The 72089-nt window shown below is 34.9% G+C and overlaps 2 protein-coding genes across 2 annotated transcripts in view; both read left to right on the top strand.

Annotated features, from left to right (window-relative positions):
- Positions 1–6445, top strand: part of LOC112032112 (flowering locus K homology domain) — a 9292-nt gene extending 2847 nt beyond the window's left edge. Inside the window, exons 3-7 of the mRNA XM_024064857.2 lie at positions 1623–1875; positions 4343–4491; positions 4626–4910; positions 5598–5792; positions 6005–6445. Of these exons, the coding sequence (XP_023920625.1) occupies positions 1623–1875; positions 4343–4491; positions 4626–4910; positions 5598–5792; positions 6005–6187 (1065 nt within the window). The 3' untranslated portion in view covers positions 6188–6445. The remainder of the gene's footprint in view (positions 1–1622; positions 1876–4342; positions 4492–4625; positions 4911–5597; positions 5793–6004) is intronic.
- Positions 6446–29242: 22797 nt separating this feature from the next.
- Positions 29243–43113, top strand: LOC112032093 (uncharacterized). Its single transcript, XM_065781268.1, has 3 exons — positions 29243–30679; positions 35308–35923; positions 40003–43113. Exons 2-3 carry the CDS (start codon positions 35356–35358, stop codon positions 40092–40094), a joined length of 660 nt encoding a protein of 219 aa, XP_065637340.1. The 5' UTR covers positions 29243–30679; positions 35308–35355; the 3' UTR covers positions 40095–43113.
- The last annotated feature ends 28976 nt before the right edge of the window (positions 43114–72089 follow it).

Here is a 72089-nt window from a genome sequence, read left to right as displayed (position 1 = left end):
AAACGTGAGAAAATTATCTAAACTTGGAAAGCAACCTAAGAGAACTAACAAAATATGGTAATTGGCTATGCACTGTAATATAACTCTTAAAATGATGTAACTAATAGAAGACATGAGGAAGCATCAACGTAACCAATCCATAAAATATAAATATAGTTACATCTATTGTAATAACAAAAATGAATCTGTGCAGGTTCTGTTTGCAAATTTTAAGGCAACGACTCAATCATCAATAAGATCTCATAGTTGAAGAACCAAAGGTCCAGATTGCAGGGATCAGCATTGAGTATTAGAAAGTGCTGAACAGTTGATCTGGAAAAACCATATGCATCTTGTACGCACAATTGTACCAAGAAGCTCTGCATTCTATCTGGTAACTTCAGAACCTGGATGATTGATGTCTTGCCGCAGATTATAAACACCATAAAAGAAACTTATAATCTGCAGTCATATGATCCAGAGATTGCCATAAATACTAAAATTCTCTGAGCTCACCTTAAATATGCCTACGACGAATTAGCCCTAAAAGAAACTATATCAAAAATAAATTGTGTATAATTTTTCAAAAACAAAATCCAAAATTTTATTTGTTTATACTGCTTTAGTTAGGTGAAAGAAAAATCTTACAAACCAAAATCTAAAGTCCACAGCTTAACAATCCACTACCATTTTCTTAAAAAGATAAAAAAAATAAAAACTGCATAATGCTGAACATGCATCTTAAAATAATTACAATTTTCCGTATAGAAGATAATCTAGGCTTTTGTAGGTTAATGTATAAAGTCTTTTTCCCTTGTATGTTTAATCTATTTTTGAGAATGTTGGAGGTTACTAATCATGCTCCAATGATGTTATATGATGTCGAATCAATGCCTTTATAAAATTTCCAGAGATTTAGACAAACAAGTGTCTCATATTTCATCTATATTGAAATGTTACCTAAGAAGTTTTCTTCTTCTAAGCTCTCTCTCTCTACCCCCAACCCTCTCTTCTCCCTGGATGCAGAAAAAAAGCCAAACTGGAAAAATCGAATACGAATATGACTTCTAGGTGTAGTTGCAATCTTTAGTATGACATTGTCCTGAAACATATGTTAAAACTCATAATTTTCGAGGAAACAATGAAAGATCATTAACTGTGTTCTCCTGGGGGATGTGTGTGGGGGCTGGGGGGGGGGGTGTCTTGTTTTGTTGTTAACTTATTTCTCGTAAGGGGTAGGTTTTGGAGCTTGCTTGCAAATGCATTTCCATTCAACCTTTTTAATTGCATGCGTGTCATCTAAAACCTTTCTCTATTGACAACATATCAATTTTGGAAGATTTATCCTTGACAGGTAGATATCCAAATGTATGAAAGTTTTATTAGCAATTCTGAATGTCTCATAAAGCTAATTATCTATTTATCTTAAGTGTTAATTTCTAATACTTGATGTTCTTTCTTTCAATAATTTCATAATGTAATAATCAGGTTGATGTAGGCCTTTTTTTTCTCTGAAAATTGTGGAAGGATAGTTGTTTTGGTAATTTTGTTTTATCTTCCTATTCTCTCTATATTGTATAGGTATTTGTGGATCTTAGTGCGTTTGCTTATTGCTGATGTTGCTGTTTGTTGCTTTTAAATAGGTAATGGTATCTGCCAAGGAGGAGCCTGATTCTTCTCTCCCTCCTGCTATGGATGGCCTTTTGAGAGTTCACAAACGCATTGTGGATGGTTTGGAGGGTGATTCATCTCATGCTCCACCAGGAATGGGGGGCAAGGTCTCAACAAGGTTGCTTGTGGCTGCCTCTCAAGCTGGAAGTTTGATTGGAAAACAGGGAGGAACTGTTAAATCCATTCAAGAGGCATCAAACTGTATCGTTAGAGTTCTTGGTGCAGGTTTCATTTATTAGATTTTATTTGTTATAAAATTTTTCCTTTCTTCCTTCGAGTTAAATTTATTTATGAATATATTAGATTAGCTTTCTGCTTGAGCTGCCTTGCTTCTCTATATATGTGCATACATTGGTTTGCTAGATTTTTTTGCTATTCTTTGTGGTGCACTGTAGTATCGTGTCATAATCTTACAATATAAAATTTACTTTTCTGTTCAACTTGTCTAAATAACTGAGGCCTATTTTGGACTATTAGATTATAGTCAATTTTCAGTGGTTGCATCTAAGTTTTGGAGCACCAATTTACCCTTTTTTTTTCCTGATATTTCTGAAATAAAAGTTAATGATGGGAGCAGGTCTGAGGAAAAAATTAACCTTCACTCACTTGCTTACCAAAGAAAAGGGTCAGTGAAGGAATTTGGTTTGCATGTATAGGGTACCTATTTTATTGTGGGTGAACTTACTAGGACAGTGTTTAGTTCTAGACATTAGATGTAAGAGTTGTTGTCCATCACATTCATTTTTGTATTTGAGTTCTGCCCTCAAGTTGAAATATTTCCAAATGCAAGGTATTGAATGTTTGGTAACAAAGAGTTGTGGTTCTTCTGCTGGGGGGGGGGTGTCTTGTTTTGTTGTTAACTTATTTCTCGTAAGGGGTAGGTTTTGGAGCTTGCTTGCAAATGCATTTCCATTCAACCTTTTTAATTGCATGCGTGTCATCTAAAACCTTTCTCTATTGACAACATATCAATTTTGGAAGATTTATCCTTGACAGGTAGATATCCAAATGTATGAAAGTTTTATTAGCAATTCTGAATGTCTCATAAAGCTAATTATCTATTTATCTTAAGTGTTAATTTCTAATACTTGATGTTCTTTCTTTCAATAATTTCATAATGTAATAATCAGGTTGATGTAGGCCTTTTTTTTCTCTGAAAATTGTGGAAGGATAGTTGTTTTGGTAATTTTGTTTTATCTTCCTATTCTCTCTATATTGTATAGGTATTTGTGGATCTTAGTGCGTTTGCTTATTGCTGATGTTGCTGTTTGTTGCTTTTAAATAGGTAATGGTATCTGCCAAGGAGGAGCCTGATTCTTCTCTCCCTCCTGCTATGGATGGCCTTTTGAGAGTTCACAAACGCATTGTGGATGGTTTGGAGGGTGATTCATCTCATGCTCCACCAGGAATGGGGGGCAAGGTCTCAACAAGGTTGCTTGTGGCTGCCTCTCAAGCTGGAAGTTTGATTGGAAAACAGGGAGGAACTGTTAAATCCATTCAAGAGGCATCAAACTGTATCGTTAGAGTTCTTGGTGCAGGTTTCATTTATTAGATTTTATTTGTTATAAAATTTTTCCTTTCTTCCTTCGAGTTAAATTTATTTATGAATATATTAGATTAGCTTTCTGCTTGAGCTGCCTTGCTTCTCTATATATGTGCATACATTGGTTTGCTAGATTTTTTTGCTATTCTTTGTGGTGCACTGTAGTATCGTGTCATAATCTTACAATATAAAATTTACTTTTCTGTTCAACTTGTCTAAATAACTGAGGCCTATTTTGGACTATTAGATTATAGTCAATTTTCAGTGGTTGCATCTAAGTTTTGGAGCACCAATTTACCCTTTTTTTTTCCTGATATTTCTGAAATAAAAGTTAATGATGGGAGCAGGTCTGAGGAAAAAATTAACCTTCACTCACTTGCTTACCAAAGAAAAGGGTCAGTGAAGGAATTTGGTTTGCATGTATAGGGTACCTATTTTATTGTGGGTGAACTTACTAGGACAGTGTTTAGTTCTAGACATTAGATGTAAGAGTTGTTGTCCATCACATTCATTTTTGTATTTGAGTTCTGCCCTCAAGTTGAAATATTTCCAAATGCAAGGTATTGAATGTTTGGTAACAAAGAGTTGTGGTTCTTCAGGCAACACATTTTTTAGTGTTGCCAAACAAGAATCTAAGCAAAAAGGGAAGATGAACGTCAGAACAGATTTCCACCACCATTGTTGTTGCTACACTATGGTTGTGCTGCCACCACTTAACCTCACTGTAAATGACACTGCTGCTTCTTCTGCCTCTGCTATTATTATCACCATTGTTATCACTGGTTGACTGCTGTAATTAATATTCTAGCACTTCCATTGGCCTCTAACTGCCACCACTGCTAATATTCTTCACTTTAAACATCCCCTTCTGAGAGCTACGTACTATCAGTTGAAATCTATGTCTTAATCTGAATGACATTACTTTTCTTTTTTTTGCTACTTATTAAAAGTTTCCCTTGATGTGAAAAATGTCACTATTGATATTATCACTTTAGATAATTCTTAACTCCTTTAGATCTTGCATTTTTGTTTTGTTTAGCCTCAATTTATCACTTCAGATGGATAAGTTCATTTATTAGTTTGTGTCTCAGTTTCTTCTTTAGAGAGTTTTTTTTGTGTGCCTTACAATTTGGTTGATGATTTCTGCAGAAGACCTACCTGTTTTTGCTCTTCAAGATGATAGAGTTGTTGAAGTTGTAGGGGATCCAGCAGGTGTGCACAAGGCGGTGGAACTAATTGCTTCCCATCTCAGGAAGTTTTTAGTTGATCGAAGTATAATTCCTATATTTGAAATGCATGTAAGAAAATGGTTTTCACCACCAGAGCAATCAAGTGATAATCTTTCTTTTAGTTTTCTGGGAAATGGAATTGTTGACGTACTGTGTTTTTACTTAACCCCTCTAAAAAATGACACATTTTGCTTTTCCGGCAGATGCAAATGGGGAATCCTCAGATGGAGCACATGCCTCCACCACAACATCAATCATGGGGTCCGCCTCAAGGTGTTCCTCCAAGTGGTGGTGGAGGTCCTGGTTATGGACCTACTCCTCAATACATGCCACCTCCACGGCAACTTGACAATTACTACCCACCTGCCGATTTGCCGCCTCCCATGGATAAACAGCCTCATCATGGGATATCTGCCTATGGAAGAGAAGCTCCAATGGGTGTACATGCGTCATCAAATGCCCAAACAGCACCGTCAATGGTTACCCAGGTTACTATCTTGTTTCCCATATTTTTCCTTTTGCTATTGATAATAGACTACCGAAAAGAAGTGACTTGAGACTTTTTTGATCTCTTATAGTTAGAGGAATGAGTGGATAATTCAAAATTATGATTGTGGTATTCTGTTCTGGTGGTTGCAAGAATTGCAAATTTGATGCAAATTAGAAAAAAAGGCCGAGGGATGTGTTGTAAATTTTTTGGTAATTTTTAGTCAATACTTGTCAAATATGTCTTGTAATCATGTTTCATTCTGTTTGAGTTGATTGGATGTTTTTTGAGGGGATCTTTGGGTTGAAGAATGTGTAGTTAATGACTTCTCAATCATTTACAATACAATATCTTGGTCTCTTCCTGGGTAATTTGTGGCTCATTTGAGCTGGCTAATACTTTAATATTCTTCCTAAGCATTTAGAATTGTAGTTCAGCCCAGTTCTGAGAGGGTTGGAATGGGAGATTTGCAAAACCCTGCATGCAAAGGTGTCATAGAGATGTGCTTTAGACGAGATGCTTCTATTCTGAACCCAGTTTAAAAATCTGTGTGTAAACAGGGTTCTGTGGCAATAAACCTTAGCTTAGTATGCTTTTTCTATGTGGACAAGTATTGGGATATTCCTCAGATGCATGGATACATAATTGTTCTACACATTTCTAAATTTGTTGTTGATGGTCTTTGCAGGTCACACAGCAAATGCAAATTCCACTAATGTATGCTGATGCTGTTATTGGGACGGCTGGTACGAGTATCAGCTACATTCGACGAGCTAGTGGGGCAACCGTTACTATACAAGAAACTAGGGGTGTTCCTGGTGAAATGACAGTTGAAATCAGTGGAACTGCTTCCCAAGTTCAAGCTGCTCAGCAGCTGATACAGGCATTATTCCTTGACTTTTCCCATGTTTCATTAAATCACAGTTTGTCATAAATACTTAAGTAGAGATTTTAGAGCTTAGCCGAGCAAAATCATACGCTCAAGCTGAGATTTGTCAACCAAGTTCGAGCTCAGATCTTTAAAATTTATATAGGCTAAAGCTTGGCCCATTTAATAAAACATTGGTGGCTGACATTCTGTTAATTTTGTTGCAGAATTTTATGGTTGATGCTGGGGCGCCACCACCGCAACAGGCACCAGCAGGTGGGACTACTGACCAAGGTTACAATTCATATCCAGCTCATGGTTCTGTTTATGCGTCTCCTCCCTCCAACCCTGGACATGCAGGCCACGCTGGGGGTTATGGCTCAGTGTATGGCACAAATTATGGGTACTAAGGTAGCTGATTGGGTAATCATTTTAGAGATTATAAATGTCATTATTGCAAGTTTAGCGTACTCACTGGACCATTGTCTTAGGTAAGTCCTAATATTGTACTTTGCATCATGCCAAATTTTCACTTAGAGAACTTACATATATTAGATTTCATCATGTGCATTAGAATGATTGTATGGTTGAGTCAATTCAACATTAACAATTTTTTTGAGACTAAATTACAGCTGCTGCTTGCTTGAATGTATTCCAATTTCCATTTAGTACTTCAATTCCATTTATGATTGTGAAATGATGGGGGACTCCTGACAATGATTACCCACTTAAGAGGAAGTGTTAATGGCCCCGTGTTGTTCTGCACTTCTTATGTATTTCAAAAAAAGGCCTGTGGTTTATTAGCCCAAATGGCTCCATCCACCAAAAAAACCTGGCTGGGGGTGTCTGAAAGTACTACTTTTCCACATATATAAAAGAATTGTTGTTAAAAAAGCCTTTGGGCTGTTATGCTTTTAGATGATTTATCTGAATGTTATTGATTGCTGAAGTCACTGAATGCGAGTAATTGGAGTATATTGTTCAAGGCAGTCATCAAGGGTTCACAAGCAGCTGAATACAAAAATAATTTGGTGTCTGGGTGCGCACTTGAGTCTTTATCACAGTCAAACCAGCATGATGTCTATCTCTTTTCTTAACTCCACTTTGGGGAAAATGAGAATGATTTCCACCTTATTTGACTCCTATGATGATAATGCTAGCCCTCACTGCAAATAATTTGGTTATGTAGATTTGTGAGAATTAATATGTTGGATACGGGAAAAGTTTATTGGGCTAGTAACGTGCCTCAAACGCATAGGGTGAAGGTTGGCCCAGTGGAAATGGTGTTGATCTTTCTTCTCGCTTCTAAACCATCTTCCAAAATCAACACCACCCTCTTTCTCTCTCCTATTCTCCTTTACATTTCACCTTTTAGTTAAGACTTACAATTGAGGTTATTTAAGAGAAAAGTTTTGTAATATAAAGTGATAAACAAATGAGGAGTGTTACATTAATAATATCTTTACAACTAATAGCCCGTTTGGACGGAGAGGGGAAGGAAGGAGAGTAGAGGAGAGTAGAGTAGAGTTAACTAAAAATAAGTTAATTTTAAGCTAAATTTATTCTACTCTACTCCCTTTCTCCTCAATCCAAATGGACTATAAAGTTCTTTACAACTAAAGTCTTAAGTGTCAATAATAGCTTTACAACTAAAGTCCTACAATTAAAGTCTTAAGTGGTAAGTTGTTATAAGTTTTAAATTTTAAGTTGAACATAAAGCTGACATTGGTAACTTGAATGATATAAATCTTCTTACAATCGCATCTTTAAATTTTTAACAATCTTACGGATTCTCTTACGAGCTATTATTTTCAATAACTTTTATGAGCTATTATCTACTATAACTTTTATGAGTGTTCTATTATTTTTTGGCGAGATCTTTGTAAACAAAGAAATTAATTTTCTTTCCCTTAGAATAATTTTGAATTAGAATTAAGAAGTCTATTTATAAATCAAATTTTCTATAATAAAAGTTTGGTCCTACACACTTGTTATTAAGTGGGTAGCTACTCATTGTTCCTTCTCTCTCTCTCTCTCTCTCTCTCTCTCAATGCTATGAACTTAAAATAATTTTTATTTCAACTAACAAAAATTCCCTAGGCACTTTTCATCTTTCTTCTGGTCATGTCATTGTCATGCTTTGGTCATTTGGCGCTCTATAAAGGATAAAAAATTAAAATTATAATAAGAGTTTGACCTAAGTGAGTCTTTTTTTATTATTGTGGTAGTGGTTTGAGGCTTGGTTGCGATGGAGGTGGGTTACTATGGCTGTTGGTGGTGGTATTGATGGTTGGTAGTTGGTAATGGAGTTGGGTTTGGGTTTGGGTATTATCTTCTTAATGTAGAGTCACACAGGTAATGAAAAAAGACAGTTGGAAAAAGTTTTGACTCAATGTGACCTATGGGCTCCACATGTTGGTGTTAGAATTGAGTTTTTGTGATGAAAAAACTGTGCACACTAATCATGTGGGCTTTAAGCCTTTAAACACACTAATCTACCCTAGCCCCAAAAGGCAAAAACTAAGAAACGAGAGAAAATGGGCCCTACAATTAAACTTGATAGCACTTATATGAGGCCCAACTGTGAAAATCAGGCTACTTAACTTTTATCAAAGCGACACACTCACTAGCCATCCGCACATGTGCACCAAGAAACGAAGGAAAATTACCTCACCCACTTTTGCACTATATTATTCTTTACACATGGTACAATCATTGAGTTGCTTTTCAATACTAGCGTTGGCTGCACGTGCAAGGCACGTGCTGCTCCTATAGTGAACAAATTAATATAAATTTTGTGTGTGAAACTGTGAATTTTACCTCACTCAATTTGATTATATTAAAAAAGAAGTCTGAGAATATAATAAAATATCACAATAGTTTCACAATATCTTCACTTTTAGGATCCGAATAGATATTTTATTTTATTTTATTTGAGAGAAATGCTACATTCATAACATTTTTAGAACAAATTCTAAATGATAAGTTATTATTGGTTTTAAACTGATAACATTGTTATTGTTATTCTCAAAACATTTATTTTCAGTTGTGGTTGGTCACAATCTCATATTTTATTATTTTATTTCGACTTGTAAGAAAGTGATATTTCAATATTTGTAAAAATATTGTGAAATTTGTTGTATCAGTATAACAATATATATGCTAGCTTACATAAATATTTAAAAGAAAAAAAAAACACAAACCGATTACTGGAAAAAAAAAAAAACTTTAGGCATGGTAGAAATTAATGTTAAAACGTTGTGGACTTAGCATTTTTTTTATTTGATCTATAAGAAATTGAGATTTCAACAATTATGAAAATATTGTGATAATAATAAGTGTTGTGACATTTTCTCAAAACATTTATTTTCAATTGTGGTTAGTCACAGTCCCATCTTTTATTATTTATTTTGACTTGAAAGAAATTGGTACGTCAATAATTGTGAAAATATTGTGAAATTTGTTATGTCAGTATAACAATATATATGCTAGCTTACATAAATATTTCAAAGAAAAAAAAAACACAAACCGATTACTGGGAAAAAAAAAAAAAACTTTAGGCATTGTAGCTACAGTGCCAGTTGAATAAACGAAAAGCAATGCAGCTCTAGTGTTATCCATTAATAAAACTTTACCTATGATTTGTTGTGAAATTAATGTTAAAATGTTGTGGATTTAGCATTGTTTTTTTTATTTGATATATAAAAAACTGAGATTTTAAAAATTGTGAAAATTTTGTGATATCAATAAGTGTTGTAACTTTTTTTTTTAAAAACATTTATTTTCAATTGTGGTTGGCTACAGTCTCATATTTTATTATTTTATTTCGACTTGTAAGAAATTGACACGTCAATAATTATGAAAATATTATGAAATTTGTTGTGTCAGTATAACAATATAAATGTCAGTTTACATCAATATTTAAAAGAAAAAAAACTGATTACAAAAAAAAAAAAAATTAATAAATTTAGGCATTGTAGTTATAGTGCCAATTGAATAAACAAAAGGGTTGAAAAAAGAAAAAGGACTCACGAAACCAAAACACTGTTGCGGCTACAGTGCTGCTTGTAAAATTTGTTGTGTCAATATAACAATATATATAAAAGGGGAAAAAAAAAAATCAAACAGAATACTTGAAAAAAAAAGCTGTAGCTACTATAGCTACAGTGCTGATTGGTATTATAGCTACCGTTCAAAAGTAATAATAAAAAAAAAAAGTGACAAAGTACCTCACCAAAATTTCACTGTTGCCGCTATAGTGTTTGCACAGTGCAAACACACTGGGTGCACAGTGCCAAAGCACTGTTGCGGCTACAATGTTGCATGTAAAATTTGTTGTATCAATATAACAATATATATAAAAGGAAAAAAAACGGTATAATTGAAAAAAAAAAAAAAAGTGCCTCACCAAAATTTCACTGTTGCGGCTATAGTGCTTGCATAGTGCAAACACATTGGATGCACAGTACCAAAGCACTGTAGCGGCATTGCCGGTTTTATATACAAAGAAAAACTAAAAAGAAGCTCATGGGAAGTGTTGTAGTTGTTAACCTCAGAAAAAATTAAATTTTTAAGGAGATATTATTAAGTTACTGTTAAAAAAAAGGGAAGCCCTAATCATTTTGCTAATTTTCAAAACATTTTTTTGATAGAGTTTTAATCAATGGGGTTTGTTTTTGATGATTGTGCTTTCTATTATCAAACTAAGATAACAATTGATTTTTGGTGTAGACGGAAATTGAATTCTTAATCTCTAATTTAACTATTAGAAACTTTACTAGTTAAGCTAAATTTGTAAAGAAAGAAAAATGAGGTGAATTGACTGTTCAATATATATCCAAGTCCTATTAGTTGGGGTGAGCATATTATAAAGAGAAAAATGCTCCCACACTCCAAAATTTGATGGTAGTGGTCATTAATCATTATATTCTGAACTTTTATTTTCACATATATGCCAAATTAATGCCTCAATTGGTGCACTGTTAATTACTTTCTAAAAAAGTAGGTCTGCCGTTAATATATATACGAGCTGAAAAAACACATGAAGCTTAAAACACCATCAATATCCTCCAAACGCGTATGGAAAGAAGAGAGAGAAACTTAAAGAGATGACTGAACCAGAAGCACTAACGGTCACCGCATCCCCCTCAGACGGCGAAGTTCTTTGTTCTCACTTTCCATGTTATCGTCGTGCCGTTCAACGCATATCTGGATTTGTAATCAAAAGCTAATTCCATTTTCCTTTTGTATTGAAGAGTTGAGAAATAAAACACTTTTTATTTTTATATTCTTTAGCTCAACCACAAACCTCAATCTTTCAAAACCACCACAGACACACAAAATCCAAAAAATCCCTTCAAAAAATGAAAAAAAACCCAAACCCAAAAAGCAAAACAAAGTGAGCCCATGAAATCGCTTAAACCTGAATGTCATCAACTACACAAAACAAAAAGGTACAAAAACCATTCATCTTGGTTTTCTTTTGGTCATGAATGACGGAGGAGGATTTAATATACATCAAGTTCACGCTGTACGATGGGGTCGGATTTGGATGGTTGAATTATGTGGTGGGACCACTGATGGTGAGATCGCCGGCAAGCCAAAGAACTCTGAAGTCGAAGATTGGGATGCGGCGGCTAAACGTAGTGCTGGTTCGATCGTCTCTCTCTCTCTCTCTAAGTTTCTCCTTCTTCTTTCTTCTGGTTCGATCATCTCTCTCTCCTTAACTTTCTCTCTCTTATTTCCAAACAGGTCTAGAGGATTGATATTGGTTTCACATGTGTCTAGTGTGTGTTTTTAGTTAGTATATTAATGGTAGAGCAATTGAGGTATTTTTGGCACATATATGAAGTTTAAGGATTATGTTGACTAAAATAAAAGTTCAGGCGGTGTAATGACCACTACCTTAAAATTTAGGGATATAAATTGATATAAGATTAAATGTACTAAGCTTAGAAACAAAATATCAATTCCAAGTAACTTTTGACATATGAGATACAAATAGTTTAAGAAAACATAACATTATAATTTGCAAAGAGTTCCATAGGCATCAAAATGTGATTTGCAAAAGTTTCCATAGACATCTAACTGTAATTTACAATAAGTTCAATAAAAATATAAGAAATTTCAAAAATTTTGCTGGATTTGAAGCAATGACCATATATAATTAAATATCACATTCTTAACAAATTTCATTCTTATATGATTATGTTCACATTATATCTCTTTGTGTCTAGATCTGTGAAAATTTATGTAATTTGCATCCACAATTTTTCATGATCACCGAGGAAGAAAATCAATTAGCTAAAAGGGCCGAAGACTGTTACATATGAGTGGTCAATAGTGTTTTTTTTTTTTTTTCTTTTGGCTGGAAAAAAATCATCCAACATTGAAGATGAATGCATTTGGAGGAATAATAATACTAACCCCTCTCATTTTCAACTCTTTATGGTTGATGGAAATATCATCCCACATTGATATGATAGTACCATTGTCTTCATTGTCAGCCACACTCTAGAATTAAATTATTAGCTTTGGATCTAATAAATTTTCATTAATGGTCTCAAGAATTAAAAAAAGTTAAAAAAAAAACCATCTCGTAACTTTGATGATGGTCACTCCACAAATATTAAGTGCTTGTAAAGTATGGAGGGATAAGAACTGGAGTTCAAGTTTTTAAGAAGGAATTTCACATATATACACACACTTAAATTAAGTTTGAATAAAATATATATCTTATATTGAAAATAAAAAAATCCCTCGTGGCCTTTTCCATGTCAATGGTCACATACTAATATATACTGAATTATGTCATCATATTGAATTTTTTTTTTTTTAAAGTCAAAGAGACTGCATAAAGAGAAATTGGTTCCTTTCCCCATCAAAGAAGGCCATAATTGAGCTTAATATATGCTCAGTGGTTGGACAAGACTTTTGATTGTGCTGATTTGCCCTCCAAACGAGGAATATTCCTATGCCATGCGGGGAGGTATAGATATGCTATTTTGAACGAATCGAGTTTTGTTGAGTAGTGCATGTTCAAGCTTGACTCGTTAGGAAAAATCAAAAGTTCGAGTTTGTGACAACCCTAAAAATAGTGTTTGAGCTTGAGCTCGTGGAAAAGTCAAAAGCCTTGAGCTTGGTTTGATTAATTAGTCAAGTCAAACTCAAGCTTAATATCAACCTCAAACTCGAGTTTAGGTTAAGTTTTTGATGAATGAGAAAACACTAATATGTTTCATAACTCCACAAGTATAAGTGTTAGTGGGGTGTGAGGGGTAAAGGCCAAGGTTCAAGTCTCTAAAAGGGAGCTTCACATATATATACACTTAGATTAAGTTAGAGTAGAATTCTATCTTGTAAAAAAAAAAAAAAAACCTCTAAAATTAAGAAAAAGAAAATAGTATACTCATTTTATCATGCATCTAGTCCTATTTATGATTAGCCATTATTCAAACTAATAATTTACATAATTAAATTCATTCATTCATCATTCCTTGTCTATAGCTTCAGCAATTGTTCAAAATATGATTTTTAAATTCACGTTAGATGGCAAATGACTAGAAAAATACATGTCTGTAACTATCATGAATGAGAAAACACTAATATGTTTCATAACTCCACAAGTATAAGTGTTAGTGGGGTGTGGGGGGTAAGGGCCAAGGTTTAAGTTTCTAAAAGGGAGCTTCACATATATATACACTTAGATTAAGTTAGAGTAGAATTCTATCTTGTATATATATATAAAAAAGGTCTAAAATTAAGAAAAAGAAAATAGTATACTCATTTTATCATGCATCTAGTCCTATTTATGATTAGCCATTATTCAAACTAATAATTTACATAATTAAATTCATTCATTCATCATTTCTTGTCTATAGCTTCAGCAACTGTTCAAAATATGATTTTTAAATTCACGTTAGATGGCAAATGACTAGAAAAATACATGTCTGTAACTATCATAAATGAGAAAATACTAATATGTTTCATAACTTTACTTTAGATGATTGATTGGGAAGGATCATATGTAGTCTATTTAATTAATTAATTATTTTTAAATGTAACTATAGTCTAAAGTGGTTCTTAATCGGTTTAAAGGGAAGGAAAAAATTAAAGTAATATATGTAGTGGTCTCATGTTGGCCATGTCATTATTAAGATGTGTAATGAGTATATTTAACTAACACATATAAACTTATAAATCTATGCTTGAATTGTTGTGTATTAAGCCTAATAACTCACGAGCTTGTTTGCGAACAAATTTTTTTGCTTAGGCTCGGCTTGTTTATTAAACGAGCCTAAAACAAAGGCTCAATCTTGGCTTATTTATAAACAAACAAACATGAACAAGTTTTTTATCGAGCCGAGCTCGAGTTATTCATGATCGGTTTGGTTCATTTACAACCCTAGGTGCTATGCCACACCCGTTAAGTAGGAATTTAATAATCAATTTTTTACACTTGAAGCCACTTTTATTGAGGAAAGAAAAACCATTAAATTTCTTATTTAAAAGACAAAAATACCATTCTTTATCTTTTAACTTTCCTCACCTTTTACGCTCAAAACTAGTTTAGCCTCGTTAAAAATTCCAAACCAAAACAAACAACATTTTCAAACCTCTTAAAAAACAACAAAATCACACTCTTTTAAAAAAATAAGAAAAATTTGATCTGAAATTATTAACTTCATATGGGTTTTGGGTGTGAATGAGGGAGGAGATAGACTCTATAAAACTGAACTCGACGAAATGCCTGCTAAGCGGCCATCAGCTTCGACGAGTCTGACTAGGCTTAAACGAAGCTCTTCGCAAGCAAATCAACCTCGTCCAAATCTCCACTACCAAAACTCCACCGTAAATTGAGTTCCATGGCAGCGCCACGATGGAGAATGTGAGTGGGAAGCTGGTCTGGTTCTCTATGAACATGAGGGAAAGGGAAATAGAAATAAGAGGAAAAAAAAAATGAAGATTTATTGTGGGAAAATTTGGGTGGGTTCAAAGTTCAAAAGGTCCCTGGATCCCACCAGAAGGAAAGAAACGGAAAAAAAATGGTGCCACCCAGATCTCATCTGTAGCTGTGAAGGAGAAGGAAAGAAAAAAAAAAAAAAACAAAAGATAAGGATAAACAATGAAGCCATATGATGGGAAAGAAATCACAAGGAGAAAATGCTAAAAAATATGGAGATGGTAAAAACTGTTGAGAGGGTATTTTACTAAAATAATGCAACATTTGATGTTTCATATGCTACCGGGCACATATCATACAGGTGTTAACGTTTTTCTCCATTTCCCCTATTAAAGTAGGGCTATTTCAGTAATAGCATGTAGACTAAACAAGTACCAATGCAAACTTAACGGGTGTTGTACAGTAACCGTTAACAAAATCCATAAAACAATGTTCTCAAGCTTATCTAAATTGTACCAAACATGTAACAAGTCAACGTATCAATATTAAATGTTTGTTGGACTATGTATATAATCAGCCATCATAATACCATCGAGGTGGTGTGGTCTAGCGGTCTTGGGTTATGTACAAGAGTGTACATTGAGTGCGAGGTTCTAGGTTTGAGTCTGAAAATCGATGTGCTTGGGTAACCTCCCTTAGCAGCTCAAGGTTCGCTAGTGCTCCTCATGGGGCTGGGAAACTATGGCTCACCATGGTCCCCCTGCACCCTACAGGGCTCCAGACCTAGCGATGTGCTTGGGTAACCTCGCTCAGCAGCTCAAGGTTCGCTAGTGCTCCACGTGGGGCTGGAAAACTATGGCTCACCATGGTCCCCCTGCACCCTACAGGGCTCCAGACCTAGCGGGTAGGGTGCTACTATGGTCATGCCCAAGTAGGATTGCCACATTGATTGCCCCTACCTATTTTTCGTTCATTAAAAAAAAAAAAAAAAAAAACCCAGCCATCATAATGAACGGTTTGCAGAAACAAATAAAAATAAAAAACACAAGGAATCCTGGATCCCACCAGAAGGAAAGAAACGGAAAAAAAATGGTTCCACCCAGATCTCATCTGTAGCTGTGAAGGAGAAGGAAAGAAAAAAAAAAAAAAAACAAAAGATAAGGATAAACAATGAAGCCATATGATGGGAAAGAAATCACAAGGAGAAAATGCTAAAAAATATGGAGATGGTAAAAACTGTTGAGAGGGTATTTTAGTAAAATAATGCAACATTTGATGTTTCATATGCTGCCGGGCACATATCATATAGGTGTTGACGTTTTTCTCCATTTCCCCTATTAAAGTAGGGCTATTTCAGTAATAGCATGTAGACTAAACAAGTACCAATGCATACTTAACAGGTGTTGTACAACAACCGTTAACAAAATCCATAAAACAATGTTCTCAAGCTTATCTAAATTGGACCAAACATGTAACAAGTCAACGTATCAATATTAAATGTTTGTTGGACTATGAATATAATCAGCCATCATAATACCATCGAGGTGGTGTGGTCTAGCGGTCTTGGGTTATGTACAAGAGTGTGCATTGAGTGCGAGGTTCTAGGTTCGAGTCTGAATATCGATGTGCTTGGGTAACCTCCCTTAGCAGCTCAAGGTTCGCTATTACTCCTCATGGGGCTAGGAAACTATGGCTCACCATGGTCCCCCTGCACCCTACAGGGCTCTAGACCTAGTGATGTGCTTGGGTAACCTCCCTCAGCAGCTCAAGGTTCGCTAGTGCTCCTCGTGGGGCTGGAAAACTATGGCTCACCACGGTCCCCTTGCACCCTACAGGGCTCTAGACCTAGCGGGAGGGTGCTACTATGGTCATGCCCAAGTAGGATTGCCACATTGATTGCCCCTACCTATTTTTCGTTCATTAAAAAAAGAAAAAAAAGAAAAAAAAAAAGAACCCAGCCATCATAATGAACGGTTTGCAGAAACAAATAAAAATAAAAAACACAAGGAAAAAGACTATGCAAATGGACCTACTTCTAAATGAAGATTGTCTATATAAGAAGGAACCTTTTATTAAGATGAAAAGGAGGATGATGCAAAAGATATGCTTCTTCCATAAGAGCATTCACATTAGTCCTTGTAAAAGTTTCTATTTATTTTAGCATAAAAACTTCCACTTTCTATTTTACATGATTACTTTTTAGAACACTTTACATCATTATCTATTTCACACTATGTTTTATTGAAATAATATTTTTTATTATATTCCAAAATCATCTCTCTCTCTCTCTCTCTCTCTCTCTCTTTTTAACCAAAAACTACATCTCTCTGTCTCTCTCTCCGAAATCACTCTTCTTCCTTTCCAAAACTCTCTCTCTCTCCTCTACAACTAGTCTCTTCTTCCTTTCCAAACCCAAGGCTCTCTCTATCTCCTTCTCCACAACTAGTCTCTTTTTCCCTTCCAAACCCAAGGCTTCTCTCTTTTCTCCTTCACAAGGACCACAACTAGTCTCTTCTTCCTTTCCATACCAAAGACTCTTTCTCTCCTCCTTTATAACCAATTCACTCATTGAACAAATCCTCCACAACCAGTCAATGATCTTGGGCTCTCTCATGCACTGACGAGCTTGCATAATTACTGTTCTCGCTCATGGTGGTCCAATTGACGTCCTACCTAGCCATCATAGATCAACTCAAAACCCATCAACAGCTAGATCCACAAAAACCCAAGAACCTGATCCACCAATAGGACTGATTTGTGACCTTAGGCGATGATTCCAGATCCTCCCAACACACTGATGGGCCTATATCATCACCGTCTCACTTGTGGTTGTCAACAAGTGTATTAGTGGAAAAAAAAGAAGTAAGGAGAGGGAGAGTGTGTTTGAGATAGAGAGAGAAAGAAAGAAAGAAAGAGGAGAAAGAGTGAAGTGAAGAGAGAGAGATAGCAATTTTGACATGGGATAGTGGAAGAAGAAAATAATAAAATGCAAAGATACAATAGCTGTGTAAATATACACGATCACCGTAGCAATTTTGTAAATTTGCACACTTTTACAATCACTAATGTATTTTTTTTTCTTCTAAAATGTATAAATTTTACATCTTTTTCTATTATACACCAACTAATGTGAGTGCTCTAACAATACTTTTAAGCATGAGAGGAGTTGAACTTTAGTCAAACCATGATGTTCTAAAGACGAAGAAACCCGCAAGTTTAACACCACATATTTGCAGTCTAATATTTGGAACACAACAAACACAATAAGTAAGGGTTCAAGTTATATCTAGTGTTATGTTATATCACTTAATACTTTTTTATTGGATGAGCATTTTAAAAAATCCACATTGGATTAGAATTTCTTCTTATACTCTACATGCATGCAAAATTTCAAGATGATCTAAGATCGATAACCATGTCATCTATCAAACGTTTAAATTGCAAGTTCTTTTTTAATATTTAAATTTGTGCATAAAATATGAGTTTTTAGATCGAATATTAAATAGTATCCGATTAACATGAAAATTGGTATGCATGTTAAGAAAATAGTAAATATGTAATCCAATAATGATATTTTTGAAATATTAATCTAATAAAGAATTATTAAGTGCTATAAGTATAGTATTGCTTACAGTTATATTAGATATAACTTGAACCCAACCCTATATATACCAAAGCCTTCTAGTACCTATTTCATGTCTCCCCAAAGTCTCCATGCTCTTGTCCACTCACCAAACCCGCCTAAGCCTCACCAATTCAATTTTCATCTCTTTTTACTGTACTTTTATTTTATTTTAGGCGTAAATACACTTTTGGTCCCTACATTTTGGGTCATTTGTTGATTTGGTCCCTAAATTGATTTTGATGCTAAATCAGTCCTTGATTTTTGAAAATCGTTTTTAAAATAGTCCCTATCGTCAACCCAGTTACGGAAGATGCTGATGTGGCAAACGGAAGTGCCAGGTGTCAAAGCCAACTAATAAAATATTGCAGAAAATGCCAGCGTGTACCACTCAACCCCACGAGACCCTCACATGACCGAGCCACCTCACGTTCCTGCCTCTTTTCCCCCACGTGACGATCACGTGACCGAGCTTATCAACTACCTTTAGCCACCCCATAAAGAGATACGATCGAGGAGCCCTAAATCACTCACAGCCACCATAACTTTGTTGCAACTACTGAAGAGATGGAAGGAACCTCATCATCGTCAGCAAGCTCATCAATGTCAGCAAGCCTGAGGAAGAGAGCACCACACATGTGCTATTGTCCCAGCCCTGCTAAACTGGTTCTAGTGGTGTCCTGGACGGACAACAATCCAGGCAGAAGGTTCTTTGGATGTCCCAATTACTGGGTAAGTTAGTGGTTTAAAATTTTTCTTCATTAGTTCGTTTTTATAGTGGGTTGGGGTGATATGGTTTGAAATTTGGGTTTGATTTTCAGGTTGGCCGAAAATGCAAGTTTTTTCAGTGGGTTGATGACGAGATTTGTGTGCGTGGGAAGGTGCTTATCCCAGAATAGAGGCAAACCATTCTTAGACTCGAGGCTGAGGTTTCAACTTGCAAAAAGTGGGGGAAGTGTTTGACAGTGTCTCTGATCTTGGCATTGATGATGTGTGGGATATGCCTTTGTGTGATTTTAGCTTTAGTGTAGCTGGGTGGGTTATGGTGTATTGCTAGGTAGATTAGCTAGTGTAGAAAAATTAAGTGTAGTTGGGTGGGTTATGGTGTATTGTATTAAGGTTTGGCATGCTTTTTGTATGAAGGGTTGGCATGCCTCCTTGTTAGTGTTTAAACATATGCAGTGTGCAATATTTTGTGGAGACGTGTATCCCAATGACCTTGTAATTTCGGCTAGAATGAAATGAAGTTCTCATTGGTTGAACTTAAACTATATATGTTGTTTTACCTATCTGTATCTCAGATGTCAGAATCGATGCCAAAAATCGAGCTTCAAATTGCGACGTTCTCCTCCTCCTCCAGATCACACTGTCGTTCTAATTCACACTGATTTGTCAGGGAAATCGTTTCACAAAAATGGTATTGAGTTTTCTCAGGGGACTGGGCTTGAGTTTTCTCAGGGAGCACGAGCTAATTTAGGGTTTTCAGGTGAAATTTGGGGATTTAGGATTGAACTGACTGAAGTGGCTGAAGGAAGGTAGCTGAAACGTTGATAAGCTCGGTCACGTGATTGTCACGTGGGGGAAAAGAGGTGGGAACGTGAGGTGGCTCAGTCACGTGAGGGTCTCGTGGGGTTGAGTGGTACATGCTGGTATTTTCTGCAATATTTTATTAGTTGGCTTTGACACATGGCACTTCCGTTTGCCACATCAACATCTTCCGTAACCGGGTTGATGGTAGAGATTATTTTAAAAATGATTTTCACAAATCAAGGACTGATTTAGCATCAAAATAAATTTAGGGACCAAATCGAGAAATGATCCAAAATGTAGGGACCAAAAGTGTATTTACGCCTTTATCAGAGTCTTAATATACCACCCATGTAAGTATGTAACCATTCACATCTCCTATAAAAGTCAAGTTACTGCGCTTGTGTAGAAATCCTAGAGATGCTAGCTGCAAGGCGTGCATTGCAATTTGTCCAGGAACTCGGTTTTGTTCAATCCAGCTTTAAAGGAGATTCCGAGACCATCATCAAGGTTTTACAAAAAGGGGATATTCATATGCTTCTATCTTCTTTTGGTCACTTAACTAGAGACACTATTTATTTTGTCAGTTTTTCCTTTTCTCATTTGTTAAGCAAGATAATGAAGTTATTCACGCCTTAGCTTAAATAGAATATTTCTGCCGTTTTTTGTTTGGATGGAATCTGTTTTACAAAACTTAGATGATTTTTTTCAATCTGTTTTTTTATCAAAACCAATCTTAATCATTTTTTTTTTTTAATAAACTAGCCATCGCCCCAGCCCCTAAGTTATAGGCTTTAAAGCCTAGAATTGAACAATGTTGAACCTAGTAATTGCCACGTCCAACGGGCCTACACTTTAAAAAATCAATGCCGAAAAAACAACACCAACTTAACAGAATTGAAATATCAATCACTTCCCCAGAAGAACTCAGCGTCGAAAGAAACCTCCAAAACATAGAAAGAGTTTAGGGCCCTTTTTTTACTGTAATTTAAACAACTGTTTTCAATGTTTAAACAACATTATACGTATTTTTACATATTTTTTTTACCCACACATTACTTTAAAAAAAAACAAATAACGTTATTAGAATAACAATACCAAATAAGCCCTTAGCGTATCTCTAACAAGCTCTCTAAACCCAAAATTTGGAGAGCAAACCCACAAAAATGTGCTCTAGCAATCTCTTTAATTTATTGTTCATTAGCAAAAAATTGGTTGCTAACAAACAATCACTCTCTTGGTTTGATGACTTACTGTTCATGAGCAAAACAATTAATTGTAATAAAAAATTTAAACCACCAAATAAAATATTCAATTTTACTTAAATTCATAGTGGCTAGCTGCAAATATCTCAACCATTCTAGAATTTTCTCTCTTAAACATCTCTATCTAAACTCAATCACAATCAAAATACAAATTCAAATCATAATCTTAAAACTAATCAAAAAAAGAAAAATAAGAAAAAGAAAAAAAAAAGAAGCAAATTTGACCCATCTAAGCTGCGGTGGTGAGGCAGACGAGCGGTGGTGGAGCAAACAAGTAGCATGTGTGAGCGCATGTAAATTTGTGATTTACAACTATGTTTTAATGTTGGTTTTATTCCATGACAAAAAGTGTTGTAATTGCTTTAATTTTGTTCCTTGTATTTTGTGGGATTTTATTGTATTGGGTTTAGTATTAAGTTGGTGAAGACTAAAGCTTAATTGAAGATTAAGTGGTTTTTGTGAGAAGCTTGTGAGAAGCTAACCTGCGAAAGAGCCACGTGAGGAGCACATGATTGGAAGCTGAAGAGTTGTGCCAGACTGTCGTTTTCACGAGTGTCTCGCGAGTAAGGCCTTTCCGCTAGGTAGTCACGAAACATTATGTCTGGAGGGTTTTAAAGAGTGACTTTCTTACCCTTCACCCATACTATATATACCATCATTACCCATAAATGTAAATGAGGCCATTTAGAGAGAAACCTTAGATAGGTTTTCTACAACACACACACCCATCTTTTAGAGAGAGAGCTACTCATCCTTAGTAAGAAATCATTATAACCTCTTTTCCTTCTCTCTCTCATTATCATACATTGAGAGGAGATTTGTACCTAAACACAATCCACATATTTTCAGAGTGTAGAGAGTGTTTTGGAGTTTGGGAAGCTTTGGGAATTTGCCAAAAGAAGCCGGTGAGGCTTGGTGGATGCAATCGAGAGTATTGCGGGATCCGAAAAGCTAGACAAGACACGGTTCCAAGAAGCCTTATTGGAGTAGGAGCTTGGAAGGCTTAGGTACATTGGGTAGAATAGGCTTGGAGGGTCTCTTGTTATTCGTGTATCCCAACTGATTGTCTAGTGAATTGATTTATTGCTCGGAGGGCAGCGGAGAGGTTTTTCGCTGAGTTCTTCGGTCTCCTCTTTGATAACACATCGTCAGTTATCTTGTATTTGCATCTCTTTGCTTACTCTTGTACTTTACTTTTATTGCTTATTGTTCATGTTTATGCATTAGAGTAGTATCGGTTGTTTGCGTTTCATTTACTCTTATTTCCACACTTAGATAAGTTAGAGTAAAATCAACCGAGCCGTAATATTTTAATTTGGGGGTTTAAATAGCTCTTGTGTTTTAACACATTTTCGAACTTTCAATTGGTATCGGAGCGGGTACACTTGTTTTGGTTTTATTACCTAAGTGTGATCCTTGACTCCTTGTGTGTTTTGCTATGGATAGTGCTTTGTATGCTTCTATGGTTGTTGTTGATTGTAACATGCCATGTGTTTGTGAAAATGCCTCTATGAATGTTTATCCACATGATTGTGTTGCCATGTTACATGAATCTTTGGGTGTTGTTGATATTCTAAATGTCAAACTCTTGAAGAAAAAGGCTAACAAGGTTCATAAGAATTTGAGCAAGTTAATTTTTGAAAATATTGATTTGATTGCTAAGCTTAATGAATCAAACAAATTGGTTAAGAAATATAAAAAACTTGCTAAAAATTCTCTTGAAAAACTGAAAGAGTTTGAATATTTGAATATGGACTTAGATGCCAAACTTGTTTTGTCTAACAAACTTGTTGATGATCTTTAAATGTGAAAATGAATCTCTTAATCAAGTGTTTGATTGCTGAACCTGTTGCTAAAAAGGAAGAAAATATATGTTGCAATCATGTTGTGATACTCGATTTTGTGTCTATTGTGTGTTCTACCTCAAAAGACAAATCGGTGTACATTCTTTCACACAAAAGAAATCAAAAAGTGGAGAGAAAGACTCTTAAGCCTAATCCTCTGTTTAGGTCCCATCCTAAGAAATTGAGTGGATCTAAGTTTGTTCCTAATTGTCACCATTGTGGTGTGATCGATCATATAAGACCTCAATGTCTCAAGTTAAAGAGATAACAAAATCATATTGCTAGATCCCTCCCCAAAAAGCCTAATGGACCTAAACACATTGTTTGTCACAATTGTGGTGTTTTTGGTCATCTTAGACCTCTTTGCTCTAAGTTTCAAGCTCTTAAATGAATTAAAAGAAAAGAGAAACTAGAGCTTCTTGGAAGTTGTACTAAAAAGGGTAAACCAGATTTGAGTGAAAATAGCATGTTGTTAAAGAAAGTATTTAATGCTCTTAACTTCTTGTCTATGTGCATCTCCGGTTCTCATTCTTCTAACACTCGTCTCACTTCTTATGAGACACTCATTCCAAACAATCGTTCTGTTTGGATGAGAAAGAGTTCTTATGGTTGAACTTTTGCTCTTTTGGTATTTGATTTAGTTTTTTCGATCTTTGTAAGACCCTTTATGCATTAGATGCTTCATTATCATGCATTTGTGCATTTTGCATCTCTTTATATGCATTGTTTTTGTTTTTATTGTTAATCTTATTTTTATACTTTTGTTTTTGCGTAAGTAAAAAATCCAAAAACAGATAAAAAGTCAAAAATTCAAAAAGCTTGATCGTATTTGTTTGAGCACATGTCACATGTGAGTTTGGCCTAGTACCTTCGTACTAATGGCGTAGTGCAGTTACGAACTTAGCTTATTTTGTATGCACATATATCTGTGTGGGAGAAATCTTGGACACTATGTGTGACTGTTGGAAATCAATCTTTAAGCTTGTTGTGAATGATTGGTCAATAGTCTTGATGATCTTGATACTTGCATAGACTTGTGCCTATATCTCTTCCCACTTTATTTTTATGTTTTTGCTTAAAGAGCTCAACAAATGTAAATCTTAAAATGAAAAGAGATAATGAGCTGCAAAAACTGTCGCACATACTAGTATTTGACTAGAAAAAAGAGAAAACGACTTTTTAATTGAAATGTATGGTGCTCAAAAAAACCAAAGGCTAACTCTCAATGTTGAAATATCAAAAATGAGATGTATTGTTTAAAAAGATCAAATGTTATGATTTGTGCAAAAGTCAAATGAAAAACTTCCAAGATTTGTAATCATTTTCTTGTGGGAGGTCATATATGCTAATTTCTATAATTGAGATAGACCACTTGACTTAGTACTAGTTGTGTATGACTTGATTTAATTGATCATTGAAGTTTCACTCTAGACTAAGGACTATTCCACACTTGATCCACACACACAACACACAAGTTTAATGTTCAATGAATACCTATTTCATTTGTGTGTTTGTACATGTTCAAATGTGATGTATGTGTGCTCAATCATATGTGAATCAAACCTAATAGATTTTTGTTCTTTTTGTTTGCTTTTGGAATTGATTTGTATCACCCATGTTTTTCAAAATTTTTCAAGTTGATTTTGTGTGAAAAAATGTTTTCTGGGTGTTTTCGTGACTTATTTTATGTGTTAATTCAGTCAGGAGTTAAAGGGTCCAATTCTCAAGTTTTTCAAATTTGGATAGAGTGTTTCGCGATTGTTTCGCGAGTAAGGCATACCAACAAAATTTCGCGGGATGCTAACCAGCGAAAATTTCAAGATCAGCTTTTAAAAGGGCATTTTATTGGTCATTTGTTTTAAACTTCTCCCATCTTCTCCTAAACTCCTATTTTAATATTTCTACATCAAAACCCAATTAAATTCAATTGCTTTTCATTCCATTAACATTTCTAAGGTAACCTTTAACTCTTTTAATTGATTTTGATCTTTAGATTATGTTTTTAGGGGTTAATTGGAGCTGGAAAACTTATTTTTTGTCAATATTTTTTATTGGGTTTTATTTTAAATGATAATTTGCTTTGGATGTTGACCCATTGTGACAAAAATAACATGTATTTAGGCAAGATTTTCATATGTTCATGCATTGTTTAATATACATGTGCAGTGTGTGTACTTTATGTGTTTGATGAAATGCCCAAATGACATTTTGTTGTTGTTTTGGACTCCGATGAGTACCAAATTTTGGGAATCACCATAATTATTCATGTTTATCATGTTTTGATCATTGGTGGTGTGTTTTATACACTTTGCCCCGTGAGTGTTTTTTTATGCGTTGGTCATGCATCTCACATGTACACTAGACGCACCTCTGCTACACACACTTTTACACTTGTTATGTTTTGCATTCACTCATGCTACTTAAGTCTTTTTAGACCTTTTAGCACTTATAACATGTTCTTATGTCTATGTCATGCCTAGGACTATACTTTATTCCATCATCCTTAGCATGTCATTTTCTCTATGCTTTGTAGCATGTTTTAAGATGTTTTTGTTTTTCGTTTGAGCTTCATTTTCTCATTCATCTTGCACCCCTTATGCATCATCTTTTACCCTTGCTCATATCTCTATTTTTTTTTTTTTTCATCCTTCCTTTGATCTCATTTGTCTATTTGTGACAAAAAAGGGGAGAGTATATCGGTATGTTTCGTCATTTCTATATGACTCATGTGCACATTCTTAAGGAGAGAAAGTTATAGGGGAGATGCATATACTAAGGGGGAGAAGACATTTTTTTTTTAGAAAACCTTATTTTGCTTTATTTTACTTTATGCTTGTTTTCATGCTTTTTTTCTAGTTGATTTATCGTATCATGCTTATGTGTTGGACATGCATACATTCTTATGCTATTGTGTTTTGTTGGCTGAATGTTCGGATGATCATTTGCATTGCTATATGATCATTGTAGTCATTTTCATATGACTGTTTTGTGTTTAATCAAGTTGCTCATATGTTTTACAACATGTTTACTTGATTGCATTTTACTTGTTACATTATACTTGTCCTTTTATCACTTGATTTACCTTAAGAGTCTAATGTGTTTTGTGCAAGTGTTTCAAGTTACAGGTATATATGTTCCAAGTGTTTCATATCTTCTAGATTTAGGTGTGAGTAAGTTTTGCCATTGTTTCCAAACTCACGTTCAAGTCTAGAGTCTGTTATAAGGTGTTTTGTCACGGAATAGCCAAAGGGGGAGATTGTAAAGTTATGATTTACTACTATGTCTTATTGTTAGCTTTATTCCATGACAAAAAGTGTTGTAATTGCTTTAATTTTGTTCCTTGTATTTTGTGGGATTTTATTGTATTGAGTTTAGTATTAAGTTGGTGAAGACTCAAGCTTAATTGAAGATCAAGTGGTTTTCGTGAGGAGCTCATGAGAAGCTAACTCGCGAAAGAGCCACGTGAGGAGCACATGACTGGAAGCTGAAGAGTCGTGCCAGACTGTCGTTTTCACGAGTATTTAGTGGGTAAGACCTTCCCGCGAGGTAGTCACGAAACATTTTGCCTGGAGGATTTTAAAGAGTGACTTTCTTACCCTTCACCCATACTATATGTTGAGAGGAGATTTGTACCCAAACACAACCCGCACCTTGTCAGAGTGTAGAGAGTGTTTTGGAGCTTAGGAAGCTTTGGGGATTTGCCAAAAGAAGTCAGTGAGGCTTGGTGGATGCAATTGGGCGTATTGCGGGATCCAGAAAGTTAGACAAGACACGGTTCCGAGAAACCTTGTTGGAGTAGGAGCTTGGAGGGCTTAGGTACATTGGGTAGATTAGGCTTGGAGGGTCTCTTACTATTCGTGTATCACAACTGATTGTCTAGTGGATCGATTTACCGCTCTGAGGGCGGCGGAGAGGTTTTTGGTTGAGTTCTTTAGTTTCCTCTTCGATAACACATCGTCGTGTTATCTTGTGTTTGCATCTCTTTTCGCTTACTCTTGTGCTTTACTTTTATTGTTTGTTGTTCATGTTTATGCACTAGAGTAGTATCGGTTGTTTGCGCTTCATTTACTCTTGTTTCTGCACTTAGATAAGTTAGAGTAAAATCAACTGAGCCGTAATCTTTTAATTTGGGGATCTAAACAACTCTTGTGTTTTAACACATTTTCGAGCTTTCAGCGTCGATTTAAACTCTATCTTGCCAGCAATCTGTGTGTGTGTGAGAGAGAGAGAGAGAGAGAGAGAGAGAGAGAGAGAGAGAGAGAGGTATGTCCGGAGGTAGAAACAAAAAATGAAATTGAAGATAGAGATAAGAAGTATACGTGTGTGGAGGAGAAAAAAAGAGGAAAAAAAAGAAAAGAAACAGAAAAGAAAAAAAGTGTAGATGAAAAAAAAGGATGGAGATAAAGGGAAATAAAATAAAGAAAAAGTAATTAAAATTGAGAAATGCTACCGCAATATTTTTACAATAAATTTTAAGTGGTAGGTTATGATTAGCTAATATTGGTGAGAAAAAAATAATTTTAATAGTATGTTCAAATTAAAATCAGTATCAACTTATCACAAATATTTTTTGTGAATGTGTTGTAAAAATATTATGAATGTAGTTTTTAGAAATGAATGAAGGAAAATTGAAAAGAGAATAAAGAAATATTAAAGAAAGAATGAAGAAATAATATTTAAATGGAATAGAGAAATGATAGAGAGTTTGTTAGAAAGTGTATTTGAAAAAGTAAGTAGGTAAAATGTATAATATACTGTTCATTTTTCAAATAGTACAAAAATTTAAAGATGCTGTTGGAGATACGCTTAGTATTTACTTTTTATTTTTTATTTTTTATTTTTTATTGGGGGATTCGGGTATTACAATAACAAATAACACTGTTTAAACATATAAAATAATATCTAAACGTTAAAGTACCAGCTGTACTAAAAAAAAAAAAAAATTATAAAAGAGTCAAATATAGTTTAGTCTAATTCTTTTGAGTAAGACTTAGGTACATTACTTAGGTGTTGTTTTTTAGATTCTCATTTTAAAATTTTGTTATATGAATTTTTTCTTATGGGAAGAAAGTGTATTTTTTAGTTAAATAGCCATTTGACTAAATATTAAGAGGGGAACATGATAACTACACCTAAAATACTTTATCTGAGTTTTGTCCACCGCTTTTTGAGTTTTGTCCAATTCTTTTTTGTTTTGGTTTCGCATATAGATTAGATCTCAGACATAAGCACACCTAACATCTAAAGGACTAAAACAAATATAGAAAGATAAACAGAGAGAGCGAGAGAGAGACCACTGCACATTGATATTGACCTGGAGGGAGCTGGTGAACGAGTGGACTATAAAACAAATACAGAAAGATAAACACAGAGAGCGAGAGAGGGAGACCACTGACTGCACATTGATATTGACCTGGAGGGAGCTGGTGAACGAGTGGACTAAAACAAATACAGAAAGATAAACAGAGAGAGCGAGAGAGAGACCACTGACTGCACATTGATATTGACCTGGAAGGAGCTGGTGAACGAGTGGACTAAAACAAATACAGAAAGATAAACACAGAGAGCGAGAGAGAGAGACCACTGACTGCACATTGATATTGACCTGGAAGGAGCTGGTGAACGAGTGGACTAAAACAAATACAGAAAGATAAACATTGAGAGCGAGAGAGAGACCACTGATTGAACGAGTGGAGGTTGGAAGCAAACTATTGAGGTCTTGTTGGATACTACGGCGAGGTAAGGGATTTTTGTTTTCTAAGAGGACTTGCCTTTTTCCTTTTTTAATAAATAATTGCTTAAGGAGGTAGGACTGTGCCGGCTGCCTGGGTGAGTGTGTTGAGTAGGAGTGATATTGGGTTGGGTCGGGTTGGGTTTACTGTGACCCGAAATCTGACCCGATAAAAATCAGATTTGATTACCTGAAATCTGACTTGACCCGACCCGAAAAATTGAGTCGATTTTCCGGATCTCAGGTCGGGCCTGGGGTTGGACTTGTGGGTAGGCCAATTTTTTCGTTGAATTTGTGATTTTTTTTAGATAACCGGTCAGAAACTCTTATTAAACTCAGTAAAAACTGAATACACATAAAGTAGACTACTTTAAAAATCCAAGGCCAGCTAAAAACAAAAAGCTGGCCATAGACCAAAGCTACAAACACACGTAGCTAAGGAAAAGGCACTTATAAATATAAAAAAATTAAAAGCGGCCATAGGCTACAGCTACAAAAATTGAATTTACAACCTACTCTGATCCGTTGGGCCTACTCTCTTATTAATTCTCAAGTCTTATTTATAGCCCTTAGAGCATTCACATCAGCATTTCTATTTTACACATTTATTTTTACACTAAAAACCAACTTTTTCTATTTTACACATACACTTTTACAAAACACCCACATCAATTCATTTATTTTACAAGATTTTATAATAAAATATTCATTCTTTTTAATTTTTTTATTATTTCTCCCAACTTCCAATACATACACGTTCTCTCTCTCTCTCTCTATCTCACTTTCTCTACCCCTTCTTCTGATCTGTTGCTATCTCTCTCTACTCATTTCTCTCTTTATCTCCATCTCTCCACAGCTTCACTGAAGCTTCTCAAACAACAAGACCCAGCAATACTCATCTCTCTCTTTATCTCCATCTCTCCACAGCTTCACTAAAGCTTCTCAAACAACAAGACCCATCTCTTTCTTTATCTCCATCTCTCCACAGCTTCACTGAAGCTTCTCAAACAACAAGACCCAGCAACAGATCAGAAGCACCGAGCAAGCACCGATCGATCGGACACCCAGCAAGCACCGATCACCGATCGGACACCCAGCAAGCACCGATCACCGATCGGACACCCAGCAAGCACCGATCGGACACCCAGCAAGCACCGATCAGCTTCACTCCTCAAGTACCGATCTGATCTCCGAGCAAGCACCGGTCAAATCTCCGAGCACCGATCTCCAGCAAGCACCGATCTCCAGCAACTGTAGCGTGGGTTTGTCTGTGTTCTTTGTGTGTGGGTTTGTCTGTGTTCTTTGTGTGTGGCTGTGTTCGTGTTTGTGTGCATCTGATGAGGAGAAAAAGATGAGGAGATGAGGTAGTTGTGCACGGAGAGAAGAGAGAAAAAAATTGGTGCGAATTTATATTAATAAAATAATAAATACAAGAGCTACAGTAACCGTATATATATACACGGTTACTGTAGCTCATGGATAAATATAAATGATTATACCAGACTTTGGAAGCACTGATGTGGAGCAATTTTGAGCCAAAATGTGTAAAAATAGTAGTTTTTTCTATTATACATGAGTTTCCATCCACTGATGTGAATGCTCTTAGTTCTCGTCAATGGGCAAATGGCTACCAACAGCGGGTCCCACCCACTTTTACCTTAATCCACTCAATTCCTCTTTCTTTCATAAAAGACCCCTCAGTCACACTCTTTCTCACTGAAAGCTCACCCACTTACTCTCTTCCTTTTTCTTTTCTTTTTTGAAAGTTCCTTTTTCTTTCCTTTTTATTTTCTTTTTTGAAAGTTCCTTTTTCTTTTCTTTTTTGAAAGCTCACCCACTTACTCTCACTGACAGTACAAACAATCGCAGAAACACAGCAAGCAAAATTAAAACCACTCTCTTACTTTCTCACATGCTCTGTTTCTCTCAGAACCAGAAGTCCAGAACCAGAGCATGGAGCGCCTAGCTTTCTCTTGCCTCTTCTTGTTCATTTCTCTCCTCGCATTCGCAGGTAAAATCACAATCCTGAGGCTTTCTCATTTTCCATTTTTGTTTACTGAAAGTATTTGACCAACAAAGACAAAGAGTAGGGTTTTTTTCAAAAAAAAAAAAAAAAATCGGGTTCAGAAGTAGGATACCTATATGACCCGACGCAGACCCGACATCGACCCGAACCCGAAAATAATTCGAAATTAAGACCCGAAACCGCCCGGAATATCCTCAGACCCGCCCAAACCTGTCGGGTCGGTCGGGTTTTCGGGTGGATCGGGTCCATTGCTCAGTCCTAGTACTGTTGAGGGAAATACTTTTACTTAATTTGTCATTGGTAGCTTGGAAAAATTCCAAACCACAGTCAACCCACTGACCTCTAAAAATGATAGGTTTGTTGAAAATTTAAGTGGTTTTAGACTTGAGGATTTAGTAGACAGACTAGTTTTAGTAATGTATTGTATATTAAATTTAAAATTTAATTTTTTATTATTTACGAATAAATCTAAAATGTTATATTTCCTTTTAAATCTTATAAACTATTAAAGGAAATAAAAAAAAAGTATCCACTTTCCTATAAATTAAAGTACACGCATCTTAAACTATGAATACTTTCTAATTTTTTCTCTAAAAGCAAAATGAAGACCCAAACAAATTTTATGAAAAAAGTAGAAGATTGAGACTCTGTTTGGAAACCCTGTAGCTTACAATAATTTATTTGTATAATGTTTCAAGAGACTTATTTGTACAGTGTTTATTAAAAGAGATATATATATTTTATATTTTTTTTATATATAATTTTTATGTTAAATGTGTAACAAAAAACAAAAAAATTAGCTTATTTTTATTAGAGAGAGAGAGAGAGAGAGAGAGAGAGAGAGAGAGAGAGGTATGCCCGGAGGTAGAAACAAAAAATGAAATTGAAGATAGAGATAAGAAGTATATGTGTGTGGAGGAGAAAAAAAGAGGAAAAAAAAAGAAAAGAAACAGAAAAGAAAAAAAGTGTGGATGAAAAAAAAGAATGGAGATAAAGGTAAATAAAATAAAGAAAAAGTAATTAAAATTGAGAAATGCTACCGCAATATTTTCACAATAAATTTTAAGTGGTAGGTTATGATTAGCTAATATTGGTGAGAAAAAAATAATTTTAATAGTATGTTCAAATTAAAATCAGTATCAACTTATCACAAATATTTTTTGTGAATGTGTTGTAAAAATATTATGAATGTAGTTTTTAGAAATGAATGAAGGAAAATTGAAAAGAGAATAAAGAAATATTAAAGAATGAATGAAAAAATAATATTTAAATGGAATAGAGAAATGATAGAGAGTTTGTTAGAAAGTGTATTTGAAAAAGTAAGTAGGTAAAATGTATAATATACTGTTCATTTTTCAAATAGTACAAAAATTTAAAGAGGCTGTTGGAGATATGCTTAGTATTTATTTTTATTTTTTATTGGGGGATTCGGGTATTACAATAACAAATAACACTATTTAAACATATAAAATAATTTCTAAACGTTAAAGTACCAGCTGTACTTAAAAAAAAAAAAATTTATAAAAGAGTCAAATATAGTTTAGTCTAATTCTTTTGAGCAAGACTTAGGTACATTACTTAGATATTGTTTTTTAGATTCTCATTTTAAGATTCTGTTATGTGAATTTTTTTTTATGGAAAAGAAGTGTATTTTTTAGTTAAATAGTCATATGACTAAATATTAAGAGATGAACATAATAACTACACCTAAAATACTTTATCTGAGTTTCGTCCACCGCTTTTTGAGTTTTGTCCAATTCTTTTTGTTTTTGTTTCGCATATAGATTAGATCTCAGACATAAGCACACCTAACATCTAAAGGACTAAAACAAATACAGAAAGATAAACAGAGAGAGCGAGAGAGAGACCACTGCACATTGATATTGACCTGGAGGGAGCTGGTGAACGAGTGGACTATAAAACAAATACAGAAAGATAAACACAGAGAGCGAGAGAGGGAGACCACTGACTGCACATTGATATTGACCTGGAGGGAGCTGGTGAACGAGTGGACTAAAACAAATACAGAAAGATAAACAGAGAGAGCGAGAGAGAGACCACTGACTGCACATTGATATTGACCTGGAAGGAGCTGGTGAACGAGTGGACTAAAACAAATACAGAAAGATAAACACAGAGAGCGAGAGAGAGACCACTGACTGAACGAGTGGAGGTTGGAAGCAAACTATTGAGGTTTCGTTGGATACTACGGCGAGGTAAGGGATTTTTGTTTTCTAAGCGGACTTGCCTTTTTCCTTTTTTAATAAATAATTGCTTAAGGAGGTAGGACTGTGCCGGCTGCCTGGGTGAGTGTGTTAAGTGGTTTTAGACTTGAGGATTTAGTAGACAGACTAGTTTTAGTAATGTATTGTATACTAAATTTAAAATTTAATTTTTTATTATTTACGAATAAATCTAAAATGTTATATTTCCTTTTAAATCTTATAAACTATTAAAGGAAATAAAAAAAAAGTATCCACTTTCCTATAAATTAAAGTACACGCATCTTAAACTATGAATACTTTCTAATTTTTTCTCTAAAAGCAAAATGAAGACCCAAACAAATTTTATGAGAAAAGTAGAAGATTGAGAGTCTGTTTGGAAACCCCGTAGCTTACAATAATTTATTTGTATAATGTTTCAAGAGACTTATTTGTACAGTGTTTATTAAAAGAGATATATATTTTTTATATTTTTATATATATATAATTTTTATGTTAAATGTGTAACAAAAAACAAAAAAATTAACTTATTTTTATTTTTAAAAATAAATTAGTTAATTAGATTATGTACCCAATAAACGTCTAGACCAAAAACAAAGGGTAAAAAAGTTTTTCAAGGAGTAAAAAGTTCAAATTTTTCTTCTCTCAAAATCCTTGGGTGTCAGTGAGTAGATTTAAAGATAATTTTTGATTTTATCTTTATACTTAGTGTCTGTTCGACATGATTAATTTTGTCAACATATTTTATTATTCAGCTTATTTTTGTTGTTATTATGAGTCCTACTGCATTTTTTGGTACTATTTATGAGTTTTATTATACTATTTCAACTAACTTTTACTTTTATCTACATACTTTCAGTAAAAAGTTTTCAATTTCAACAAAATAAGTAGATACCAAACAGACTCTTAGTCTGCCAAAACTACCCATATTTCACATAATTAGCGACCAAAGAGCCCTGTGGTTTCCAGTTTTAATTAACACATTTTAGCAAAAACCGATCATTAAAAACTTAAATCTAATAATGATGGGGCAGATCTGAGTTAAAAAAATAATAAGAGAGCAGGACGAGAAGAGAGTGTTTATGTAAAGAAATCATTAGATCTTCTGGACCTGGGGCGTATTTCTAATAGGGATGATAAGGAAATGATAAAGCATAAGAGGGAAGGGCAGTGGTGATGAAAGAAAGAATGGGGGAGCTTAGATTACTGAAAAAAACGAGAGTAGGGGCTGGGGTTATGACAAAGAAGAAGAGGGAAGGGGGTAGGAGTCATGAGGTCAATGGAGAAGGTGGGTAGAGAGTGTTTAATAAGATAATTTTTTTTTTTTTTTGGTTATCTTCAAATTATATTTTGTTTCTAAAAATTATATCAAAATAAAATATTATTAAACATTTTGTAAAGAAAAATTCATCCATTAATGATATAGTATTCTATATCTATATTTTGGTGACTATTTTTTATATGATCCAAAATTCCCTTACACATTAGCTAAAAAAAAAAACCCTTACACATTAATCATAATAAATAAAATTAAAAATTTCAAATAATATAGTAAAATAAGAAAAACAATAAATTTAAATAATCTATAATTTAGGTTACGTTTAAAATATAAGACAAATACCCAGTATTCCTCACTTTTTACACTAGATAATGGCTTATAACTGCATGTATTTTTATAATTATAAAAGCTACATGTAGGTACTTCATACTATTTGAAAAAAAGGATATTAATTATGAAGAAGTATTTATAACTTCTTATACTTTTCTTCAAAAAATAAGGCCTCTGAACATGGACTTTTCTAATGATAAAAGTTACATGTACCTCATAGTTCATACTATTTATAATTTATAAAAAAAAGGATATTATGAAGAAGTTTTTATAACTTCTTATACTTTTCTGCTAAAAATAAAGCATCTGAACATGTACTTTTTAATTATAAAAGCTACATGTACTTCATAGTTTCTATTTGAAAAAAATAAGATATTATGAAGAAGTATTTATAACTTCTTACTTTTCTTCTAAATATGAGGCATCTGAACATGCACTTGACTCGAGTGAAAAGGCTATTATAAATTGAGAGATGTTAATAATAAAATAATAATTTATTTTATGATTTTTTTAGAAGAATTTAATTATTTTATGTTCTGATTAGACTAAGTGCAGCATGTATAGGATTTTGTCCCAAAAAGAAGCAGCAGCATAGCTGAGTTTTCATTATATCTTCAATTAAACGTGTCTCAACATAGGTGTAGACTTACCGGAAAAAAAAAATCTAATTCAAATTTGAGATTTTGATTTGAGATGAAGTAATATTAAGCGCCCCCCCCTCTTCTCATTTAGTTATTTTTTTTGTTTTTACTATCAGTAATTTATTTTTTTTCCATTAGCAGACGGAACGTTAACCTACTATATATAGAAGAAAGGGAAAACAAAACACAATGAATCCTCAACTCTATAGTGCTGCTAGCTCTGGTGATTTAAGTTTCTTTGAGAGATTTGCAAATTCCGAAACCCTTGCTGATGTGACAACCGAGAAGAGCACGGTTCTTCATGTTGCAGTGCAATGCAATCATCTCCAGGTTGCACAAAAGATTGTTGAATTATGTCCAAGCCTTCTGGATCAAAAAAACTCCAAAGGCAATACTCCGCTACATGTTGCTGCAAGGGTAGGAAGTCATTCAGTGGTAAAGTTCCTAGTTGAACATACCAAAAGTTTGGATGTTGAAGCTGGTGGGCATAAGATTCTGAGAATGGTGAATTTGGTGAAGGATACGGCCCTGCACCTCGCTGTGCGATATGATAAATATGAGGCTGTTAAAGAACTAATTAATGGGGACCCGGAGCTGGGTACGTTTACAAATAGTGCTGGGGAGTCCGCACTGTTCCTTGCTGTGGATAGAGAATTATACAAGATTGCTTCTCAAATCCTGAGTGCTACTTCAAAATGCTCCTTTGCTGGAAGGGACGGCATGAATGTCTTGCATGCAATTGCCATTCGCTCAAGTCGTAAGTCTTTCTATTTTTTGATAAGAAGTTAGAAAACTCAAATTGTAAGTCTTCGTCATTATAGAGTATAAACTACTAATATATGTGGAACTTTATGATGATAGGTCTCACAGGATCAAATTTTTCATTCAATTTTCTGTCTGTGATAGCCCTAAGTTCCTGACATAGTCTCAGCCAACACTACACACACACTGCAGTAATACTTAGAACAAATTATATAGGGACATATACACACAGCACACACAATATTTACAGGGAACCCAATCCCAACCTTTATTACTTAATCTTAAGTACAAAGGAAACCCTTTTACAAGCTTAGAGAATTACACAGAATTTTCCCAAGGCTAAATACACTCTACTATTGACACCCCCAATAGCCTTAGGGTTAAATACATAGAATTAACTGCTATGGTAGTTACTGCCGAGGTCTTGGACAATTTGTCACTTGTGTTCTGACTTAAGACACCTTCAATTGATACTGTCTTGGCCTGCTTTCTACGTTTTTAGCCCCTACATAGTAGGTCCGATCATTAGGAAAGTTAGGAACTACTTGGTAACTACCATTGCATTTGCTGCACATGCACAACCCATGTCTCAACAGACCATGGGGCATCTACCCATGCTCCTGCAGCCCATACAACATGTTCTCCCACATTTTGGGAGGCTTGGCCCATGCTCAAGGCCTCCCCATCAGCAATACTGCCCATATAGCATGCCCACATGCAGCACACAAAGTACTTGCCATCAGCCCACTAACACTTGTCCATGCATTTAGGTAGCCCCCACTAGCCCAACATTTTGCACACAACATTTGATCATCACAACAGCCCAGCCCTGCCTTGCACTCAAGCCACTAAGCCCACACATAAGAAACCAACAACTAAGTCACCAATGCCATGCACCACTACTTAAGGTCAGCACTACCTGTTGCTGCCCATCATCAAAATCCATCTCTGCCCACCATGGCCCTCCTCTGCCATGGTCTTGGGGCATCATGTAGAGTAAGGTGCCTTCACACGCTACCCCCTCATCCTGCTCATCAATCCAACTTGAGTAGGGAGACTGGGCAAGTCACTCTCAAAAAGCCCTTAGGAGCATCGTTAGTCTGGCATGAGGAGCCATAAGTATGTTGAGAAAACATGAAGCCAAGTGATTGGCCCAATTTTGCCCAAGCACCCTTATTCCTCATGCCATCATCAGCAACAAGTGAAACTCCTAACAAACCGCCCCTACTAGAAGAAGCCGACGTCCTCGTCGGTATGGTATCTTCAAATGCCTTCACTTCCTTTTCAAATTGCCATAAAGTCGATGCCTTCTCCTAACTTGCCTCTATTTCAGCTGCCCCTTTCCACTTCACTAAGTAATAAGTTATCATATTTCTACCCTTTCAATAACCCATTACCTTCTTGTTAAGAATTTTGTCCACTTTAAGGTCAAACTACACCATAACAATAGGTGGGGCATGCCTTGTCTCATTCCTTGTTGGATCTTGCTTATCTCTATGATAAGGCTTTAGAAAGCTCACACAAATTGTTGGGTGAATCTGTAACCTTTCAGGCAGTTTCAACTTGTAAGCAACAACACCAACTCTCTTCACAATTTCAAAGGGACCATCATACTTTGGAATTAAGCCTCGGTGCACACTTTTATTTCTAAACTTTATCCAAATCTATGGAGTTAGCTTTAACAACACTTTGTCTCCAACCTGGAACTTAAGAGGCCTCCTCCCCTTATTAGTATACTTTTTCATTATCTTAGGCCAGTAGAAAGAACAGAACAATAAAGCATACATTCTTTCCTTGCTAGGATGTCCTGCCCATTGTGGATCATGAGTTTCTTTCATCAACTCTTTACGGATCTTCTTACTAGTAACAAACAGCTTACAACCCTTTGCGTATAGCAACCCATCTTCAAGCTGGTAGCGATGCACTAGGAACTTAAGAGGCCTCCTCCCCTTATTAGTATACTTTTTCATTATCTATTTTGCTTTCAATAAACTATCTTGTGCTTCCTGCATTAGCTCTTGCTTAGCAATAGCAAATCTGTATGTTGCAAGACATTTGCCCCCTGAACGCTGCTTTGCAATCTCATGAGGTGTTAAGGGCTGCTACTCCATTGCCAACTCAAATGGACTCATTCCCGTTGAAGAAGACTTGAGCAGATTGTAAGCAAACTTTGCTGAATCCAACAAGTCTAGCCAGTTTTTCTGACTTGCAGTCACATAGTGCCCCAATTAATCTTCCAACACAACATTGATCCTCTCGGTTTGACCATTTGTTTGTGGGTGATTAGCAGTAGAAAACTTCAACTATGAACCCAGCAACCTAAATAAAACTGTCCAAAACTGACTAGTGAAATGAGAGTCTCTATCACTCACAATATCTTCAGGCAAACCAAAGTACTTCACCATATTTCTGTAAAATAGATTAGCAGCTACTTCTACTATGCAAGTACTTGGTGCAGCCACAAACACTGTATACTTCAAAAACCGATCAACCATTACAAAAACTGAACCCATTCCCTTCACTTTATGCATACCAGTAGTGAAATCCATTGAAACAGAAATCTATGGACTTTTCGGTATAAGAAGAGGTTGCAGCAAACTAGCTTCCTTTTGAGTTAATCCCTTGTCTTGTTGACATACAACTCAATGTCTAACTCCATCTTAGGCCAGTAGAAAGAACAGAACAATAAATCATACATTCTTTCCTTGCTAGGATGTCCTGCCCATTGTGGATCATGAGTTTCTTTCATCAACTCTTTACGGATCTTCTTACTAGTAACAAATAGCTTACCACCCTTTGCATATAGCAACCCATCTTCAAGCTGGTAGCGATGCACTAGGCCTGCAGTCACATCTTGCACCAATTTCTGGTAGGTGACATCAAGCTTTGAAATCTCCTTGATTCTTTCCACAAAATCTGACTCAACTCTGGTTAAGGCAGCAACATACTCTTACACTTGTTTGCGGCTAAATGCATTTGCTACTTGGTTATGCTTACCAGGTTTGTGTTCCCACACAAAAGCATATTCTTGCAGCAACTCTTGCCACCTAGCTTGCTTAGGAGATAACTTCTTCTTTGTTTTGAAGAAGGTGTTGGCCACATTATCAGTTCTCACCACAAACTTGGGCCCGAGTAGATACACTCTCCATGCTAACAAATAATGAACCACAACAATCATTTCCTTCTCATGTGCTGAACAATTCTGTTTTACTTCATTCAGCTTCCTACTTTCATAGGCAACTAGATGTTTCTCTTGTACCAACACCCCACCAATTGCTTTGTCAGAAGTATCAGTATGGATTTCAAATGGTAACTCAAAATCTGGCAAACACAACACTGGCTCACTCGACATAGCAGCTTTGAGCTTCTCAAAAGCTTCTTGGCATGCATCTATCCACACCCATTTCTTGTCATTTTTCAGTAAATCTGTAAGAGGAGCAACCTTCTTGGAATACTCTTAAACAAACTTCTTATAATAGTTAGCCAATCCAAAGAAAGACCACAACTCAACAACTTTATTTGGTGGAGGCCAATCAAGGATAGCTTGCACCGTCCTTTCATCCATCTTCACAAGGTTTTTGCTGACCTTATGCCCTAGAAACATAATCTCTTGCTGGGCAAACTCACACTTCTCTTTCTTGACATACAGTTGATGTTCCTTCAATTTGGACAGCACCTTCCTAAGGTGTTCCAAGTAATCCTCCAAGGACTCACTTTATATCACTATGTCATCTAAGTAAACCACAACAAAACAGTCTACAAACTCATAGAATACATCATTCATCAAATTGCAGAATGTAGTAAGGGCATTTGTTAAACCAAAAGGCATAACTAGAAATTCATAAGAACCATACCGAGTTACACAAGTTGTCTTTGGTTCATTCCCTTCACCAATCCTCACTTGCCAATAGCTTGATCTCAAGTTCAGTTTGGTGAAGTAAGTGGTCTTGCACAGTTTGTCAAATAGGTCTTGAATCAAAGAAATTTGGTACTTGTTCTTCACCGTTACTTTGTTTAAGGCTCTATAGTCCACACATATATATGTAATGATCCATCTTGCTTCTTTTGGAACAGGACAAGAGCACTGTAAGGGGCTTTGGAAGGCTGAATGTAGCCTGCATCAAGCAATTCAGTCAATTGCTTTCTCATCTCAACCAACTCCATAGGGGACATTCTGTATGGAGCCTTCAAAGGAGGCTTTTAACCAAGAACCAACTTAATCTTGTGATCAACAGCACGCCTTGGTGGAAAGGTCTTAGGCGATTTTGGAGCATCACATTAAAAAATTCCTCCAACAGTCCAACAACAGCATCTGGAACTTTAACAACCTTGTCCTACTTGACTTCAATCATTGTAGCCAATTAAGTAATCTCCCATTTTTTCAGCCTATGCTCAACTTGAATGGTTGACACCATTAGCTTTTACCCCTTGCTAGTCTTGCTATTTCCTTACTAGTCTTGCTATTTCCTATCACACGCCTAGCAGGAACATAGCATGACTGCTTCTCATCGAAAATTAGCATCACCCCAATGAATGGAAACAAGGTAGCCTTAGTAGCCACAAAGAATTCATCACCTAGAATTACATCAAAGTCATCCAATTTCATAATCAGGAAATTCACCTTTCCTATCCACTTGCCAACCTTGAACCTCACACCAAAAGCAATTCTCGAAACAGGTTTTGCTTTAGAGTTTACTGGCTTGATTTTACTTGGACACTTGCTCACTTTCAAACCAAGCTGTTGGACCATACGTTCATCAACAAAATTATAGGTAGCACTAGTGTCAAGCATTGCCTCAACCCCATTCCCATTCATCTCCACTTGCACATAAGCAACTCCTTAGAAGTACCTTCTGCACTAAGTGCATTTAGTAATTGTAAGGGGTTCACCTTGTTAGAAACTTCTTCATCGGACTGCCCCCTCTCATCTTCAGCAACTATTGCATAGAGCTTCTCATGCTTAGAGCAGTCTCTTGCTCGATAAGGGCCATTGCATATGAAGCAGTCTGCATTCAACTTGGGCTGTTCTTTGTTTTGTTGAGAGGTAGAACTCTCTCCTTTCCTCTTGTTACCCCAATTTTTCTTTTGCTTATCCTTGTTCTTCTTGTCATCTTTCTTCTGCTTGTCTTTGCCTTTGTCTCTGGACTTACATTTCTCTTCATCCCCACTAGGCTTATTGTATTTGTAACCTACTAAGGTATTTACAGCAGACATAGTAGCGGGCAGATCACACACTGCCTACCTTTTTAACTTCAACTATGCCCAAGATTGCAAGCCTAAGATGAAATTGAACAACTTGTCTTCCTTTGACATGTTCTTGATATCAAACATTAAAGAACTAAATGTTGGCATATTCTCTCACTATAACAATGTGTTTCAATTTCTTCAAGGAGTCTCTTGCAACCCAGGCAATGTTGGTAGGCAAGAACTAGTCCTTCAACTCTTTCTTTAAGGCTTCCCACGAGTCAATCTTCCCTTTACCAACATTTGCATCATCTTCCACATAGGTTCTCCACCATAACTTGACATCTCCTAAAAGATACATGCTAGTAATGGTTACCATCTCTTAATCAAGCACCCTTACAGCCTTGAAATACTACTCCATGTCCCAAAGGAAATTCTCCATATCCTTGGCACTCTTAGCACCATTAAAAGGCTTTGGTTCAGGCATCTTCACTTTGGTGGCCACTTCCCCCTCCCTAGGCAGGCCACACATTACCCTCTCTAACAAGGCAATTTCTGTCTTAAGTTGGCTTTGGATCTCTCTTACTGCATTGCCTTGGGCATCCAGTGCAGCAGCCAACTCTTCAACACGAATCAGCATAACATCCCTCTATTCAAAAATTTAATTCCGCATCATAGAAGTTTTTGTAGACAATGCATCTAATCTGTCAAACACAGAAAGTTGTTCTCACTTTGCAGAAACTCCAAGTATGGTCTCTAAGACAGTCACCCTTACCTTGGTGTTCGAAGACATTGTAATCAGGCTCTGATACCAATTGTCATAGGGTCAAAATTTTCACTCAATTTTCTGCCTGTGATGGCCCTAAGTCTCTGACTTAGTCTCAGCAAACACCACATACACACTGCAGTAATACTTAAAACAGATTATATAAGGACGTATACACACATAGCACACACAATATTTATAGGGAACCAAGCCCCAACCTTTATTACATAATCTCAAGTACAAAGGAAACCTTTTTACAAGCCTAGAGAATTACACATAATTTTCCCAAGGTCAAATACACTTTGCTGTTAACACCCCCAATAGCTTAGGGTTAAATACACAGAATTAACTACTATGATAGTTATTGCCTAGGTCTTGGACAATTTGCCACTTGTATTTTGACTTAGGACACCTTTAACTGATTTTGTCTTGGCCTGCTCTCCATGTTTCTAGCCCCTACATAGCAGGTCTGATCGTCAGGAAAGTTAGGAATTACTTGGTAACTACCACTGCACATCCTGCACATGCATAACCCTTGTCTCAATAGACCATGGGCCCTCTACCCATCCTCCAACAGCCTATACATGTTCTCTCACATTTTGAGAGGCCTTCATTAGCAATACAACCCGCATAACATGCCCACATGTAGCACGCAAAGTAACTGCCATCAGCCCACTAGCACTTGTCCATGCATTCAAACAGCCTCCATTAGCCCCATGCTTTGCACATAGCATTTGATCATCACAGTAGTCCAGCCCTGCCTTGCAATTAAGCCACTAAGCCCACACACAAGAAACTAGCAACTAAGCCACCAATGCCATGCACCACCACATAAAGTCAACACCACCTACTGTTGTCCATCATCAAAATCCATCTTTGCCCATCATGGCCCTCCTCTACAATGGTCTTGGGTATCATGTGGAGCAAGATGCCTCCATATGCTATTTTCTCATCCTACTTATTGATCCAACTCGAGTAGGGAGACTAGGCAGGTCCCCCTCAAAGAGTCTTTAGGAGCATCACTAGTCTGGCATGAGGAGCTATGATTGTGTTGAGAAAACATGAAGCCAAGTGATTGGCCCAATGCTACCCAAGCACCCTCATTCCTCACGCCATCATCAGCAACAAGTAAAGCTCCTAACAATAGGTGATGTTACATGTTATAATGGTGGGGAGAAATTTTTCTGAAAATCTTTAAGAAAATAGTTCCTTAATTATTTTTGCACTTTCCTCTTTTGGCTCGTTGTTTTGTATATCTTAAAGGAAGTTTAATTAACATGTTATAGCCTTATGGGTTAGGAAGGATTTAAAAACGGCCTATAATATTACTTTTAGAGTTTCACAACAAAAAGTCGCAAACATTTCACAACAAATTTCAATTTAACTATAAAATTGGGGCGGAGCCAGGAGGGGGCAAGGAGGGGCACCTCCCAAAAAAACCATTTATATAGTTCATTTAAAAATATATATATATATATATTGTTCTATTAGAGCAGTTCTTTGCCCCTCTTACTGCTATAATAGTAAAACAAAAAAAATATTTTCCCTATACACAGAGTGTACCATAACATGAAAAAAAGAAAAAAAGGAAAAAGAAAAAAAGAAAACACTTTTTCCATCTAAGAAAGTCTAGAAATACAACAAAATTTTGCAATATTATTACAATACTCGTGTTTTTAGTTGGGATGGATCTTAGAATAATTTATTTTATTTTATTTTGACTTACAATATACTAACACTTTAATTTATTGTAAAAATACTATGAAATTTTGTGGTGTTAATAATAGAATTACTCCCACTTTTATCAATTAGCCTGACACCGAAATAAATGGCCACTAACTATCACCTTTATTTTTTAAGTTAAAGCCTGTGTGCACTTTGACCAATATTAAAGTTTTTTTTTTTTTCTTCACTTATCCAAATTCCTTTCTTTCACTTCAGCTATAGCCCGGGGAACTCAAACTTTACAAAATAATAATAATAATAATAATAATAATGTCTTGTGTGGTACTAAAGTAGTAAAGCATCCATTATTTTTTTCACCTCTATCTCTTATTTTTTCATAGTTTCAAATTTTGAGTTTTTACCATAAATTTAAAATTTAAATAATTAGAAAAATAGAGAAGGAAAGTTGGAAATTTATTTTCTCAAATTATTATATGGAATAAAATTAGATGTCTAAAATTTGTGTATATAGATTAATCTCTTACTTTGATTGTTAGTAACTGCGAATTAGTTATTTTACAATTGTTTATTTATTTTACGGTTGTTTAAATTCTAATATATTTTTTGTTATAACAATTACCATTATTTATAATTTTATTAGTAATGTTGATTAATATTATTATTATCTTGCATCCCTAACTTGAAATCTTGGCTCTACCATTGCAATAAAATAATTATTTTTACATGAAAATATCTATTTGTTTTTCTTTGTATTTAATTTTTATTTTAGGATGGATCATTTCAAATGTCACACCTCCAATCCAAAATATGAGTTAGGCACGTTCCGTAATTTTACTTTACAAGTGCATAAGGCTCCACTAAAGTTCAATTACTATTCTCTATAAGAAATTCAATAACAAGTGACAATCCAACATTGGCCAATCTTGGATTTATCAATAGTTAAGAGAAAAATTCCTAAAATATTTCTACAGACAAAAAAGTACGTAAAATTTGATTCTTCCATTAGTCACTAAACAATAATGTAAAATCCTAATATTCTTCTCGCGCACCTCCTCAACAATAACTCAAATGTGCTATTCCTCAAAATCTAAAACAGAGAAAGAAGGGGGTGAAGTCAATAGCTTAGTAAGTAAACCGAATTCTCAATTAGCTAGGTGAAACATATATACATAAAGAAAATAAGTAAACTATCCATAGGATAAAATTTATAGGCGTGAGAATTTATCTTAGTTCTATGAATTCCAAAACATCAAAAATTTCATTAGACTTGAATAATGTTAATGACTACGGTCGCACTATATGCATTCCCGTGAGGCCATAACTAAGCCCAGAACCATATATAGGTTAGCAATAAACTCTAGAACAAACTAGTTTTTGTACCAATATATATCCCTCAAGCAAGGTACAAAACATAGTTAATTTGTACAATTAATTATCAAAATATATCTAATTTCATTTTAGTTTATATCACAGTTCAAAAAATATATATTTTATTTAAATTGTTGGTTCCATTTACTAAATTTACACATGTTTGATCCAAATTTGAAGGATATATAAATTTTCTAAATAATCAACACAAATAAATATATAATATTTCAATAAGTTAAATATTCTACTTTTTTTCTTTAAATCAACTTAGCTAAAGTAATACTTATTAAAAAAAAAAAAAACTTAGCTAAAATAATTAAATAAAATTTTTAAGGGGCAACAAAGGAATATTTAATAAATGAAACATTTTATTTTAAGAAACATATAACTAGCCGTAGCCAAGAATCATATTATTTACTCCAATCAATTCTTACCAAAAGAAAAAATGTTGCAACTTCTCAAGATCACTCCGACATAATAACCTAATCCATCGTAATCAATTCAATTACTAAGAATGTTGAAAAAAAGAAACTAAAATAATTTATCCTGGTACTAAGTATAACATAGCAAGAATGGATTTCTAGGATTTTGAACTCAAGAATCTTCAAGTCTCCGCTTCTTGGAATCCATTAGCAGTTTTCTCTCTTTTGGGGGGCCAAAATGGGGTTTTACCCCTTTCTCACAAACTTTCCAGCAAAATGTCTTATGTTTGAAATTATTTAGGAATATGTCCTTGTTTTGAAACTCGATTTCTAAAAATCGAGTTTCAAATGTAAAACTCGATTTTTTGACAATCAAGTTATAGCGAAATGAAACTTAAAAAAAAAAAAAAAAAAAAATTGTGGAACTCGAGTTCCATGAACTCGAGTTTCTAGTGTAAACCTCGAGTTCCACAAATTTTTTTTTTTAAAGTTTTATTTCACTATAACTCAATTTTCCAAAAATCAAGTTTTACATTTGAAACTTGATTTTTAGAAAATTAAGTTTCAAAATAGGGGCATATCTTTAAATAGTTTCAAATAGGGGGTATTTTGTTGGAAAGTTTGTGAGAAATGAATATTTTGCCATTTTGGCCCTCTTTTGGGTTATCTAAGTTAGAGACAACTAATCAATCTGGCTTTTCTTTTTCCCTAGATCGGGTGTTACATAAAATGTTTGTTATTTTAGTATTTTCATATTTTTAAGGCAAAAAAAGAAAAAGAAAAAAGAAAAGAGTGCAATCAATCCTTTTGTTAATAAGTGTCTACATGGCTAACAGAATAATGACATAACAAATTTTAAGTGGTGTGGCATTGAATTTATTTTTAAAGAATCAAAACTCAAAATTTGACTCGTTATAAAGCTTATCCATTGTCCACCTATTAGAGCATTAGCTTTGCAACCCCCAAATTACTATTTTATAGCATCAAACCATAAAAAGTGTTCATTATTCAAAGGGCTAATTGTAAAAAAAATTACAATATAACTACAGTTAAAATCTTATAAATATGATGTTACTGTAGCAGGTTGGCATTTAAATTTTTTTTTTTTTTGGTCCCTCTCCTTTTTTAGTAATATTTATTATTCTTCTCCTCTCTCTCTCTCTCTCTCTCTCTTCTCTCTCTTCCTCTCATTATTTCTATTCTCCTTCTCTCTCTTCCTTCTCTTTGTCTCTCTTTCTCATTTTGTTCTCTCTTCTCTTTAAACTTGAAACCCTATGGCTGGACATGAACACCATCACCAAGCCACCATGGCTGGATCCACTATCTCAGGCCAATGCATGCCACCACCCACAATCTCTCTCTATTTTTTTTTTTATCTTATTTTCTTTTATTATTTGATTTCTTTATTGATTGTTAAGCCGTGGATTTGGAGTTTGGTTGTTTCTATCGGGATTTTTTAAAATTTTTATTTTTTATTTTTTATGAGGGTTTAGGGTTTGATATGGTTGTATGTTTGTGCTTTGTTTTGTGTAATGCTTGAGAGTTTGGATGCATTGGAGGCGTGGGTCAGGTGGTGGAGGTTATGGTTTCTGGGTTGGTGGAGGTTATGGATTGTGTGGCGGCAACGTGGGTTGTGTGGCAAGGGGATTATGGGTTATAGGTCACGTGGGTGGGTTTTGTGGTGTGGGTTGTTGCTGGGTTGTAGGATGGGCTGGTGATGGTGGCACGATGGTGGTGCAGTTGTGGTGGGTTTGGTGTTTGGTGTGGGTTATGGGTTTTGGTGGGTGTTCGATGGTAGGTATGGTGTTTGGTGTGGTGGTAGCTATCATGGTAGTGTGGAAGAGAGAAAGATATGAGGGTTTGGGTTTTGGATTTTGTTTGGGTATTAGGTTTGAGTTTTGATTTGGGTATTGGATTTTGTTTGGGTTTGAATCTACAATTGTGGTGGTGGTGGGTGGTGCAACTGGGTTGCTTGACAATGGTGGTGGATGGTTGAGAGAGAGAGAGAGAGAAAGAGAAAGAGGAAGAGAAACATAGATGAAAAGAGAGAAGTGAGATAAATAATTTTATATTATTTTACTGTGCAGTTAATATTATTTTAATGTATTGAATATAAAAATGAAAATGAGGATATTGAGTGTGCGGTAAAGCGAACGGTATAATAGAACATTTTTTGCAATCTCAAATGCTAATGCTCTTACAACCCAACCCATTTCAGGTGACCCATTAAAAAACACGTCTTCCCAATTTGAAATCACATTGCACTAATCTAGAGAAAGAGAGAAATCCTTAACGTTGCCATCATATGCTGCTAGCAGTGCCTTTTTTCCCCTTGTGCCCATTCCTCTCACACATACAACCACTGGTGCGACAAACAACTCAGATGCATTTAGTCGTAAGAAGAATGGAATGTGGACAAAATGGGCTTTTGCCCTTTTCGGGCAAATTATATAGCATTATGCCCCCCTTCTCAAACTAATTAAATTTTTTTTTTGAGTTCTATAGTGACGTTTTAAGGAGCTTATAGTGACGTTTTAAGGAGCCTATAGTGACGTTTTTTAACTCGACTTCAATGAAATTGAGTTATAGGTAAAAAAAATGCCACTATATGTCAATTTCATTGCCTATAACGATTTCATTAAAGTTGAGTTAAAAAACATTACTATAAGTCCTTAAAACGTCACTATAGGCTCTTTAAAAATGCCGCTATAGGACCTAACTCGATTTATCAAAAATTGAGTTTTAAAATAGGGGTATTTCTCTAATTAGTTTGGAAAGGAGGGCATAGTACTATATAATTTTCCGAAAAGGGCAAAAGGTCAGATATTCCAATGGAATGTAATAACTAACTATTTGATCCTAGTTTCAAATACTTCTTCCAATTGGTGCAGCAATATGGCTATATAGATTATTTAAACATTGTCAATGAGACATTATGTGCTATGAATTGTTTGGCTATTCGATTTGGATCTTAAAATACATTCATAGAAAATTTGACGTGATTCTGGACTCTAAAGTGCTTACAAAGCAAGCATGTGACTTTGGAGCGTAATGATCAGCGACCAAGTATTTTGTGCCGCACCAGTTGCGCGTGTGAGAGAGGAAGGGTTGCAAGGGAAGAGGAGAATAGTGCTAGCAATTGATGATGGCCCTGCTATTATTTCAGATTTCTCTCTTCTCTCTCTAATAAATCACGAGGTTTCAAAATTCAAATTGGGAATACCTGTTTCTTAATGGGTCACCTGAAATGGGTTAGTATTAGTAATGAGTGGATGGATTTTATTTTTTTTAATGAGTCATATTTTGTATTTTAATATTAACTTTGGCGCCTCATCACTTAAAATTAATTTGTCATGTCATAGTCTAACATATGCATTATGAGTCTATGGCTAACTGTTATTAATAGAAATGCCAAATGTGCTTATTTTTTAAACTTGAGGACCAATAGTGCTCATTTTAAATTTGAGAGACTGATAACACTTGGTAGATAAACTTCAGGGACTAATTGTGTAATTTTGCCTATTTTGAAAGATAAATAGAGCATTTTTATTCTCAAAACTCATGTTAAGAGGCAATTCGTTATTATTGTTATTATTATTATTAGGAGATGTGTTATACTACAATATTTTCACAACACTTCCACAACAAAATATATGTGACAAGTAGTTAATAGTTCTAATTTGAATCCATAATTTAAAATTACTTTTGTGCTCATTCATAACAATCAATAATAACGTACTATTTAAAATTTGTTAAGAAAATATTGTGAATATAGTATTTCTTATTTGTATCTGCAGTGAACTTATATTTGGGACATAAATTCTAGAAGATACGGTAACTGGTTTTATTAGTATTTTATTAGTATGAATTTATTAGAGTTAGTGCCACTGATTTTCATTTTAGGTCAAAGGTTTTTAAAATAAATTTTAGAGTTCTTGAGTGTAATTTATTTATTTTTTAATTGGTTTGAATTTTGACTTGATAACTTTGATTAAAATATTTCCAGGGATTGATTGAAATTATTTCTTAGAATTTTCTTATTTGATAGTTTGACAATAAAACGTGGCTCTAGCAATCTATGAAATGCTTTGCATATGGGATGTTTATTATACATGGTGTGTGTAACATGAGAAAATCCATCATGCATCATATGCATGTGTGAGACACATGTCACACGAGGGCGGACCCCACCTCACATATTGTCCTTTTGAAGTTATTTCTCTGGTATGATGGCGCTAAAGCTGCTGGCTCTTGATTTACCCGATGCAGGTGTTGAATTTACTAAAAGAGAAGTGTTCTTTTCAAAAGGAGGAGGAGATCGCTTCTTGCGTTTGCTTTTGCGCTCTCTTAACTTATATCTACCCCGTGCTTGGGTGGTCCATGGTATACAATTATGTCCGAATCGTGATCAGCTCATCAGTATTGAAACCATTCCAGATGGTAAATACATCCAACCTTTTTTTTTTTTTTTTTTTTTTTTTTNTTGTGAAAACACGTAAAATAATAAATGACAAGAAACACTACATCAAATGTAACGTTATTCGGAAAACTCTATATCTATGTTCACAGGAATGCCAAGTCGTCAACAAATAGAAAATTATATATATATATATATATATATATATTTTTTTTTATATATATAATGCACAAAAATCGTCAATGAGTTAATTGTTATCGATTGCTCCAATTGGCACCTAAAGAACAAGAAACCAATAACCTAATAGAGAGTATCGGTGGGGTGCTGGCTAAGACTCTTTGAAGATTAAGTTAGTGAATGAGAAATCTCCAAAAACTCTATAATGAGAGAATTATGTTAGTGAATGAGAAATCTCCAAAAACTCTATAATGAGAGAATTATGTTGATTGTTATCGATTGCTCCAATTGGCACCTGAAGAACAAGAAACCAATAACCTAATAGAGAGTATCGGTGGGGTGCTGGCTAAGACTCTTTGAAGATTAAGTTAGTGAATGAGAAATCTCCAAAAACTCTATAATGAGAGAATTATAGATTTTTTGCGAACTTTGGAAAAAAGGAGACTTGTGATTTATATAGTGATGCGAAGGAGACCTGTATTTTGGGAATACAGGGTTCTTCCTTATAGGGAGAAGGTGGAGTTAATGGCATTGAGATCTTGGGGATACCTTCCATACTAGGAAGGGGAAAGTCGTGGGGTAGGTTCTTTGTGTATGGTGCACAAGATATTTCCATGTAGGAATGTGTGGGGTCTGTCAGTATGCCCATCCATCTGTTGATATGATTCGTCTGCTTAGTATGGAAATGTGTATTTGTCAGCTTTAACAAGGCCTGTCTGCTTAGCCATCAGCTCCTGTTGGTGTAGGGTACAAGGTTCTAGACAGACCTTTCTTGAGGCCGACGGCTTCTTCAGGGGTTGATGCTGTTGGCTTTATCGCGGTTGTGACACTCTTTGCTAACGATCTCTATAGTTAGAAATCCTTTTTCTTATTCCAAAAATACCCTTTTAAATATATATATATATATAAGCTGAAGTAGTAAAATATTTATTGTTACTATGCTCATGTTGTGCTATCTTATCCACCACGTTATTAGTCATATAATTATTATTTTTCTTATTTATTTTTATTCATAAATTTTGTTGACAATATTATATATGACTAATAACGTTGTGGATAAGATGGCACAACATGAGCATAGTAACAATAAATATTTTACTACTTCAGCTTATATATATATATATATATAAATAGATTGACTTTGCACGTTCATTTTAAGTAGTTTTAACTTTATATATAACTTTGATTTTATATATTCATCTACTTTAATTCAGATGTTTATAACTAAAAAATAAAGGCGTAAATGCACTTTTAGTCCCTACATTTTGACGTTTTTTCATTTTAGTCCCTACATTTTATTTTTTCCACTTTTAGTCCCTAAACCAATTAACGCGTTCTATTTTAGTCCTTTCCATCAGTTAACCGACAAAAATAGTTGAGGTGGCAGCCGGAGCAATTAAAATATTATAAAAATGCCACATCACCTATGACACATTAGCATATAAATTAAAAAAAATTAATTTATTAATTTTAACTAAATAATAAAAATAAAAATAGAATTAAAAACTAAAATTCAAATCAATTAACATCTAAAAGGTTCTTGAACAAGAACACCAACCCAAAAATTTTAAAACCTAAAAAAATTAACACAAGATCCAAACCTGAACACTATTCTCAAATCGGCCACACACTTTTTCTTTTTTTCATCTCAAACTCAAACTCTATTCTCTCATCTCAAACTCAAACTACACGGCCACACACTATTCTCTCATCTCAACCAACCCAAAAAAAAAAAAAAAAAAAATCTCAACCCAGAAAAACACATCTCAAACCCAGCAAACCCATCTCAAGAAAACCTAGATCCGATGGTTGGAGCACCTGATTGGCCTGGAGCTTTGCGGTATCACCAGGCTCGAACGATTTAACTTTGGCGATGAGGCCAGAAGCTTCACCGCCTAGAGCTCCGAGGAGGTAGCCACAACTGGTGAAGAAGGTGAGTTGTTACTGAGATTACGGCAGCTTCGGCGATCTTCTTCATCGAAGAGGTATTGAGGGGTGGTGGGGAGTTGGTAGATGTTGCGAACTGGGATCGAGACTTGGATCCCTTGGTACGGGTTGTAGAATCGGGTCTAGGTATTATTCGGGTTGGGTTTCCATCGGAGAGAAGAGCTCGTCGGCGAGGAGCATGGCCTTTGGATCTGGTTTTGCTTGAGTGGGTTTGCTGGGTTCAACTTGCTTGAGATGGGTTTTTCTGAGTTTGAGATTTTTTTGTTTGCATTGATTTGGTACTTTGAGGCTTTAGGATTTGATGATTTTTCTGGGTTTGAGAAAATGGTGCCTTTGAGATTTATGATTTTGTTTCTGAGCTGAAATTTTTTGGGTTTTTTGTGTGTTTATTTCCTAAGAAAAGTTTTAGGTTTTGCTAGTTTGTTGATTGGGGAATAACATGATATTCATGTGCTGGGAAAGAAGAAATGTTCTTACAAAAAAAAAAAATTTAGATTAACATTCTTTGTGTTTTGACATTTAAGTTTGTGTTTGGTTCTGGTTTGAGCTCTTGTGTTCTTGTTCTTTTGTTGAATGTTCTTGTGCTAGATCTAAATGGGGTTTAATTTGATTCAATGGGTTTAATTTTGAATTTGTGTTCTTGGTTTGATTTTCTGACTTATTTTTATGTTTTAAATTTTGTTTTTATGTTTTTTAATTTTGTTAAAATTAATAAATTAATTTTTTAAATTTATATGCTGATGTGTCATGGGTAATGTGGCATTTTTATAATATTTTAATTGCTTCGGCTGCCACCTCAGTTATTTTCGTCAGTTGACTGACGGAAAGGACTAAAATGGAATGTGTTAATTGGTTTAGGGACTAAAAGTGGAAAAAATAAAATGTAGGAACTAAAATGGAAAAACGTCAAAATGTAGGGACTAAAAGTGCATTTATGCCAAAAATAAAATCAATGAATAATCAAAAACAAAAAACAGTGTATGTTCACATCTATCTCTACCATATATAATATGGAAGTTTTGCAATAAATTTTACAAATCTCCTTTTGCACCCCGTCGTTAGCATTCTTTCTTATTTTTTAATTTTTGTAATTTTTAATTTATTCAAACTTTTATCTTTTTCAAACATTGTCTACATAGTTCAATCTTTCATCTCATCTAATCATTATCTTTTAACAAATTTCATTTGATTCATTTATAAATTTTTAAAATTTCTCTATTTTCTTAAATTCTAAATTTTCTCAATCACTGTTTTTTAAAATTTTCAACCTTTCATCACTTCAACCTTTCCTTTTTTTACTTCTTATAAGCCATGTGTCATCTAAGTGTTACGCGACAGCCACTCTACATCCACGTTAGCACCATTTCGTCAGCTCCTGCCTCCGAGTTTCATGTTAGCAGACCGAACCGTCAACTTGGACCTGAAATTTTGACTTTACCTCTGTGCGCTACCTTTAACTGGACTTTACTTTGGCCATTGACTTTCTGCTTGGATTTTTATGTGTGTGTGCAAGGTGCTTCCTAGATAATTTTAGCTTCTTGGTTTCATTTTTGTAGGCTGTTTTGCATTTGAGCTCTCTTTATGGAACAACAAGATATTTCTTGTCCAATTCAAGTCAACCTTGATGGGGACAACGACTCTTACTAGGCCCAAGCCATATGTAGCTTTCTGATCAAAGGTCACAAGTTACGGCTTTTTGTGACTGACTAGACACTGCAAGGCTAGCTCTTGAATGCAAAGAGGGTGAAACTGAAGAATATGATCTTTATTGAAGATTGGGATGACTCTAACTATCAAATTATCACTTAATGACTTCGCAACACACATGAAATTTGGGAGATACAACCTATCCAAATAAGTTGGGGATGTGCTTTGTGTAAAATTGTGATTTTCAATTAGTTTTTGTTAACTTTAATTTCGTGCCAAAGTTAATTCTAATTCTTCAATAATTTCTTTGTATTTATGTAAGTTTATCTGTAAGGGATGAGTGTGAGGATTGGTGAAGAATCAAGCTTCGAAAGAAGAATTAGTGTAGTTCGTGATTAGCTCGCGAGAAGCTCAAGAGTAAAGCAACCCGCGAAAGGCCACGTGTGCACCATGACTAGAAGCATGACTAGTACTTCGCAAGAAAGGCATCTCATGAGATACCCATGAAACTTTCTGTTTGGCAAAATGAAAAAGTGTTTTATCAAATTCTTTACTCACACTATATATACCCCCATTATCCACGAAATGTAAGGACTGCTTTTCAGAGAGAAAATCCTAGCAAAAACACTTGAGAGTTAAAAATTGTTATACCTACAATCATTTACACATTTTCTCTTGGTTTTCTTCTACTCCTACCTCTCCATCTTTACATCATTGAGAAGTTCTTAGCCTAAATACTTACTTCATCCAATCTGAGTGTTGAGACAAGTTTTGGTACCTTTGGGAAGCATTGGAAGGAGTCATTGAGTGGTGATACAATTGGGCTAAATTGCAGGATTCAGAAAGCTAGTGAAGACAAGACTTCGAGAAGTCCGTTGGTAGCAGGAGCTTGGAGGGCTCAAGTATATTGGGTAAATTAGGCTTGGAGGGTCTTTTTGACATTCGTGTACTCCAACTTATTTACTAGTGGATCGATTTTGACTTGGATCCTTACCCGAAAGCTTCCGAGCTAAGGTCACTGCCATTCAAGAGAGCAAATATTTGGATGAGATCAAGATTCAAGAGCTTGTTGGCTCTCTTCAAACTTATGAGCTCGGATTGACCTTTCACAAGTCTAGCAAATTACTTGCTCTCAAAACCATAAATGAGAGAATCGGTGAGTCCTTCGATGAAAATGGTGTTGAAAAAGAGGTGACGTATCTTGCAAAAAACTTCCAAAAGTTTCTAAAGATGAAGAACAATGCGAAGTTGTTTGGAAAAGAAAAATTCTCATCCTCCAAGAATGACAAAAGAGACTTCAAGAAGAAGGATGCAAAAGACTCATCATCATCCCAAGGGATTGTGTGCTATGAATGCAATGGCCATGGGCATTTGAAGAAAGAGTGCCTGAACTATTTGAGAGGAAAGGGTAAAGTGCTAGCAACTACTCTTAGTGACTCGGAGAGCTCAAATTCTAATGTAGAAGGAGAATGTGATAGTGATGGTAATTATTCAGTTTTTATGGCAATTACCTTGGTTGATTCCAAAGATGAATTGAGTGATTTGGTTGAAGAACTTGGTGTTCACTCTGAAGGTGAAGAAGTTGAAGTTTCGGATGATGAGGATGTGTATCTCAATGAAGGTGCTAAGAATCTTCAAGAAGTGTATAATGCGTTGCTTGAAGATTGTGGCAAATATGCTAAAGTTGCCAAGAGTGCAATCAAGAAAATGAAGAAAATTGAAGAAGAACACAAATCCATTCTTTTACAACTTAAAGATGCTAAATGTGAAGTTGAACTTGAAGTGATTCAAGCAAATGTTAAAGTGAAACGCATCACCACCAAAAGCTTGATAGTGTGCTTTCATCTCAAAAGCCTTCCACGAACAAAATCGGATTGGGCTACACTGGTGAAGGAAGCTCGAGTGGTGAACCAAAAAGGAAGATGAAGTTTGTTTTGGCAAAGAATGTAGAGAAGTCCAAGATTGAGATCCCTACCGTTGAGAAAAGGCAATGTTATGAATATCGTTTTGGACTCTGTTTCGGTTTGTTTAGTGGAATGGAATAATTCAGTATCGGTCTATTTTGGCATACCGTTTTAGGGTGTTTCGGGGTTTCTAAAAAAAATTAAAAATAATATATATTTATATTTTCTTATACAACAAAAAATTATTGATCCAAATAAGTAAACATCAGATAATATAAATCATTTAGTTATTACATAACAATTATTGTTTTAGAATATTAAAACATAAATATGTAATTAAATAATGAAAAACAACAACCAAAAACAGTAAAATAAGTGTGTGTGTGTGTGTGTGTGTGAGACATTGGGGAGAGGCAAGACTCAATAAGTAAGTTTGAAATCAAACTCTTTTGCCAGCTTTTTGAGTTTTTTCATTCCCAAAGCTTTGTCACATGGGTGGGGTCAACAAACTAAAAGTCTAAAAGGCAAACTAAATTACTAAAGCAAAAACTTGAGAAAGCAAAAATTAAAGTAAAAAACAAAAGAAGAGGCAAACTAGTAGAGAGTCTGAGATGAAGCAAAGAAGAAGAAAAGGAAGAAGAAGAAGAAGAAGGGGCGACCTCTACAATCGACACAGGTAATGACATGCTGTATTGAGTGTTGATGAGTCTGTCAGTTTCGTGATTTTTTATTTTTTTTTCCTAATAACTAGTACCGGCTGAAGTTTATGTTTCGGTCGAAATTGACCGAAATTTTCTGGAATGGCTGGAATGACCCAAAACTGGTCGGAATTGGACCCGAGGTGGAACGAGTAGTATTACCGTTCCGGATTGCATCCTAATACGAGATATTCCAGTTGTTCTGACAGGAATGAAATAGATTTAATAACATTGAGAAAAAGGACATTGCTCCAAAACCAAAGGCAAAAGGGAAGTCATTGCCTAAGAATCAAAGGGGACCTCAAGTGATGCATTTCTATCATCATCGTGGCATTCGAAGGCACACAAGACCAAATTGCTTCAAACTTCATGCTCTCAAGAAGGCTGGTTCTCTGCATGATCAAGGGAATTCGAGAAGAATTCCAAGAGGAAAGCAAGCTAAGGGAGAAAATGAGGGTCAACTCATTGGAGATGTCATGGAGATGCTTAACAACATTTTATCAAACCTAGCTAGCTTCACCCTGAGGTTTGAGAGTTATGTTGGTCGTACCCCTACTTCTAAGGACCTCACCTAAAACACCCATGTGGTGTGGGTGAAGAAGGGTACTAATGCATGATTACTCATTATATCCATGCATTAATACTTCCAATGTTTTAGAGTCATAGTTTCATGCATCATGGTATATGCATTCTTCTTGCTTCAATGCTTCCTTCCTATCATGTTCTTTTATAAGTCTTTGTTTTGTTTGCCTTGTTTTATTGATTTTATTTTATTACTTTTTTTTTTGAGTGAGTGATAATTCAAAAACTCATAAAAAGTATAAAATCTCAAAAAGTTTGATTGCTTGTGTTGTGTATATTACATGTTGAGCTTGGTTTAGTATCTCTGTACTAATGACGTAGTGTACTTACGAGCTTAGCTTGTTATGTATGCATATTTTTAAGTGTAAGCGAAATCTAGAAATCTATGTTTGATTGTTGTAAATAGATCTTCAAGCTTGTCATGAATGATTAGTCAATAGTCATGTTTGATCTTAATACATGCGTAGATTTGATCCTATATATCTCCTCATATTTATTTTTATGTCAAAAAGCTCTTCAAATGTCAATCTCTAAAAAGAGAAAGAGCTGAAAAAGCCTTGTTTCAAAAACTAGTTTGACTAGGAAAATGTGGAGCAAAATTTATTCAAAATGTATGATGCCAAAGCCATAGGCTTATTCCTCAAAGAAATATCAACAAATTCATGGCATCGTTACTCAAAAATTGAGTTGTATTGATCAAAAAGTATGAAAAATGGAAGCCAAATGAAAAGCTTTCAATCAATGTAAACATTTTGGTGAGGGATCATATATATTCATTTCTACTAGTGAGATAGGCTATTTGACTTCGTGCTATTTGTGTATGACTTGATTAAATTGATCATTAAAACTTCATACTAAATTATGGACTAGTTCATGCTTGATTCACCCACACAACACACAAGTCTAATGTTCAATGAATGCCTATTTCATTTGTGTGATTGTATGTATTCAAATGTGATTTGTGTATGCTCAATTGCTTGATGATCAAACCCAAAAAGATTTTTGAGTATTTTATTTGTCTTTGAAAGTGTTTTTGTTTATCACTTGTGTTTTGAAAGTTTTTCCAAAAAGTCAAATATGTTGTGTTGAAAAACTCCTTTATAAGCATTTTCGTGAGTGCTTTATGAGTAAGGTTTCTCACAACTAAGTTGCGAAAAATGAGAAAGTGAATTTCTAATTCTTCCAAAATTTTACACAGAGAGTCTCGCGACTCCCTCACGAGTCATTCGTGAGAAATGGCTTCTCGCAAAGCTTGCCTTGTGCATTTGAGGTGTTTTGCAAGTAACTCGTAAGTCCTTCGTGAGTACCTATCTTGCAAAATGAGCGGGTTTTCAGTTTTTAAAAAGGCACACAATGACAGTTTTTCAAAACTTCTATTTTACCTCCCTTGTGCCTTTCTCAACTCAAAACACATTTTTCTCTAAAATCTCAAACAAAACTCCTTGGATTTCATCCTTAAGACTTCTCTGAGATATGTTTTAACACTTTTTGTTTTTTAAATCCTTAGATTATGTCTCAGATTCTTAAAATTTCTAAGGTTGGGGTTATTTTGAATGGGATTGAGAAAACTTAATTTTTTGTCAAATCCTTTCATTTTTTCTTGCTTGGGCTGTGTCCCATTGCGTTTGTTGATGTTTTTGTTGGCCTCTTGTGGCATTTTAACATGTATTTAAGCGAGATTTTCATTTGTTCATGCATTGTTCATCACATATATGTAATGTGTGCACTCTAAGTGTTTGATAAATGTCTTTATGATTTTTTTTCACTCTTTTGGACTCCGATGAGTACTAATTTTTGGGGATTACCATAATTATTCATGTTTATCATGATAATTGGTTGTGTGTTTTACACACTTTTTCCCATGAGTGCTTGCTTATGCATTGGTTATGCATCTCACATGCATACTAGATGCATCATTGATGCACACACTTTATCACTTGACATGTTTTACATTTGCTTGTGCTAGTTAAGTCTTTTTAAACCTTTTAGCACATATTACATGTTCTTGTCTATGTTATTCTTTTTTGTTTCCATTTTAGGACATTTTTCTGTATTTGTTCTTGTTTATGGACTAACTTATATCTAATCAAGTTTGTTACCGTGTTTGTGTATGGTTTGTATGTTTGTTTATTGTTGTAGATGTCTCCTTGTAAGACAGTTGCCAAGAAATTAGCGAAGTGTCCTCATCATTCCCCCGATTCATTTAGAAACGAAGATGCTAACAACGTCTACATCGATTACTACAAGAATGCTATGATTATTATGGAAAGGGGTGTGGACCTTGAATCCTTGGAGAACACATTAATTCCAGAGGTGTTCAAGAAGGACATGGACCAAATTGTTAAATCCATCTAGAGATGTGTATGAGTGCATCATCAAAGAGTTCTTTGTGAATGCATTTATGGAAGATGACCATATTAACTACTGGGTCTGAGGGAAAGAGTTCATCGTTTCCAAGGAGTCAATCCAAGAGCTTCTAGAGATTTGTCTAATGACTTTGGATTCCTCTCAGCAATATGATGAGAGAAAAGATAAGCTTGAGCCTCTTGTACAAATCCTTAGAGGCCAGCTCAAGAAGAAGTCCTTGCACACAATGGACTTCTCTTTTGAGACAAGGGATTTGGCTTATATCATGATCTTCAACCTTTATTTGGTGAAGAACTTGACAACTTTGTCATAGCCAAGGGCCATTTTTCTCCATGATCTCTTCACTTGCAAGGAGATTGATATATGTGGTCACATCTACCATCTTTTTGCCAAGTGCGTTTGGAGAAGAAAGTCAAGGATGACTCTACCATTCCCAAGCCTCATCATGTCTCTAATCTCAAAGGCAAGGGTGAAACTTCCTAGTGGACTTCCTGTGATGTCAAGGGAAGAGTCAATCAGTGAGCATGCTATGAACTAGAGGAAAGCTCACATCCCGAGTCTAGAAAGAGAAGTTGATGTAGCACAAGCTTAAAGGGAAGAAGCTGAAGCTGAAGGTGGCAACACTGAAGATGAGATTGATTGGTTCACACATGGACCAGAAGATATTCCATAGTCATCTGCTCAGGCACCAGCTAGAGCTCCAGACCGCCTTGATTTTCTCATAGAAAGGGTAGAACAAATGCATGGTATGTTAAATGATAACAGTGCCTACTCCAGGAGCTAGTTTGCATAGATCCAAGGGAAAATCACCTCCCTATCTTCTCAGATCCAAGACTTGGAGAAATCAAACTCAAAATTCGATTCATTCTAGGATCTTTAGTCATTCAGGTCAAAAAGGGGGGAGTAGATTAGTTTAAGGGGGAGTACAGCTTAAGGGGGAGTAGGAAACCATTGTTTTATTGGTTTATTTTGGTGGTTTATGTTTTATTTACAATGCTTTATTTTAAATCTTTCAGTACTTTAGCTTAAAACTTAGTTTTTCTTTAGTATTTTGTGTACCTTGGTTTTTATAGCTGTTTCTGGATGCTTTTAGTTATCTATTGCTTCTCACTATAATTTCTTTAATGCATCATGTGTTTGTTGGACATGCAATTAATTTTTATTCCGCTCTTAATTGCTTGCTTGTCTAGATGATCATTTACTAGTTAAATGTTCATTGTGGTCATTTTTCTTAATGACTATTCCTGTTGATCAAGTTATGCTATATGTTCACATATCTTTTGTTTATCTTGATTGCATTTTACTTGTTCTTTATACATGCCTAGTATTCTACTTGTCTCGTGCTTAATGAAATTATTTGTTATGTGTAAGTGTTTCAAGATACAGGTGTATATAGTTCAAGTGCTTCACAGGTTTTATATTTAGGTGTAAGTGAGTTTTGCCTCTATTCCCAAACTCATATTTAAGTTTAGAGTTTATTTAGGGGTTTTGTCACTGAATAGCCAAAGGAGAGATTGTAAAGTTGTGATTTCCAACTAGCCTTTGTTTGCTTTAATTTCGTGCCAAATTTGATTGTAATTTCTTCAATCATTTCCCTATATTTATGTGGGTGGGTTTATTAGTAAGGGATGAGAGTGAGAGATTGGTGAAGAATCAAGCTTCAAAAGAAGAATCAGTGTAGTGCACGACTAGTTTGCGAGAAGCTCATGAGTAAAGCAACCCGCGAAAGGTCACGTGTGAAGCACATGACTAGAAGCTGAAGAGTCATGTTAGACTGTCAAATTCGTGAGTACTTCACGAGATCTTGCGAGGTACTAGCGAAACTTTCTATTTGGGAAAACGAAAAAATGTTTTACCAAATTTTTTACTTACACTATATATATCCTCATTACCCATGAAATGTAAGGAGTGCTTTTCAGAGAAAAAAACCCTAGCAAAAACACTTGAGAGTTACATCCTTGAGAGGTTTTTAGCCTAAATACTTGACTCACCCAATCTGAGTGTTAAGACAAGTTTTGGTACCTTTGGGAAGCATTGAAAGAAGCCATTGAGTGGCAGATGCAATTGGGCTAGATTGCGGGATCAGAAAAGCTAGTAAAGACAAGACTCCGAGAAGTCCATTGGTAGCAAGAGCTTGGGTAGATTAGTCTTAGAAAGTCTTTTTGATATTTGTGTACTCTAACTTATTCACTAATGGATCGATTTTGACTTGGAGGGTCGCGGAGAGGTTTTTTACCAAGTTCTTCAGTTTTCTTTTCGATAAAACGTCTTGATATTACTTGTGTTTGTAGCTCTCTTCCCTACTCTTTAAGCTTTACTTTTATTGCTCATTGTGGTTGCATATGACTTAAAGAAGTGTTATGGTTTATTGCACTCATTTACTTTTGTTCTACATTTTGATAAGTCAAAGTAAAAGTAATCTAGCCATAATTTTAAAATTGGGAGTCTGAACAAGTTTTAGTGTTTTTACACTAATTGAGCTTTCACTTTGTTCTTGATATTTTGGTTCTAATGGGAAGAGAGCATAAACTTATGGTTACCCTTTATAAACTCTTATAAGAACCTAGATAACGCAATACTGCCATTCATAGTTGCTTGCCTTTCCTCTGGGATCAATTAGCAGTATCTGAACCCATTATCAAGGCTCTATCTGAGGTGAAAATTATCAATGCAGATCATGAAAGAGTGCACTTGCAAGTTCTTAATTGGTATACACATGAATTTGAATTTGTGTGCAGCCACTGCTCCGTTACACTCCCTTGCCTTCCGTTAATCAAGAGGTTAAAGAGCTAGTTCATGAAGAGATTCGTTTACAATCTCCTCACTTCTCTCAAATTCCTCTACAAATAGTTCTTGTCACTCCAGCCTCTGTCACTACTGTGGTTACAACCTTTGCAGTACCCTCTGGTCTTGCTCCGTCCAAGATAAATGATAACAAGAGATCCAATAAAAATTCTATCATCTGCAAATTCTGTAAGGTTAAGGGACACACCATGGAACATTTTCGCACTCATGCTTGTATACTTTAGAATACGACCGCCTTGGCTAACTTTGAGTTTGCTCCACCATAGGTTGCCTCAGTATACATCCTTGTCAAGTCTGAATTTTTTACTACTCCAACCTTTGCTATGGTAGATGTGCAATATCTCATCACCCAGGTTCTATCTAAGTCTTTCAGTGCATCCAATTCTGGTTTGGGCATGTTTAGAAGAGAGTGATTAATATTGCACTGGTATGAAAGAGTTAGTTGATTCAAGTTGAGAGAACCAAAAAAGTTAAGAGGAAGACCAAAACTAACATTAGTAGAGGTAATAAAATTGGACATGACAATTAAGGAATTTAAAAAAAAAAAAAATTGTAACTTTAGATAGAACAGAAGAGGGGAAAATAATTCATGTAGCCAACTTTAATTAATATGTTGTGGATTGATTGCTCACCCAAACATATCCCATGATTAACATAATATTGCTAGTAAGCCATTATGATAAAAAAAGAAGTTGAAATAAATTATTGACCATTATCATTTTAGTATTTATTTTAAATTCTTGAGGATGTATCAAAATTCAATTCACTCATTTTAAAATTGACAAAAAAGATTTTAGAAATTCCATAGTTACTATTTTAGGAGAAATTCATTGCACTCATATACATGTGCTGATGCTCTAACCTAATCAATATCCTCTTCTTAGATTTTTTGAAAAAAGTGGTGGGAAAATATCCTTCTATGATTGAAGAAGGCGAGAATTTAGGATGCACTCCTCTGCACATTGCCGCAGGCATGGGTAACGTGAAATTAGTCAAGTTGTTTTTAGAAAGTGGTACTTCGCCTGCATATGTAAAGAACAAAGAAGGTTTGTCTGCTTTTCACATTGCGGCAAAGGAAGGCAATGTTCTTGTAATGAAAGAACTAATCACAGCTTGTCCAGATATCTATGAGTTGTTGGACAACAGGGGTCGGACTGCTCTCCATGTTGCTGTAGAAAGTGGAAGTTGGGAACCTGTCAATTTTTTTCTTGAAAGACCAGATCTTGAGGGTCTTATAAACGAGCAAGACGAAGAAGGAAATACACCTATGCATCTTGCAGCTGTCAAAGGAAGCTACAAAATTCTCTTAAAATTGGCAGGTTGTAGAGACGTTGACACAAATGCGACAAACAAGGAAGGCTTGACACCAATGGACAAAAATTGTTCGAGTATAAATTTAAGAATCAATCTACAGGTATGCCTCTTCTGTCCTGCGGATTGCAGTATTAATGCACCACAGGAATTTTGAACGAAGAAACACTCCAAAAATTTTCTTTTCATGCAGTAAGGAGGAAATTTTAATTTAAAAAGGGAAGTTTTATAAATAACTATTTACCACAAAAGAAGGGCACCTACAGTATAATTTATTTATTTTTGCCAATTATACTTTTTTTTTTGGCAAGTCATCTGGATGTTCATATCACTTGTATGTGCGCCACCGCTGCTATTGCTATCTCTCTTCCAGTCCTTCACCGCCTCATCACCCCCAAAACATTGCTCCCATGAGACTCAACTTTGCACGAAGAATATTTTCTTTGGGATGAATTTTTTAGGGTTTGATCAAGTTTAAATTTTCAGTCATGCTTTTTAGGTGTGAACCAGTGAGTTTAAGGTTTTGCTGTCCATGTACCATGTTGATGGGGTTGAGATTATTTTCGTGGAGTTTTGGTCATCCCCTATTTGCTGGTTCAGCCCAAACATGTGGGCTATGCTTGCTGAGTGTGTGGGCTTCGGAGTTCGGACATGTGTTTATTTGTTATCCAAAATTGCTTGTATATAACGCTAATTTAAATCGTAATATGTGTCAGAAAAACAAAATCATATATTTGTAAATTTACAGAGATATGTGAAGAAGTGTTTAAAGGCGAAAGGCAGTCGACGAAGTCTAAGAGAACTCTTAAAAATGGGCACTTGGCATAAGGATCCTGAGGTGCAAGGCAAAGAACAAATCCAAAATGAAACAGGGACAGAATCTGCAGATGGAGGTGCAGGAAATGCTACAGCCATAGAAAAGAAAGCTCAGAAAGGACAGACTGCAAAGGAAAATGAGGTAAAGAATGCTGTCTCTAAAAGCAAAGAAGAAATGGCAGGAATCAGCAAGTCCAAATTGGAAATTTTAAGGTCTGCGGGTGAAACCAATTTGTTGGTAGCCACGATCATCGCAACGGTCACCTTCACGGCGGCTTTCACCGTGCCGGGTGGATATGAAAGCGGAGATATCAATCAGGGATTGGCAGTATTAAGCAAACGAGCTGCTTTCAAAGCATTTGTAATAGCCAATGCTTTAGCTTTTGGTTTTTCCACTGCCTCAATATTAGTTTACATGTTTTCGGCTATGAGAGGACTCAGAGAAGTGGAATCATACAAAGACAGAAGAACAAAAATAAAACGCGCCATTCAATTGGCAGGCTACTCTATTGAAGCATTGCTGATAGCATTTATATCAGGAATGTACGCAGTGGTGCCACACTCTTTGGGGATTGCTGAGGCCATCATTATATGTTTTTGCTTCTATAGTGGCATCCGGGTTCTCTCGCGGTAATTAATTGATAGAATGGGTGATACTGCTACGTCGAATTAAATGGGTGTTCATGTTTTATTTTTTAATTGCCTCTTGTGGAATAACTTCGGTCGTGCACGTTCATGATTGCTATTATTAAACACGATCTACATCTATATATTATGAAGCTTGGATCATTAATTTACAAATGTACTTATAATATTTTAAATTATGGCACATCATCGATAGGTGACTTTCATTCCTCAAGGATGAATTTATTAGACTTTCTGCCGAATTATAATATCATCTCAAAATATTTCACATAATATTCACACTTTCATACTGGGTATTCACATTTTACACATAATGTGGTGGACATTATTTGAGTGTGGACATTATTAATTGGATATAAAACAATTAAAGAAGTAAAGAATGGACTCTCTTTCTCATAACATTTTTCTTAATTGGAACTCTAACTAACCAAATAAACTAAGTGTATTAATCAATCAAATTAAATATATTTATCTATATTTTAAATTCATTAAAAATATAATATTATCCACATGGAATTATTGTATGATCACATGACTACAATAGTTAAACAACACACCAATCAATAAGATTTTTTCTTTTAATTAAAATTAATATTTTTACGGATCAATTAAAATTAATCATGATTTATCCTATGCATGCATGTTTAGGGTATAAGATTTGTTGTAAAAGTAGAAGACCAAATACCAGGACATTCTGGCATTTTATCCCATTTTATTTTTTTAATTGGCAAAATACCCCTGTTTTGAAACTATATAGGTGCGTGCCCCTGTTTCAATACTCGATGACCCTAAAATCGAGTTATGCCCGATCAAACTTTAAAAAAAAAAAAAAAAAATTCATGAAACTCGAGTAAATGGAAATTGAATTCCAAACGCCACTATAGGGCTTAAAAATGTCACTATGGGAATTAAAAACGCCGCTATAGGCCACTAAACCTGGTATTCACACTTATAAAAAACAATTTCCTAGAAAACCGCCACTATAGGGATTAAAAAACGCCACTATAGGGCCACTGAAACCTGGTAAAAATTTTCCAGAAAAACGCCACTATAGGGATTAAAAAACGCCGCTATAGGACCACTGAAACTTGTATTCACACTTATAAAAGTTTTTTCCAGAAAAAACGCCACTATAGGCTTTAAAAACGTCACTATAGGGCTTAAAAACGCCGCTATAGTCTCCCTGAATATGGGTGATCATACTCGTAAATTTTTTTTGCATGGAACTCAATTCCCGAAGCTCGAGTTCCTTGCAATTTTTATTTTTTATTTTTTATTTATTTAAGTTTGATTAGGCATAACTCGATTTTCTACGAATCGAGTATTTCATTGAAACTCGATTTTAAGGTAATCGAGTATTGAAACAGGGGCATATCCCTATATAGTTTCAAAATAGGGGCAAATTGCTAATAAAAAAAAAAATTAGGGGCAAAAGGCTAGAATGTCCCCAAATACCAAGATTGATTTTAAAAATATTAGGAATTTGAGAGAAAGATTTAGCAAATAATAGGAATGAAAAAAACCTGAAAAATAAACCCACACAAAAAAAGAACACCAAAGAATTACTTAGTTCGATGATAGCCTACATTTATGCAAAAAAAAAAAAAAAAAAAAAAACACTTCACCAACAAATATGGAGATACAAATATGGTTTAGAGGCAATCTCACAAATATCAAAATCCGCAAAACCAAATAGCTACCTTACACAAATACAAAGACTAGTGAAAATTTTCTTTATACCGCACAACATCCTTAAAGAGATATCTCTCTTTATTAAACGCAACAAACCAATGCATGTACAAATTACAGCAGAGCACAGACCAAATCCTACCAAACAACTCGTGGCACTCTTGCCAAGATTAAGCCACAATGCAAAACAAAACAAACAATAAAGCCACAACACTAACAAATGAGCTCTTTCAAACTAATTCAATATCTCTCCTCATTTGGGAGGATCTAAGGGCTAAAGCCATTAAATCAATTGCGGTATTGTCTATTTATAAAACTTTAATACTTATTCTTTAGTGGATAAGGAATACCTTTCTTGGTAGATAAAGAAATATTTTTCTTGATGGACAATGAATACAATTCTTTACAGACAATGAGTCCTATTATTTGTTCAATAAGGTATATATTTTTCTTCCAAACCAAATAAAGCCAAATCAATTCAAATTAGAAATTTGAGGCTAGATTCCTTGGTGAATTTTCTCTATTTAGGCATAAGGAGAAGTTTTCTAGATTGGCTTGGTTTGAATTGGAGTATGATGACATTCTCTTTAGAAGATATTACTTAAGAATATCTTCTGTAGGTAACTTCAGATTTAGTGGAAATCACACTTCTAGCAAAGCTTGGATTTTGATTTTAGGCAATTTCGTTTTGCTTGAGCGTCTAGTATTATTTCAAAATTTATAGCATGTCTAAATTTTACTTGACTGAAGCTGTTGTTCTTTTGAATTTTCAATGAAAACATGACATAGACTTCTCGCCTAACTTAAATACATCAATTTCAAACCTTTTTTTCCTTCGTGTTTGCCGCCTAGAATTATTATACGTTTAAAATTTAAAAGTGTTGGAGCATTTTAATATTATATAATTAAAATGAATAAATGTTATAACATAAATGTAAAGATGTGGGAGTGAATATAGAAGATGGGGAGTTAGTGAAAATGTTTAATTCCACATTGAAAAAGAAATTAATTGTGGTGATTAATAGGCTAACATGAATTGTCTCAGATATTAAGCTAGACACGTGCGCAAGGGGGAGGTGAAGGGTAGAGGTATAAAAAATGGAAATAAATCAGCCTCTTGGATCCTCCTACTTGATAGCCCATTCAGAGTAATTACCATATTCGTTAGTGAGTAAATGACCCGAATTAATACTCTATTTTTATTATGGAGAATGAAGAGTCATTTACCCACTTAATGGACTATCTGTTTAGGCCTTTTCATTCTTCAGAAACTCCTTATTTCACAATTAATTGTATAACTCCAGTTCATCAGATTAATATCCAACAATTAATGGACTTAATTAATCATATTAATTTGGGTAGTAATTTCGTGAGGCCCATTAAACCTATAAATAGACTCATTTAAACCCAATCCAAGTAATTGAAAAAATTCACTAAAAAAAATAGAGAGGTTCTTGGCAATGAAGGGTGTTCTTTTTGGTGGAGTTTTGGGTTTGAACACTTTGTGCAAAGATTGTTCTAGTAATATGACACTTGTTAGGCTGTTGTATCTTGGGGGAAACAAGTTAGAGAAAGTCTGCACCGGTTACAAAGTTTAGCCAACCAAGGGCTTGAATCTCCTTAAAGAGAGCGAGTGTCGTACCTCAGTCCAAATAGTGTTGTGTAATTTTTCTCATTGAATTAATAATATTCAAAAGTACTATTCAGTTTCTCATTGTGTTATTTCCATTATTATTGTGTTTGCACCAATAAAAAGCATTCACATCAGCTTATGCAATTTTTATTATTATTATCTATTTTAACATAAAAATTTATTTTTCCTATTTTACATATTTACTTTTCAAAAAATTTCATATTAGATTATCTATTTTATACTATATTTCATTTAAATATTATTTTTTCTTGATTTTCTTAATTATTTCTCTCTCTTTTCACATTTAACAACTACCATTCACTCTCTTCTTTTATTCTTAAAATACGTAAAGAAAAAATAAAAAACATAATGAAAAATGAATAGTGTTAATGTAAATTTATTGGGTTTATGTTGCATCCTTGTATTTTTATACAACTTTGCACAGTCTGATGTTGGTAAATTTTGGATTTAGTAGGCTAAAATGTGGTATTTTTTCTATTATAGATGCAAATGATGTGAGAGCACTAACAAATTGAGTGTGCATCTAATGACTAAGCCTATTTGGCCAATTGGAAGATATTGAATTGAGTGGATAAATAACAGTCAATGTGCAATGGTTAAAGAAAAATATTTTGCTTAAAACATGGATAATGCTACTCATTATTTATTCAACTATTAAGATATTAAGAGTAATTGGGACCATATGTGTGGTCATGATTGGCTTCGTGAGATTTGACGTAGTCAAACATGATATTGAAATCTTTTCACTTTGTCAAAGTTATGGAATTGTCAGTGAAGTACAGTGGCGACTTTAGGAATTTTTTTCAGGGTGTTCCTTGGATATGTGATTTTTTTTATCAAATATTTGTCCATAATTCTAGCAAAAGAATAAACAATAAACTATAAGTTCATTTAAAATATTAATAAAATTATTAATTATTGTTGTTTAGTTTTATTTTTATTTTTTGAGAGTGAATTATTGTTGTTTAGTTGTTTCATTAATTTGTTTGTCTTTTATAAATTATAATTTGTTATATTGTTGTTTCATTAATTATAAAAGTATTAATTGTTGTTTAGCATAATGTAATTTAATTTGTTTGTCTTTTATAATGTATTGGTTAATTAAATTTTAATTATTGTTTATTAGTTGATTCCCCCAATTAATTATTGGTTAATTAAATTATTGTTTATTAGTTGCACTAGCACACACCCCATGTGTATTTACTTCCCTCAATTCAAATATTCCACCCCGGCCCCATGCCCCCATCCACCCCCCACCATGGTTTTAAAAACCGGTATGGTGAGAGAACCAGAAAAAGGAGTGGTTACTAGTTTTTTGGTCAGACCGGAGTTCGATTGGTGGTCAAACTAGTAACGTCATAAATAATTTAATTAATAAATAAATAATTATAAAAAATAATAAAATTAAATAAATAAGAATATAGATACTGATATTTACTTAAAAAAGATATAAAATTTAGAAGTATTTTCATGTTAAATTTAACTCAAATTAAAAGAAAAATAAATTATCATTTTTTTAGAGGAAGAAAAAGAAGTTAACCTAAACAAACTACACAAAAAAAAAAAAAAAGGTTATGGTTTTAAAGTTTTATAATCATATATAATTTCAGTATTTTTAACAAAAGCATTATTTAATTTAAAATTTTACCTATGTTAATATAATTCACATTTAAATATTTCTTCTAAAAAATTGTATTTATTATAAAAATATTTTATGTTTGTCTTGAATGTTGCAATAACCTTACCGGTGTACGAAGTGCAAATAATTTGATTGACCACTCAAACCCACATAAGCCATATCACAAACGTATTTATCATTAAAAAAAAAAAAAAAAAAAAAAAACAACAAACAAACAAACAAAGAAGAGTAAAATGGTCTGCCTCTCCCACCTAACTATCAACGTGGCCAAAGGTTATACACCCACATTTATACCAAACTTTTAAAAAAGATTGTCCCTCCCCCCTTGTCTAAAAAGTTTAAACAAATTGCTAAAAATCTGTCTCTCACTCTAAACATTTAGAAGAAGAAGAAGAAGCAGCGCAAAGCTGCAGTTTCATCTCTTTCTCTGTTTCCTCCAAAGCCTAGTTCGGTTGCTCGGCCAAATTAAGAAATATTTCTTATTTCATAATTATTTTCTCACATATTCTCTGTTACAATTTTTTTTTTTTTCCAGATTCTCTGTTACAAATTTTTTTTTTAGATTTTAGTTCAAAAATTTTTGGCATAAAAAAAGTTTGAGGGTGTTCCTAATTTTTTTTAAGAGTAGATAAATAAAAAATTTTAAATTTTTATATATAATTTTTTTTTTTTTTTTAGGTCAGGGTGTTCTTGAAAACACCCTGAACCAAACGTGGCGTCGCCACTGGTGAAGCAAATGATAGCACCTAAAATAAAGAATAGAAAATTTGTTTGTCTATAAATAAGGCTATTTGAACTCTCTAAATTCGATAGATAACCATTTTCAAAAATTCTTTTTGGGGAAAAACTCATTGTAACCTAAGCACTATTTACTCAAATTTTCTCTCATATTTTCTTTTTGTCAATATTAAAAATTATGTGATTTTTATTGAAGAGTTGAATTTTTGTTTCAAATCTAAAACGGCCTAGCCATATCATGGAAAACATTAGAGGGAACGAAACTGATACATAAAAATAAATCATGGTCAACCCGTCAGCTGATGCCCTCGGACAACTGGAAGAACAGAGGGATCCAAGGCTGATGGATGCGGATTCGGAGCCCTTGGGTAGCACTGCAATGAACTGACGACGACTTTGCTGACGGGGATAAGGCAAGCCGACGACCCCTATGCCGACGGATATGTGTAAAATTCTGACTTGGCCCCCGCGTGTAGTATTTAAGGAAATTATTTGTATCCCACGATCAGTATTAGAATCCTATAAGGAAAAGGATTCCGCGATCCGCGCCCATGAGGATCCCTATAAGGAAAAGACTTGTACTCCAAGGAAAAATGTCAACCCTCAACTACTATAAAAGCCTAATACTCTCATAAATCGAGGTACGCATAATTACCCCTCTCTAGCACTCTAGAGTTGAAAGAAGTTCTAACTTGACCTTCGGAGGGTATTTGGCCGGCACCACACCGGTGCTCTCTGTTAGGTCCTCTTTTCTTTGTGCAGGTGTCATTTCGAGGGTACGAGCATTGTGTAACTCATTGTTGATATTTTTGGCATCATCAGTTGGCGCCGTCTGTGGGAACAGTCGTAAGTAAGCCATACTATCGTTTCCCGGACTAAAGGGTTGCACGGTACTCACTCGCTCAATGGCGACTACTAATGACGTACAAGGAGAGGAACCACCCACGACTGCCCTCGAGAGACAAGTTCGGATTCTCGGTGCCGCCGTGGAGCGTCTCACCAAACAGAACCTCGACTTGGAAGAACAGCTGCGCTAGAAGGATGCAGCACTAAATGACCAACTAGAAGATCAGGAAGGGACTAGCGCTCCAAAGAAGAATTAGGAGAGACCTGAGGGCAGCCACGCCCTAAGCAGGTCGGAGAGGCAGCATGTGAGCATGCCATCCCTCACGGATGCGACTCCACCACATATTACCGCCGAGATGCAGGCAATGAGGGAACAGATGGAGGTCATGATGAACGCCCTCAAGGGGCGAGTCTCCAGTGATCTTGACGATCTAGTCAACCGTACCAACTCGCCCTTCACTATGGCCGTGAACTCCTTCCCCCTACCCCACAAGTTTCGCATGCCGAATATAGATAGCTATGACGAGGTGAAGGATCCTCTGGACCACCTGGAAACTTTCAAAACCCTGATGCATCTTTAGGGGGTAGCAGATGAGATTATGTGCAGGGCCTTCCCCACAACACTCAAAGGCCCCGCAAGGGTATGGTTCAGCCGGCTGACGCCCAACTCTATCAGCACCTTCAAGGAGCTAAGCGCTCAATTCACTACACACTTCATTGGGGGACATAGTTATAAGAAGTCCACGGCATGCCTGATGAGTATCAAGCAAAGAGAGGACGAGACGTTAAGATCCTACATAACGCGCTTTAATAAGGAAGCGCTATCGGTTGACGAAGCCGACGAAAAAATACT

This window comes from Quercus suber, unplaced genomic scaffold (genome assembly GCF_002906115.3).
Source record: "Quercus suber isolate HL8 unplaced genomic scaffold, Cork oak 2.0 scaffold_261, whole genome shotgun sequence".
NCBI classification, from domain to species: domain Eukaryota; kingdom Viridiplantae; phylum Streptophyta; class Magnoliopsida; order Fagales; family Fagaceae; genus Quercus; species Quercus suber.
The sequence above is the reverse complement of the archived record's forward strand: the minus strand, read 5'-3'. Positions and strand labels throughout refer to the sequence as shown.

What these genes read in the sequence shown, in the direction of transcription:
- LOC112032093 (XM_065781268.1), top strand. Translation starts at nt 35,356, where the DNA reads ATGAATCCTCAACTCTATAGTGCTGCTAGCTCTGGTGATTTAAGTTTC. An exon ending in AATTGCCATTCGCTCAAGTC is followed by an intron (nt 35,924 to 40,002) that starts GTAAGTCTTTCT and finishes CTTTTGGAACAG; the next exon opens with GACAAGAGCACTGTAAGGGG.